Raw genomic sequence first — 52,228 nt, 5'->3', positions numbered from 1 at the left:
TGATCGCCTGTCTTAACTGGTTTCCCTCAGGAACACAAACTCGATCTTTAAACATCAAGACGTTATCCTCTCCAAATCTGAACTCACTGACTCCCTCATCGGTCAGTTTTTGAATTTCTTTTCTTAACTCATCATCAGACCTCTGAATGTCCTTGATCTGATTAAGTAACGAAGGTCGCACAATGAAGTTTGCCAATAAGGATCCATCCTCACCATTTCTCAACTGGACCCCAAGAGATTTCATCTCTATTAATGCTGGAAAATAACAATTCTGAAGTGCTGCTAAAGACGATGAAGACTTACGACTTAAGGCATCAGCTACAACGTTCACCTTTCCCAGATGATAGTCTATCACCAAGTCATAATCTTTTATCAACTTCAACCATCGCCTTTGCCTCAAATTAAGCTCCTTTTGGGTGAGCAAATATTTTAAACTCTTATGATCCGTAAATATCCGACAATGCTCACCATACAAGTAATGCCTCCAGATTTTTAAAGTAAACACCACTACTGCTAACTCTAAATCATGGGTAGGGTAATTTGCTTCATGCCTCTTTAGCTGTCTAGAAGCATAAGCCACAACTTTTTCATCCTGCATCAATACGCACCCTAACCCCAACTTTGAGGCATCACTATATACTACAAATCCCTTACCATTAACAAGAAGTGTTAAAACGGGAGTGGAGGTTAACCGGTTCTTTAGCTCCTGAAATCGATTCTCACAAACATCAGCCCACACAAACTTAACTCCCTTACGAGTTAGACGGGTCAAAGGAGCTGCTATTAAAGAAAACCCCTGAACAAACCTCCGATAATAACCGGCTAATCCGAGGAAACTACGAATCTCCGTCACTGTCTTAGGTTGCTCCCATTGTAAAATTGCCTCTACTTTCTTAGGATCAACATATATTCCAGTTCTCGATACTACGTGTCCCAAGAATACCACTTCCTGTAACCAAAACTCACACTTCGAAAACTTTGCATACAACTGTCTTTCCCTCAAAGTTTGTAATACTATACGCAAGTGGGCAGCGTGCTCATCATTATCTCTCGAGTAAACCAGTATGTCATCAATGAACACAATAACAAACTTGTCCAAGTAAGGGTGGAACACCCTATTCATGAGATCCATAAAAGCTGCCGGTGCGTTAGTTAACCCGAAAGGCATGACCAAGAACTCATAATGACCGTACCGAGTCCTGAACGCTGTCTTGGGTACATCCTATTCTTTAATCCTCAACTGATGATACTCAGACCTTAGGTCAACCTTGGAAAACACTGTAGCTCCCTGTAATTGATCGAAAAGATCATCAATCCTCGGTAACGGATACTTGTTCTTAATGGTCATTCTGTTAAGCTGTCGGTAATCGATACATAACCGAAGTGTACCGTCTTTCTTTTTCACAAATAAAACCGGTGCTCCCCATGGAGATATACTAGGGTGTATAAAACCCTTGTCCACCAACTCTTGCAATTGTACTTTCAACTCCTTCAACTCTACCGGAGCCATTCTATATGGAGGGATAGAAATAGGTGCTGTACCCGAAAGTAAATCAATAGGGAACTCAAGCTCTCGATCAGAAGGCAGTCTCGGTAAATCATCAAGAAATACATCAGGAAACTCACTTACTATCAGGACATCCTCTAACTTAGGTTCCCCCTTTGAAGTATCAATCACGTATGCCAAATAAGCCAGATACCCTTTCTGCACTAATTTCGAAGCTTTGATGGCCGAGATTACACAAGACGGTAATACTCGATGTTTCCCTACAAACACAATCTCTGCTCCCTCTGAATTTCAAAGAACAACTTCCTTTCGGAAATAATCCACGTTCGCCCGATGTGCAGTTAACCAATCCATACCCAATATTAGATCAAAATCTAGGATCTCTAGAGGAATTAAGTCACCCCTAAATTCTTCCTCGCCTACCCTTACCCCAGAGTCTCTATAACAACTATTTCTAACTAGCTTTTCTCCTAAAGGGGTGTGAATTACAATTTCTTCCTCTAATGGTGACAGGTTTCTATTAGCAATTGATGCAAATGTGGTGCTCACATAAGACCTATCTGAGTCAGAATCTATCAAAACATAAGCATCTTTATCAAATAAAGACATAGTATCTGTCACTGCTTCAGGTCAAACCCGTGCCTCATCTTCCGTCACAGCGAAAACTCTTGTCGAGGTACGAGTCTGTGGTCTCGAAGGTGGATGTACCGGGGTATTACTCTCCACACCGGACCGAATGGCCACTCCCTGTCTCGGTGGCAACCCAAAAGAATCTCTCCTCTGCATATCAGTGTGAGCTGGTGAAGATGATGCAACTACCGTGGCTCGTCCTAACCATGGGCAATTACTCCTAATATAACCCGTCTGTCCACATTGGAAACATCTTGTTGGCCCTCTACATAGCCCACTATGATAATTCCCACAATTTTTGCATCGATCAGAACCTCTGAAACTCTTCCCAGAACCAGTCATAGCAGATCTGCTAAACCTCGAAGGTCTCTGTTGTGATGGTGAAAATGGAGGTCGAGGAGATATCACGGAAACAAAAGTAGTACTCCTTGAAATCGCTGAGTCCTTGCCTCTTTTTACTAGCTGACTAGAAGACATACCAGGATTCCTCCTTTTTACAAACTCAGTCCGAATCCTCCTATTCTCAGTTACGAGCTTCTTAGCCCGTAAAGCCATCTGTACCACCTCCTTATGTGGCTCCCTACCAGTCACTGTCATCCGCTCTTTAATCTCATTACGGAGCCCTTCCTCAAAATAACTGGCCTGATCCTGCTCAGATTTCACCAGATCCGGCACATATAACATTAACTCGTTAAAACGAGTCTCGTACTCCTCTACAGTTAGATTCCCCTGTTTCAAACTCAAAAATTCTCTCTTCTTTTCTTTTTGATGAAAATAAGTGAAATACTGACCATCAAATTCCTTGAGAAAATCGGGCCACATCTGAGGAGTAGTGGAACGGGACTTCACTGAATTCCACCAAGTACGAGCCCTTTTCTCTAATAATCTCGTAGCCACCATCAGCTTCATGTCGTCGTCTAATCTCATATCAGAGAGAGTCTCTGAAACCTAATTAATCTAGTCCTTTGCCACAGTGGCATCCAACTCACCCGTGAAAGACACATAACCGTGCTGTCTAGCCTCCTTTAGCTTCTTGGAAATGGATACATCTTGTACCGGTGGTGGAACTAAAGGAGTAACTGGTGGTACTATAGGTGGAACTTGACCAGTCGGAGCTCCACCAGCCATTGCGGTAAAGAAAGCTGCCAATGCCTGTGCTGCCTCAGTAGGCATGGTGGGAATACCCGTAGGTGGCGGAGGAGGTGGAGGATGTGGAGGACTATCAGCCTGCTCAGCAGCAGGTGCTGCCCGAATGGTAGACGCAGCAGATTCTTCCCCTACTGCATCTAGCTGACGACGTTGGGAACGACCTTTTCCCCTCCCAACCGATCTAGTGAGAGGTGGGCGTCCGCGTCGAGGAGGCATAATAATCTATAAAAGAAAACGAGCAAGCTTAAGGAACTTTAGGCTCTATATGAAAATGCATGCATTCTATTCAACATAACTTAACTTAATCTGGAGCCACACTGATATTGTAATTTTTTAAAACCACTTTAAAACCAAAAACTATTATCTTTAAAACCAAAAGCTCTGATACCAATAGAATTGTCATCACCCGGAACCTCCCTCAGGCCCATGACAATCGCCGCGACGTCCCGATTGACACTCATTATCCGGAATGCCAACCGGAACCCCGCAAGGCTTACATATCAGTTTCTTTCCTTTCCTGTGAGCAATCATTGTTAAATATCGAGTTTTTAGAGAATATATACTATTTTAGATCAAAAACAATCAAAATAAAATTTTCGCCACACAGGGGTATTTTGGTCATTTTTTCCTCAAAAATTTCGAAACTGGCTAAAACGTAATATACAAGTACAAAACACATAATTCATATTCAAAATGAGTTTAAAAGTCTAAAATCTTCATTTAAAACGAAATTACGGTTATTTGAATATAATAAGAAAATAAAAGAAATATTAAGGAAAATATTCTATTTTCTTATAAAACAATATTTATAGAGTTATACGTGAATAATTTTTATAGCGTAAAAGCTAAATAAATTTATACATACTGAAATACAGTAAGCCAAAATATTTAATTTAATTTACAATAACAAGAGGGCCCCCGAATAAACAAAAGTAAAGAGGACTGTGAACCTACGGTTTGGAAAATACAGATCCAATGGTAGTCCTCGATGAGATCAGCTATCTACAGTTTATACTGAACTTGAAATGGGTGGAAAGGAGGGTGATGAGATTATAAAATCCCAATGAGTAAACAGACATTATCATAAATATCTAAAGGCAAGTAAAATGGAGGCAAGTTTAAACAACAAATTTCAACCCATTTCATAATGTTTTCAATTTATTTCTTAAACCATAAAATATTTGTAATTTACCAAAACAGTTGTTAAGGCTTGTGTCTTTTATTAAAACAAGGCTCAAGCCAAAACTAATCCTCGGGGATACCTTGGCCGAGGCATCTAACCGAGTCCGCCAAGGGTGTTAAAATATTCACACGTGAAACACATTTTTATTTTTAAAACCAACCGTTCCTTGGCGTTGGTCGAGTTACACATTCACGTGGGGGTTCGACCTGAAGTGAGCTCTAATACTATCCCGGGAGTTACCCTCCACGCCTCTACAACCGGAGTAACTATATAACTGGGTTTACCGTGCCCCTCTAATAGGCAGTCCACGGAAACCCGTCACTGCAGTGACTAACCCACCAATTTTAATAAAATTTCGACAGTATAACGTGGCTTTTATTTATTTATCCAGCCTGCATAGTAAAACAACTTACATAAATTTCCCAATGCATTCACAAAATATAGCCACATATACTCATTTCTCATAAGCCATTCCTAGGAAAATATATATTTTTCAAGTCAATTTGTAGCCTCCAATTACTCAATTTCATAATCAATACAATATATTTTTATTTGTCACATTTATTCCTAAAACATCAAAAATCCCGTTTTAATCTCGTTCTCATTTCATAAAATACATAAAGGGCATTTAAAATAAACTCTAGATAATTTATAGTAATAATAAGTTTACTCACCGTTTGTACAAACTAAAAGCTTTCTAAGCGCCCCGATCACTACTCGTCGGGTACGACTTCTTTGCCTTTTCCAGAAGGCTCTCCTCCTAGACACATTACAAAAATTTACACAATTCATCACATTGATGCTAAATCACTATATAATTAACTTAAATCCTATACTAATGCATGGTATGAAATGCAATAGCCTAAAACGGCTTAAACGCAGTATTAACCTATTTTTGGCACTTTGCCCGATAAATTGCTAACGCGCTCCATTTTAGCTCTAAATCATCCCATTCTCTCTCCAACATTTCTAACCATTAAATATCAGCCAATAACCTTCTAAAAACAACAAAATCAGCTCACTCCCTTCCTTGGAAAATTCGGCCAAAAATGGGACATTAACTCGGTTAATTTTCTACTTTGTTTTTCTATCACGTTTAATCGTTTTTCATCATTTTCTCTTCATTTCCCTTAGAATAAAATCAATTCATCATCATTGTACAGAATTGAGCATCCAGCCAAGAGTGGGTATGGTGAAAATTTAATGATTTCTTGCCCAATTTAATTTCTAAACACATTTAACTAACTAAAACTATCAATTTAACTAAAAATCAAAACCTAAAAATTTCAATTTCTCTCCCCTAGAATTTCGTCCAGCCCTTGATATCACTTTTTGATCTCTCTCCTCAAGCATGCTAAATGGAAATAAAGGCATAGGAAAGGTAGAAATCAAGCTAAAATCGAAAAATCTTACCGTTTGACGCGTAAACGGTCGAAAACCGCGAATTTCCCTTTGAATTTTCTTGTTTCTCTTTGGTTTTTCTTTTTTTTCTTCCTTTCCTCTCTATTTCCTCTCTTGTTCTTCCTTATGGCCGGCCAGCACTCAAAATTTGGGTTTAAATGGGCTGACTTTTCATTAAAATAATATTATTTTATTTAAAAAATGCCACGTGTCACTTTCCCATTGGTCCATTTTTAAAATTTCATCAATTTATTTCCAAATTTTCACCATACACTTGTCCAACATATCCATAGCTTAGATAAAATTCTCAGACTTATCCAAAGTCTCGGTGGAGTAATTTTTGAAATTTACACTTTTGCCCCCGTAAAAGTGAAAAATTACATTTTTGCCCAAAAAACTGAAAAATTGCCCATAGACATATTTTGCATCCCTTATACTCATACCATTCTCCAATTTATCAAATTTGATCTAAATTCTCTCAAAATCTCAAATTTTGTCCGTGGGTGGCAAAATTACGATTTTGCCCCTACACTCCAGAAATCACCAGAATTAAACTTTTTCACTTCCTATCATTAAATTATACTCCAAATAGTTAATCTTGGTCAAAATTTTCACTCCATGATCAAATTATTATCTTAGGTGGCAAAATGACGATTTTACCCTTGAATATCAAAATTTCTAATTTTACCCCAAATAAACCCTCGAACTCCGAACAATAATTTTTAGTCATTCCTGGACTATAAAATATTAAATTTCATCCTACAATTCCTATTTGAACTAGTTCGAGGTTAAATCAACTCAAGTGTACCATTAGGTACAATACCGAGTTTCGTCTATTCTTAGGTGCTTTTCCTAGCATAATAACATACTACTCAGTGCATGTATGTCATGACATGTATTTATAGGGCCGGATTTTACACGTCACTTGCATTTCTATTCTTTCTTTTCATTCATTTTTTTATTCCATACACTACATTTACTTTATATTTTATTTAGTCACACTTTGTCCCATCCAAATCACATGCAAATATATTTTGGTCTCATTCTTTCTTTTACTTCACATGGTGGGAGTCCTATATGTCCCCCACTAATTTTTCCTTTTTGCACACCATAGTTTGCATGTAATAGTAAATTTCATATGTATATCTCATATTCCTCATAATCTAACCTTCATTGGTTAGTAATTTCCCTTTTAAATTCAAATATTAAAATTTACACATAAGTCCTCAAACTTTTCTTTATTTACTATGTGACCCTCCAAACTTTCATCCTTTATAATTTGGTCCTTCCAATGTTTATTAAATTCCAATTTCCTTCTATCTTCCTTCCTTTACACTTATACAAATAGAGTATAAAATTTGCATTTCACCAAGATGTCACCATAATATTTAAATATATACTTACCCGCACTAGCTTTATTTAATAATGATACGCGAGCCCCACTAACATTGTTTTTCTTCAAAATTATTCCTTACTTCTTCTCCCCTACTTAGATTAGTCATATAACCCTCTTTTTTGACTAATTTCAATAATAAATAAAATTTTAATATTTTAATATTTTTTATTCATAAAATATTATTTTATTTCAAAATATTTTTTTCACCTGTCATTGCTCTTTGACACTAAATTTACGTCAAGTGACCTTTCATCTCATTGATAGGGTCTTATTGGCTTCTAAACGAGGGTACGGGGTGTTACACGTATGATCTTATATTTTAATTCTCTAAACATTTCAAGGTTTCAAATTTATTTCTTTAAATATACAAGACAAAATCTCAATTTAGTCTTGTGTAAACTTAATAAAATAAGAACATTTTCCATAACATTTTATGTTCAATGGTTCGTATACATCTATATGTATAAGGCCTTTTGAACATACCAAGTTATTCACTTTTGCAGGAAAATTGATTTGGTCATGTAAGAATTACTAGCTCCTTTATGATTCCCAATCAAAAGGATCTAAGTATCTTCATCCTCTAATTCTTACTTCAATGACCAAGAAGCAAATGCCATAATTGAGATCATATGCAATCAGTTTTCTAGACATTTATATTAAGCATTGACTTACAACTATTGTTCTGCACTTTATGTCATGACTTAAATGCATTCAACATCTAGTATTGAATACTTATGATGTTAATACAATAATAGTGACTTCTAGCTCAATCATAAACTTTGGCAAAGTAGAAGCTTCTATAAGCTTCTTCTTTTTTAACTCTGTCAAGGAAACAATTTTTTTTTTCAGTCCCTCCTTTGTCCATCTTTACCATAAAGATGTTTGAGAACATTTCCCAGTTAGTGCCATTATCGTGGTTGTCTTCCCAATTCATAATTAAGGCAATGTAATTCCAACTCATGGAAGCTCACTCCTAATTATGAATTGTATTTGGTAGAGATCGTGGAACGAACAACCTTTTGCTTGAGAACATTTTTCAAGTCTTGGTACCATTAAAAAAGGTTAGGTCTAGTGAGTTTGATTTGCATCCAAGATATACCATAGTGACAGATTATTAGCCATGTATATAATTATGTCTAAACAGATAAAATAAAGCAATGAGTAAATATCATGCATAAACTATTTAAAACAAGGTTTTAAAATTTTAAATAGTTCTCCCACTATTTCTACAAGGTGATAATCCTCCATATCACCTCGAAATATCTCTACTAAAATTCTCTTTGTGGGCTAGAATCCCATCCATCTAGTTATGGCCTTGAGTGTGCTCAATAAACCATGATAGGTGGATTAAGTAGGTAACTGAGCTTACCAATTGTATCTCTATACAACTCCAAGATCAACTAGGTGACAACACATTGCCTAAACATATCATATATGTTTCGCCTAGCCTTTGCCTCTAATTTCAAAATAATCAAGTTTCCAAGCATTCAAATTTTATGAAACTAGTTGAGTAAGACCCACCAATAGCTTAAACCTACTCGTGTAAAAGTGTGACCTTGAGTGTGCTCAACAAGTCTCTGATTAAAAACCCCACAAACAAGCTTAATCAACTTGGAAAAACCATCCCTGAACATGAGTTAGTAAAGAGATTACTTAGATGGCTCCCAAAAAGCTAGAAACCCAAATTCACCACTGTTCAAGAGGCCAAGGATCTTAATGTGGTCACACTTGATGAAATTTATGGCTCACTCCAGACATTTGAACTCTAAATGAAAAAAGATGAAAAGAAGGAAAAGAAAAAAGCCAAAGAAAAAAAGAAAAATCGTGCACTCAAGATTAGCACACTTAAGGAAGAATTGGAAGAATTGTCAAGTGATGATGATGAAGAATTAGCCATGATGGCTAGAAGATTTAGAAAGCTGATGGGATGAAAAAGTAGAAGGTTTGGGAGAAGAAATTTCAAGAAGGATCAAGATTCCTTTTAAAAAAACAAGCACAAGGGTGATCTTAGTAGAAGGATGAAATGGTCTGTTTTGAATGCAAAAAATCTAGACACTTTAGATTAGAATGCCCATCACTCAAGAAAGAAATTTCAAAGAAAATGAGAAAACCAAAAAATGCAATGGTGGCAGTAACATGGTCTGATAGTGATTTTTCAAGTTAAGAGGAAGATAAAGAAAAATTGAAGGAAAGAGCAAATTTTTGCCTAATGGCTAAAGAAGAAGAAATTGAGGTAACATCTAACTTTTTTGATATTCCTTATGATGAACTTCGAGATAGGTATGAATGCTTGTATGCTGAATTTGAAAAACTTGTTTTAAAATATAAAACTATGCGGAAGAAAGCCATAGCTTTAGATGATGAATTAAAGAAAATCAAGTATGAGTATAACTCTATTTTTGATCAAAGAAATATTTTTCAAATTTAGTTGGAGCATTCCAAAATAGATTTTGAATTTTTAAAGTTGAAACTAAAGAGTAAAAATGAGGTCTTACAAAAGGCATTGGATGAGAATGTTGCTCTCAAAGTTTCAATGGAAGAGAATTCAAAATTGAAATTGAAAAAAGAAGAAAAACCAAAGAGAAATGTTGTTTTTAGAAAGAAAAATGATGCATCTTTATTCCATTGTTATGCTTGTGGTAAGAGGAGTCATCTCTTCTATGATTGTTATCATAAGGGTAATGCCTTTTTTAAAACCAAGTCCCTAAAAGTTCTTATGTGCTTACTAACCCCTAAGGACCCATAAAAGTATAGGTACTTTTGTAAGAGAAATAAAAACGTGTTTTGTAGGTTGAACAAGAACAAAAAGAGCAATGTTTGAAAGCTCAACCAAAGGAAAAGCATCCTTGGTACTTGGATAGTGGCTACTCAAGGTACATGACCAAAAATGAAAATTTGTTTGTCAAGCTTGATAGAAAGAAAAATGGTAGTATCTTTTTTGGTTATAACTCCAAAGGTATCAGTCAAGGAATTGGAACCATTAATAACACTTCTTAAACTATAATCAAGCATATTTTATTTGTTGAAAGTCTAAAGCATAACTTATTAAGCATTAGTCAACTTTTTGATAGAGGATTTAGAATTTGCTTTAATTGTCATGTATGCCATGTGATTGACATTGAAACTAACAAGGTTTTATTCATTGGCGTTAGATTTGAAAATGTTTAAGTGTTTTTCTTTAGGAAATTTGTAAAACCCGACCCTATAAATACATGTCATGACATACATGCATTGAGTAGCATGTTATTACGCTAAAAAAGCACCTAAGAATAAACGAAACTTGATATTGTACCTAACGGTACACTTAAATTGATTTAACCTCGAACTAGTTCAAATAGGAATTGTAGGATGAAATTTAATATTTTATAGTCCAGGAATGACTAAAAATGATTGTTCGGAGTTCGAGGGTTCATTTGGGGTAAAATTAGAAATTTTGATATTTAAGGGCAAAATCGTCATTTTGCCACCTAAGATAATAATTTGATCATGGAGTGAAATTTTTTACCAAGATTAACTATTTGGAGTATAATTTAATGATAGGAAGTGAAAAAGTTTAATTCTGGTGATTTTTGGAGTGTAGGGGTAAAATCGTAATTTTGCCACCCACGGACAAAATTTGAGATTTTGAGAGAATTTAGATCAAATTTGACAAATTGGAGAATGGTATGAGTATAAGGGATGAAAAATATGTCTATGGGCAATTTTTCAATTTTTGGGGCAAAAATGTAATTTTTGACTTTTACGGGGGTAAAAGTGTAAATTTCAAAAATTACTCCACCGAGACTCTGGATAAGTCTGAGAATTTTATCTAAGCTATGGATATGTGGGACAAGTGTATGGTGAAAATTTGGAAACAAATGGATGAAATTTTAAAAATGGGCCAATGGGAAAGTGACACGTGGCATTTTTTTTAATGAAATAATATTATTTTAATGAAAAGTCAGCCCATTTAAACCCAAATTTTGAGTGCTGGCCGGCCATAAGGAAGAACAAGAGAGGAAATAGAGAGGAAAGGAAGAAAAAAAGAAAAACCAAAGAGAAACAAGAAAATTCAAAGGGAAATTCACGATTTTCGACTGTTTACTCGTGTAACGGTAAGATTTTTCGATTTTAGCTTGATTTCTACCTTTCCTATGCCTTTATTTCCATTTAGCATGCTTGAGGAGAGAGATCAAAAAGTGATATCAAGGTCTGGACGAAATTCTAGGGGAGAGAAATTGAAATTTTTAGGTTTTGATTTTTAGTTAAATTGATAGTTTTAGTTAGTTAAATGTGTTTAGAAATTAAATTGGGCAAGAAATCATTAAATTTTCACAATACCCACTCTTGGCTGGATGCTAAATGCTGTACAATGATGATGAATTGATTTTATTCTAAGGGAAATGAAGAGAAAATGATGAAAAACGATTAAACGTGATAGAAAAACAAAGTAGAAAATTAACCGAGTTAATGTCCCATTTTTGGCCGAATTTTCCAAGGAAGGGAGTGAGCTGATTTTGTTGTTTTTAGAAGGTTATTGGCTGGTATTTAATGGTTAGAAATGTTGGAGAGAGAATGGGCTGATTTAGAGCTAAAATGGAGCGCGTTAGCAATTTATCGGGCAAAGTGCCAAAAATAGGTTAATACCACGTTTAAGCCGTTTTAGGCTATTGCATTTCATACCATGCATTAGTATAGGATTTAAGTTAATTATATAGTGATTTAGCATCAATGTGATGAATTGTGTAAATTTTTGTAATGTGTCTAGGAGGAGAGCCTTCCGGAAAAGGCAAAGAAGTCGTACCCGACGAGTAGTGATCAGAGCGTTTAGAAAGCTTTTAGTTTGTACAAACGGTGAGTAAACTTATTATTATTGTAAATTATCTAGAGTTTATTTTAAATGCCCTTTATGTATTTTATGAAATGAAAACGGGATTTTTGATGTTTTAGAAATAAATGTGATAAATAAAAATATATTGTATTGATTATGAAATTGAGTAATTGGAGGCTGCAAACTGACTTGAAAAATATATATTTTCCTAGAATTGGCTTATGAGAAATGAGTATATGTGGCTATATTTTGTGAGTGCATTTGGGAAATTTATGTAAGTTGATTTTACTGTGTAGGCTGGATAAATAAATAAAAGCCACGTTATACTGTCGAAATTTTATTAAAATTGGTGGGTTAGTCACTGCAGTGACGGGTTTTCGTGGACTGCCTATTAGAGGGGCACGGTAAACCCAGTTATATAGTTACTCCGGTTGTAGAGGCGGGGAGGGTAACTCTTGGGGTAGTATTAGAGCTCACTTCATGTCGAACCCCCACGTGAATGTGTAACTCGGCTAACTCCAAGGAACGGCTGGTTTTTAAAAATAAAAATGTGTTTCACGTGTGAATATTTTAACACCCTTGGCGGACTCGGTTAGATACCTCGGCCAAGGTATCCCTGAGGATTAGTTTTGGCTTGAGCCTTGTTTTAATAAAAGACATAAGCCTTAACAACTGTTTTGGTAAATTACAAATATTTTATGGTTTAAGAAATAAATTGGAAACATTATGAAATGGGTTGAAAATTGTTGTTTAAACTTGCCTCCATTTTACTCGCCTTTAGATATTTATGATAATGTTTGTTTACTCATTGGGATTGCAAAATCTCACCCAACTCCTTTCCACCCATTTCAGGTTCAGTATAGACTGTAGATAGCTGATCTCATCGAGGACTACCATTGGATCTGCATTTTCCAAACCGTAGGTTCACAGTCATCTTTACTTTTGTTTATTCGGGGGCCCTCTTGTTATTGTAAATTAAATTAAATATTTTGGCTTACTGTATTTCAGTATGTATAAATTTATTTAGCTTTTACGCTATAAAAATTATTCACGTATAACTCTATAAATATTGTTTTATAAGAAAATAGAATATTTTCCTTAATATTTTTTTTATTTTTTTATTATATTCAAATAACCGTAATTTCATTTTAAATGAAGATTTTAGACTTTTAAACTCATTTTGAATATGAATTAGTCTTTTGTACTTGTATATTACGTTTTAGCCAGTTTCGAAATTTTTGAGAAAAAAATTACCAAAATACCCCTGTATGGCGAAAATTTTATTTTGATTGTTTTTGATCTAAAATAGTATATATTCTCTAAAAACACGATATTTAACAATGATTGCTCACAGGAAAGGAAAGAAACTGATATGTAAGCCTTGCGGGGTTCCGGTTGGCATTCCGGATAATGAGTGTCAATCGGGACGTCGCGACGATTGTCATGGGCCTGAGGGAGGTTCCGGGTCGTGGCAATTCTATTGGTATCAAAGCTTTTGGTTTTAAAGATAAGAGTTTTTGGTTTTAAAGTGGTTTTAAAAAATTACAATATCAGTGTGGCCCTGGATTAAGTTAAGTTAGGTTGAATAGAATGCATGCATTTTCATATAGAGCCTAAGGTTCCCTAAGCTTGCTCGTTTTCTCTTATAGATTATTATGCCTCCTCGACGCGGACGTCCACCTCTCACTAGATGGGTTGGGAGGGGAAAAGGTCGTTCCCAACGTCGTTAGCTAGATGCAGTAGGGGAAGAATCGGCTGCGTCTACCATTCGGGCAGCACCTACTGTTGAGCAGGCTGATAGTCCTCCACATCCTCCACCTCCTCCGCCACCTAGGGGTGTTTTCACCATGCCTACTGAGGCAGCACAGGCATTGGCAGCTTTCTTTACCGCAATGGCTGGTGGAGCTCCGACTGGTCAAGTTCCACCTATAGTACCACTAGTTACTCCTTTAGTTCCACCACCGGTACAAGATGTATCCATTTCCAAGAAGCTAAAGGAGGCTAGACAGCTCGGTTGTGTGTCTTTAACGGGTGAGTTGGATGCCACTGTGGCAAAGGACTGGATTAATTAGGTTTCAGAGACTCTCTCTGATATGAGATTAGACGACGACATGAAACTGATGGTGGCTACGAGATTATTAGAGAATAGGGCTCGTACTTGGTGGAATTCAGTGAAGTCCCGTTCCACTACTCCTCAGACGTGGTCCAATTTTCTCAAGGAGTTCGATGGTCAGTATTTCACTTATTTTCATCACAAAGAAAAGAAGAGAGAATTTTTGAGTTTGAAACAGGGGAATCTAACTGTAAAGGAGTACGAGACTCGTTTTAACGAGTTGATGTTATATGTGCCGGATCTGGTGAAATCTGACCAGGATCAGGCCAGTTATTTCGAGGAAGGGCTCCGTAATGAGATTAGAGAGCGGATGACCGTGACTGGTAGGGAGTCGCATAAAGAGGTGGTACAGATGGCTTTACGGGTTGAGAAGCTCACGACTGAGAATAGGAGGATTCGGACTGAGTTTGCAAAAAGGAGGAATCCTGGTATGTCTTCTAGTCAGCCAGTAAAAAGAGGCAAGGACTCAGCGATTTCAGGGAGTACTACTTCTGTTTCCGTGACGTCTCCTAGACCTCCATTTCCACCATCACAACAGAGACCTTCAAGGTTTAGCATATCTGCTATGACTGGTTTTGGGAAGAGTTTCGGAGGTTCTGATCGATGAAAAAATTGTGGAAATTATCATAGTGGGCTATGTAGAGGGCCAACAAGATGTTTCCAATGTGGACAGACGGGTCATATTAAGAGTAATTACCCACGGTTAGGACGAGCCACAGTAGTTGCATCATCTTCACCAGCTCACACTGATATACAGAGGAAAGAATCTTCTGGGTTGCCACCGAGACAGGGAGTGGCCATACTGTCCGGTGTGGAGAGTAATACCCCTGCACATCCACCTTCGAGACCACAGACTCGTACCTTGACAAGAGTTTTCGTTGTGACGGAAGATGAGGCACGGGTCCGACCTAGAGCAGTGATAGGTACTATGTCTTTATTTGATAAAGATGCTTATGTTTTGATAGATTCTGGCTCAGATAGGTCTTATGTGAGCACCACATTTGCATCAATTGCTGATAGAAACCTGTCACCATTTGAGGAAGAAATTGTAATTCACACCCATTTAGGAGAAAAGCTAGTTACAAACAGTTGTTATAGAGATTATGGGGTAAGGGTAGGCGAGGAAGAATTTAGGGGTGACTTAATTCCTCTAGAGATCCTGGATTTTGATCTAATATTGGGTATGGACTGGTTAACTGCACATCGGGCTAACGTGGATTGTTTCCGAAAGGAAGTTATTCTTCGAAATTCGGAGGGAACAGAGATTGTGTTTGTAAGGGAACGTCGAGTATTATCGTCTTGTGTAATCTCGGCCATCAAAGCTTCAAAATTAGTACAGAAAGGGTATCCGACTTATTTGGCATACGTGATTGATACTTCAAAGGGGGAACCTAAGTTAGAGGATGTCCCAATAGTAAGTGAGTTTCCTGATGTGTTTCCTGATGATTTACCAGGACTGCCTCCTGATCGAGAGCTTGAGTTCCCTATTGATTTACTTTCGGGTACCGCACCTATTTCTATCCCTCCATATAGAATGGCTCTGACAGAGTTGAAGGAACTGAAAGTCCAGTTGCAAGATTTGGTAGAAAAAGGTTTCATTCGCCTTAGCATTTCTCTTTGGGGAGCACCAGTTCTATTTGTAAAGAAGAAGGATGGCACTCTTCGATTGTGTATTGATTACCGTCAGCTGAACCGAGTGACCATTAAGAATAAATATCCTTTACCTCTGATAGATGATCTTTTTGATCAATTACGAGGTGCTATGGTATTCTCTAAGATTGATTTGAGATCTAGGTACTATCAGTTGAGGATTAAGGAGCAGGATGTACCCAAGACTGCCTTCAAGACCCTTTATGGGCATTATGAGTTTTTGGTGATGCCGTTTGGTTTGACTAATCCCCCGGCAGTTTTTATGGATCTTATGAACAGGGTGTTCCATCCATACTTCGATAAGTTTGTGATAGTATTCATAGATGACATCTTGGTTTATTCGAAGAATGATGATGAACATGCTGTCCATTTGCGCATTGTGTTGCAAACTTTGCGCGAGAGACAACTCTATACCAAGTTCTCTAAATGTGAATTCTGGTTGAAGGAAGTAGTTTTCTTGGGACATGTGGTGTCTGGAGCTGGAATTTATGTCGATCCCAAAAAGATTGAGGCAATCTTGCAATGGGAGCAACCGAGAACGGTAACTGAGATTCGTAGTTTCCTTGGCTTAGCTGGTTATTATCGGAGATTTGTTCAGGGATTTTCTTTGATAGCAGCTCCTCTGACTCGTTTGACTCGTAAATGAGTTAAGTATGAGTGGGATGATGTTTGTGAGAATCGATTTCAAGAGCTAAAGAATCGGTTAACCTCTGCTCCAATCTTAACACTTCATGTTAATGGAAAAGAATTTGTGGTATACAATGATGCATCTAAGTTGGGATTAGGGTGCGTATTGATGCAAGATGAAAAAGTAATAGCTTATGCTTCCCGACAGTTAAAGAAACACGAGACGAATTACCCTACTCATGACTTGGAGTTAGCAGCAGTAGTCTTCGCATTGAAGATTTGGAGACATTATTTATATGGTGAGCGTTGTCGGATTTTTACTGATCATAAAAGCTTGAAATATTTGCTCACCCAGAAAGAGCTTAATTTGAGACAAAGACGATGGTTGGAGTTGATTAAGGATTACGACTTGGTGATTGATTATCATCCGGGAAAGGCAAATGTTGTAGTGGATGCCTTAAGTTGTAAATCTTCATCGTCGTTAGCAACACTTCGGAGTTCTTATTTTTTGATGTTGCTTGAGATGAAATCTCTAGGGATCCAGTTGAATAATGGTGAGGATGGAACCCTACTTGCTAGTTTCGTTGTGAGACCTTCATTGTTGAATCAGATCAGAGAATTGCAGAAATCTGATGATTGGTTGAAACAGGAAGTTCAAAAGCTGCAAGATGGAGAAACTAGTGAGTTTAGACTCAGCGATGATGGTACTTTGATGCTTAGAGACCGAATTTGTGTCCCTAAGGATGATCAGTTGAGACGAGCTATTTTGGAGGAAGCTCATTCTTTCGTGTATGCTTTACATCCCGGAAGCACCAAGATGTATCAAACCATTAAAGAAAGTTATTGGTGGTCGGGTATGAAACGAGACATAGCAGAGTTTGTAGCGAAATGTCTCACATGCCAACAGATCAAGGCGGAGCATCAAAAACCGTCAGGTACTCTTCAACCTTTACCGATTCCTGAATGGAAGTGGGAACATGTGACTATGGACTTTGTATTGGGTTTGCTATGGACACAAAGTGGAAAGGATGCTATTTGGGTGATTGTAGATAGACTGACTAAGTCCTCTCATTTCTTGGCTATCCATAGCACGTATTCTATTGAGAAGCTGGTGAAACTTTATATAGATGAGATTGTGAGATTACACGGAGTTTCAGTTTCTATTGTGTCAGATCGAGACCCTTGATTTACTTCTCGATTTTGACCAAAATTTCAAGAAGCTCTTGGAACTAAGTTGAGATTTAGTACTGCTTTTCACCCACAGACGGATGGTCAATCCGAAAGGACCATTCAGAGCTTGGAGGATATGTTACAGGCTTGTGTCATTGACTTTATTGGGAGTTGGGACAGACATTTGCCATTGGTGGAGTTCGCGTATAATAACAGTTTTCAGTCTAGTATTGAGATGGCACCATACGAGGCTTTGTATGGAAGGAAGTGTCGAACTCCGCTCTGTTGGGATGAAGTGGGTGAAAGGAAGTTAGTGAGTGTGGAATTGATCGAGCTAACTAATGACAAGATTAAGGTTATACGAGAGAGGCTAAAGGTAGCCCAGGATAGGCAGAAGAGCTATGCAGATAAACGGAGAAAAGACTTGGAGTTTGAGATCGATGATAGAGTTTTTCTTAAGGTTTCTCCTTGGAAAGGTAATAATCTGAATACTTTGTGGTATTAAGTTTTATTTGATTATATTATTGTGGTAAATTATGCTGTTTTATTGGATAATGAAAGGTGTGATTAGATTTGCGAAGAGGGGAAAGCTCAACCCGAGATATATTGGACCATTCCAAATCATTGAAAGGATTGGACCAGTGGCTTATCGATTAGAATTACCTCCGGAGTTAGATCGGATCCACAACGTTTTCCATGTCTCCATGCTTAAGAAATATGTACCAGATCCCTCTCACTTCCTCAAAGCACCTCCGATCGAGTTGCATGACGATTTTAAGTTCAAGGTACAACTTGTGAGTATCTTGGATCGAAAGGATCGAGTACTAAGGAACAAGAGTATTTCAATGGTTAAAGTGTTGTGGAAAAGTGTTCGAATGGAGGAAATGACATGGGAAGTGGAGCAGCAGATGAGGAACCAATACCTGCATCTATTTGTCGAATCTGGTAAGTGAAATTTTGAGGTAAAAATTTTATTTTAAGGGAGGTAGAGTTGTAAAACCCGACCCTATAAACACATGTCATGACATACATGCACTGAGTAGCATGTTATTACGCTAGAAAAGCACCTAAGAATAGACGAAACCCGGTATTGTACCTAACGGTACACTTGAGTTGATTTAACCTTGAACTAGTTCAAATAGGAATCGTAGGGTGAAATTTAATATTTTATAGTCTAGGAATGACTAACAATGATTGTTCGGAGTTCGAGGGTGCATTTGGGGTAAAATGGAAAAATTTGATGCTCAGGGGCAAAATCGACATTTTTCCACTGAAGATAATAATTTGATCATGGAGTGAAATTTTTGACCAAGATGAACTATTTAGAGTATAATTTAATTATAGGAAGCGAAAAAGTTTAATTCTGGTGATTTCTGGAGTGTAGGGGTAAAATCGTAATTTTGCCACCCGCGAACAAAATTTGAGATTTTGAGAGAATTTAGATCAAATTTGACAAATTGGAGAATGGTATGAGTATAAGGGATGAAAAATATGTCTATGGGCAACTTTTCAATTTTTGGGGTAAAAATGTAATTTTTGACTTGTACGGGGGTAAAAGTGTAAATTTCAAAAATTACTCCACCGAGACTTTGGATAAGTCTGAGAATTTTATCTAAACTATGAATATATGGGACAAGTGTATGGTGAAAATTTGGAAACAAATGGATGAAATTTTAAAAATGGGCCAATGGGAAAGTGACATGTGGCATTTTTTTAAATGATATAATATTATTTTAATGAAAAGTCAACCCATTTAAACCCCATTTTAAGTGCTGGCCGGCCATAAGGAAGAACAAGAGAGGAAATAGAGAGGAAAGGAAGAAAAAAGAAAAACCAAAGAGAAACAAGAAAATTCAAAGGGGAATTCGCGATTTTCAATCGTTTACGCGTCTAACGGTAAGATTTTTCGACTTTAGCTTGATTTCTACCTTTCCTAAGCCTTTATTTCCATTTAGCATGCTTGAGGAGAGAGATCAAAAAGTGATATCAAGGGCTGGACGAAATTCTAGGGGAGAGATTTTGGAATTTTTAGGTTTTGATTTTTAGTTAAATTGGTAGTTTTAGTTAGTTAAATGTGTATAGAAATTAAATTGGGCAAGAAAGCATGAAATTTTCACAATACCCACCCTTGGCTGAATCTGCAATGAGGCACAATGATGATGATCTGAAATTTATTCTAAGAGAAATGAAGAGAAAATGATGAAAAATGATTAAATGGGATAGAAAAACAAAGTAGAAAATTTACCGAGTTAATGTCCCATTTTTGGTCGAATTTTCCAAGGAAGGGAGTGAGCTGATTTTGTTCTTTTCAGAAGGTTATTGGCTGATATTTAATGGTTAGAAATGTTGGAGAGAGAATGGGATGATTTAGAGCTAAAATGGAGCGCGTTAGCAATTTATAGGGTAAAGTGCCAAAAATAGGTTAATACTGCGTTTAAGCTGTTTTAGGCTATTGCATTTCATACCATGCATTAGTATAGGATTTAAGTTAATTATATAGTGATTTAGCATCAATGTGATGAATTGTGTAAATTTTTGTAATGTGTCTAGGAGGAGAGCCTTTCGGAAAAGGCAAAGAAGTCGTACTCGACGAGTAGTGATCGGGGCACTTAGAAAGCTTTTAGTTTGTACAAACGGTGAGTAAACTTATTATTATTGTAAATTATCTAGAGTTTACTTTTAAATTCCCTTTATGTATTTTATGAAATAAAAACGAGATTAAAACGGGATTTTTGATTTTTTAGAAATAAATGTGACAAATAAAAATATATTGTGTTGATTATGAAATTGAGTAATTAGAGGCTGTCAATTATTTTGAAATATATATTTTTCTATGAATGGCTTATGAAATATAAGTATATGTGGCTATATTTGATAAGTGCATTGGGAAATTTATGTAAGTTGTTTTTACTATTCAGGCTGGATAAATAAATAAAAGCCACTTTATACTGTCGAAATTTTATTAAAATTGGTGGGTTAGTCACTGCAGTGACGAGTTTCCGTGGACTGCCTATTAGAGGGGCACGGTAAACCCAGTTATATAGTTACTCTGGTTGTAGAGGCGAGGAGGGTAACTCCCGGGGTAGTATTAGAGCTCACTTCACGTCGAACCCCCACGTGAATGTGTAACTCGGCCAACGTCAAGGAACGGCTGGTTTTAAAAATAAAAATGTGTTTCACGTGTGAATATTTTAACACCCTTGGTAGACTCGGTTAGATGCCTCGACGAAGGTATCCCCAAAGATTAGTTTTAGCTTGAGCCTTGTTTTAATAAAAGACATAAGCCTTAACAACTGTTTTGATAAGTTACAAATATTTTATGGTTTAAAAAATAAATTGGAAACATTATGAAATGGGTTGAAATTTATTGTTTAAACTTGCCTCCGTTTTACTTGCCTTTAGATATTTATGATAATGTCTATTTACTCATTGGGATTTTATAATCTCACCACTCTCCTTTCCACCCATTTCTGGTTCAGTATAGACTGTAGATAGCTGATCTCATCGAGGACTACCATTGGATCTGCATTTTCCAAACCGTAGGTTCACAGTCCTCTTTACTTTTGTTTATTCGGGGGCCCTCTTGTTATTGTAAATTAAATTAAATATTTTGGCTTACTGTATTTCAGTATGTATAAATTTATTTAGCTTTTACGCTATAAAAATTATTCACGTATAACTCTATAAATATTGTTTTATAAGAAAATAGAATATTTCACTTAATATTTCTTTTATTTTCTTATTATATTCAAATAACCGTAATTTCGTTTTAAATGAATATTTTAGACTTTTAAACTCATTTTAAATATGAATTATGTGTTTTGTACTTGTATTTTACGTTTTAGCCAATTTCGAAATTTTTGAGGAAAAAATGACGAAAATACCCCTGTGTGGTGAAAATTTTATTTTGATTGTTTTTGATCTAAAATAGTGTATATTCTCTAAAAACTCGATATTTAACAACGATTGCTCACAGGAAAGGAAAGAAACTGATATGTAAGTCTTGCGGGGTTCCGATTGGCATTCCGGATAATGATTGTCAATCGGGACGTCGCGATGATTGTCATGGGCCTGAGGGAGGTTTCGGGTTGTGGCACTGTGACCCAGTTTACGATGATTTATTTTATTGTCTCCATGTACTCAACTCTAGATGTTTATGATGATGTCTGTTTACTCACTGGGATTTTACTTAATATTTCTTTTATTTTCTTATTAGTCCAATTAATGATAATTTCATTTTAAATGAAGATTTTAGACTTTTAAACTCATTTTGATTATGAATTATTTGTTTTGTACTTGTAAATTACATTTTAGCCGATTTCGAATTTTTTAGGAAAAATGACCAAAATACCCCTGCGAGACGAAAATTATTATTTTATTTGTTTCAAGTTGGAAACAGTTTAAAATCTTTTAGAACGTGGTATTTGGCAACAGTTACTCACAGGAGAAATGAGAAGCTGATTTTAAAGCCTTACGGGGTTCTGGTTGACATTCGGGGTAATGAGTGTCGATCAGGACTTCGTGACGGTTGTCACGGGCTCGATGGGAGTACCGGGTCGTGACAAAGATCTTTTTCACCAAAAGCTAGGAATTTAAGACAACTAGTTATCATCATTGGATAGAAAAATCATTGAAAAAATTAGTACAACTTTACTCTAGATTCCTAAAATTCAAACAAATAATAAATTCATTTACCAACTAATCCTAAATTATTTATAAATCTAGATAAATATGCAAATAAAATTAAATCTAAAACTTTCACAAAATATTCACCACCTGAAACATAAATTCACCCCCCCCAAACTTAAACTAAACATTGTCCTCAATGTTAGAGAAAACTAAAGGAAAGGTAAAGAATACTCCCCTGATGATTGGATGAATCTGGTGAAGCGTTAGTCCTCACCTTCATCCTCATCATCCTCATTGCCACTTGTAGGAGAATTTTTTTATTGAAAAACAAATAAATAGAGATTAATGAAAATAAATAAATAAAATATAAATAACTAAACAAATAAGAGTTTGACTTTGGTTGAGGTTTGTGTTTGCATGGAAAAAGCCTGAGGTGTGAAAGTAGCCTCTTCCTAAGATGAGGTTGTACTGCCTTTAACTCAAGATTTGATGCTTGCTTAACCTAAAATGGTGGAATAGGCTAACTTTTATCTAACTTCTCAAATTGAGTTCTTCTTGAATAATGCACTTTTGCTATAAACTTTTTAGGTAACTCTTCAACTATATCCAGAAAAAGAATGGGAGGCACATATGGCTTGACTTGTGGTGATGTAGATATTTCCTCTTCTTGCCTAATTTCTTTATCTGGAACTTGATTGCTGGAAGCATTTCCTTGATCTACTTTATCTCCATCAGCTTGAGGTTTATTATTGATGGCAATAGCTAGTTGACCCACTTGTGTCTCAAGATTTCATATTGATTTTGCTTGACTTTGAATGATGGCATCAGTCTTTGTCATGAAGGCATCTATCTTTATCATGAAGGCATCAGTCTTTGTCATGAAGGTATCAATCTTTGGCATGAATTGCATGAACATATCCTCTATTGAAGGCTTTTTCTCTAGCATTGGAGCTCTAACTTGTGATTGAAAACCATTATGGAAAATAGGCTGTGATGAATATGTAGGACCGTGATCATTACTCCATAAAAAAATTTCGTGATTCCACCTTGAGTTGTAATTGTTGGAGTAAGACTTATTATGCTGCCCATCGAAGCTTCCATCAAATTGCATTGATTCATAATAGGTTGGATAACAATCACTTGAATGCCTATCTCCATAAAACTCACATGTCACAAAAGGACTTTGAAAAGTATTAACAACCCAAGTGTTAATTTTTTGAGACAAAGCATTTACTTGGGTAGCTAAAACACTGATTGCATCCAATGCATAATCACTAACAACTCTCCTAGGCATAAGTTGTTCAAATGGCCACCGATAGTTCATCACCTCAATCAAAAGTATATGAAAATAAAAAGAAAAGTTTGAACTAAGACTAGGAATGCTTGGTATTAATATTAACAAGAAAGAATTAAAAATCAATTCCTTGGTAATTGCACCAAAAACTTGTTGTTGATTACTCACGCAAGTGCATTTATCGTTAACAAGTAATATAATAGTAAATAGAATTCGTTCCCATGGAGAATTGAATTAATTTTTAATTGATAATTACTAAAATTGTAACACCTTAATCTTAGCCAAATAATTAAATTTAAATTTATTAAAAAGAAAAATTAAAACTAATAAACTAAAACTAAAATTAAATAGTAAATTTATTTTATAAAACTCACTTAATTACCAGACCTAAGATTATGATGTCCCTCAATACTTCATCTGATTATTGTCTCTCTCTTAACTTAGTTTTATGAATTAAAGTGCTAATCTAGAGTCCTAAATTATTTACAAGTTTTTGTCAAGTTTCTCATAAAAATACCTCTTCCAATTGATTTACTATATGTCTATACAAATTATATTGAAAAAAGATTCATTAAGTTTGTGCTCTAATTTTGGCTACATATGGCTTATAGATGTATGTCTACCTTATATGCAAATCAAATCACCAAATCAACTAAGTAGATTCGATCATACACTATTCTATTCAAGGTTTACCTAAATCTCCTTTGTCAAGGTTTAACCTAAGTTTTCAATTCAATCTAATTGGTAATCAGGCAATTAGAAGCATTAAGAATAGAATAAAATAAACAACTTAAATCAATCAAATATAAGTAAAAGAGAGATAAATAATTCAGACTACATATTGAGTTCAATCATAATCTTAGATAAAAAATGTAGCTCCTTATCAAGTCACACATCATCATCAAATAAAATTTAAACATTGAAACAAAACCAAGAAAAATAAAGAATAAAGAAACTCCAAGAGTGAAACTCTTGATCTCCAAATCTTCTTCAATCCGTCAATTTCTTTTTAGCTCCAATGAGACTTTTGTCAACAATTTTGTGGGTTGAATCTCAACTCTCAATATGGTGTCTCGTTCTCTTTTTCGATCCTTAAAAGTCCTCCAAAAGGTTATTTTTATAGGCTTTGAAGTTAGGCCAAGTTAGGTGAAGAAAGAAGTCAATTTCAATTGGATTTCCTCATCAGACTATGTGGGTCGCAGCCTTGCCCAATTAATTAACAGAAATCATAATTGCTCTAGGACTACTATAGTGCATCAAATTGGACATGATTTTTGACCACCTTCCATGCCGAACTGGGCAAAGTGTTAAACATGAAAGTTGTATCTTTTTCTATTAACTTTCCAATGGTTTAAGAATCACTCCATTTGGAGTTTTGTAGAGATATTTATGGTTGAAATACCAAAACATGTGTAGTGAAAGTCTACACCTCGAAATTGCTCTCATTCTTCCATTAAAATTCTTCTTTCATCAAATACCTACGAAAGCACAAATAAATCAATAAAAACCTCACTTAACCACATTAACACCAAATTAAGCATAAAATTAACTAAGATTAGATTGACTCACCTAAATTAACTAATTTAAAATAATTAAAGAAAACTTACTAATTTCTATGCATTACTACAAGACCTAAGCTCCATTACTATCAAAACTAAGCCCAAATAACTCTATATCATAGAGTTATCAATTACTCTATGTATATTAGGTTGTATTTCCTTGCTCACAATGATGATGCATTGCATGCTTTTGTTAAACTTTGTAAGAAAGTGCAAAATGAAAAAGGGGTTTCCATTATTAGTATTAGAAGTGACCAGGGTGATGAATTTGAAAATTGTGATTTTGAAATATTTTGTTGTGAAAATGGTTTTGTTCACAATTTTTCAGCCATTTCAACTCCACAACATAATGGAGTTGTAGAGAGATAAAATATTACTTTGAAGGAAACGACAAGAACAATGCTTTGTGAAAACAATTTGTCAAAACACTTTTGGGTTGAAGTTGTAAATACAGGTTCCTATTTTTTAAAATTTTCCACTAGGCCTATGATTTGAAAAAATTCCTTATGAGCCTTAGAAAGGAAGAAAACCAAACATTTCACACTTAAGTAGTTTTGGATGTAAATACTTTGTTTTAAATACTAAAAAGCACACCTTAGGAAAATTTGATGCTAAGAGTGATAAAGCTATTTTCTTATATTATGGACTAAATTCTAAAGTCTATAGAGTCTTTAACAAAAGATCTTTAGTTATAGAAGAGTTTATTCATGTTGTTTTTTATGAAACTAGTGTCGCACCAAGAAAGGTAGTACTTGATGATGATGATGCAGATGAAATTAAGAAGAGAATGAAAAAAAATGAGCTTGGAGAACAAAGAAGATAATAAAGATAGCTCCAAGGAAAGAAATGAAAAAGAACCACCATTAGAACACTTACAAAGAATAGAAAATAAGCACAATGATCTTCCTTGATGTTGAAGATTTATAAGAAATCATCCTTAAGAGAAAATCATTGGAGATCCATTGAAAGGTGTAAAAAATACAAGAGAACTAAGGGAAGCTTGTGAATATATGGCATTCATTTCAAAAGCAAAACCTAAGAACTTTGAGTTAGCTGAAAAGGAAGAAAGTTGGATGATTGCATTGCAAGAAGAACTAGGCCACTTTGAAAAGAACAAGGTTTGGACCTTAATTCCAAGGCCAACCAGGCATCCTACCATTCGTACCAAGTGTGTATTTAGGAACAAAATGGATGAGTTGGGTAATGTGGTATGGAACAAAACAAGGTTAGTTGCTCAAGGCTACAATCAAGAGGAAGGTATTGATTATGATAAAACTTTTACTCCTGTAGCTAGATTAGAAGCAATTAGATTCTTACTTACTGATAATTATATTTTATAGAATTATTTTAGTCCAATTTTATTATTAAATATTAGCTAAGTACTTAATTTTCAATTATAATTTAGTTGTTTTTATAATTAGTTTATTTTTAAGTGAGTTATTATAATTTTATGTTTATTTCCTTTAATTTGGTTATTATTTATTAGTTTTTATGTTTTTGTAGGAATTAAGGGAATTGGGCTTAATTTTGGAAAGTAAGGTCTTGAAAGACCCAGAAGTCTACTTGTATATGCTTTGGTGTTTTGAGCATAACTCATGCTACAGAACTCCAAATCATGCGATTCATAGACTATTGGAAAGCTAAGAGACAGAGCTACAACTTTGATGAGATCACTTTATCTTTTTTTGCATTGAAGATAGAGAAAATCACATCAGAGGATGACTAGGTGTATTATTACGGGAATGGAAATTTTAAGGTAGACAATTGATATTTAGGCCTCTCATAACACTTTTAAGCCCAATTAGAATAAGTAGGCTAACTTAGGAGATTTTAGGTTAAGTTTGTTAGTATAAATAGGATATTTTTATGAGACATTAGGTTAGACAACTTTTGGAGATTCAAGAGGTTGAAAGTTGAGGTAGAAACTCGAGAAACAAGCTGCACTCAATTGTTTTGTTTTCTTTCTTAGCTTTTATTTTGTTTGTTGCTCTTAATATTTGAAATTTATATAATGTTATTTGTCTTTGTAATTATGTGTAGCTAATTTTCTTTTTCTATGATTGCAATTGAACCAACAAGTAATCTAAATTCTTAATCTTTTTCTTGCTTATCTTTAATGGGAATTGAATTATTTATTCTAATTTATTCTTAATGTTTTTAATTGCCTAATCACCAATTAAATTGATTTAGGAATCTAAACAAACTTGTGAAATCGAGTTTAGTGTAGACTAGAATTTGGATAGCATATGATCATATTAATTGATTTGCATATAGGATAGGGATATACTTATAGGCTATATGTAGCCAAATTTAGAGTCTGAACTTAATCAGTCTATTTTAATTTCAATTCACATAGGGATATAGTATTTTGGTTAAAATAGATATTTTTATAAGACGAGTTGGGAGACCCTTATAAATAATTGAGGACTTTAGGTTAGAAATTCAACCCATTAAAATAAGTTAAGGATGAGAGGTAAGATTTAGATGAAGTGTGAGGGATATTGTAATCCTAGGCTTGTTTGATTTGCTTTTTACCTAATTATCTTCTTGCTTTAATTTTTAATTAAATTAGTTTTGCTTGAGTGTTTTTTAGTTTGATTAGAATTCAGATTTTAATTATTTGGATAAAACTAAATTGTTTTAGTTTTAGTACATAGTAAAATTTTAGATCAATTCTCTGTGGGATCGATACTTTGCTTGCTTATATACTATCTATTCGATATGTATACTTGCATAGTAGAATCTTAACTGATAAGTTTTTGGCACCGTTGCTGGGGAATTGTTTTTAAAATTTTTACAAATATTAATACCAAGCAATTTAGTCTTACTTTAAATTTATTTTTCTTGTTTTAATATTTGTTTTTGTTTGGTTGTAGATATCTTTGGTCATTGTATGTAAAGAAGAAACAACTTGAATCTTGTTCCTTTTGATCCTGAGATGAAAAGAACTTTTAGAACACATCGAAAGGAGAATTTGCAAGTTGCAACTTTAAATCAGACAATGGCTAAGGATAACAACAACAATGGCAACAATGCCATTAATATGGTTCCTGAAGAAAATAGAGCACTACAGGATTATGCTGTTTTTCTTTTTAAATAATTTAAAAATTAAACTAGCTTACAGTTAGATGATTCAATCTTCAGTCCACTTTGGTGGGTTACCCAGTGATTTTGGTGAATTTCTTAAAAATTTGCGATACCTTCAAATACAATGGAGTAACTGATGATCCTATCAGATTGAGACTATTTCCATTTTTATTGAGGGATAAAGTAAAGAGCTAGCTTAATTCATTACCCAATGGGTCTATTACTACATGAGAGGACTTGGATCAAAGTTTGTAGCAAAATTCTTTCTGCTTGCTAAGATTGCAAAAATGAGGAATGATATTACCTCATTCACACAATTTGAAGGTGAATCCTTGTATGAAGCTTGGGAGAGATTTAAAGAAGTATTGAGAAGATGTCCACATTATGGGATTCTTGATTGGTTGCAAGTTTAAACATCCTAAAATGGGCTGGTTGGTTCAATAAAAACCACAATTCATGTTGCTGGTGGTGGAGCATTAATGGGTAAGAATGCTGCAAATGCTTATAATCTGTTAGAAGAGATGGCCTCAAATAATTATCAATGACCTTTAGAAAGGTTTGGTTCGAGAAAAGTTGTTAGAGCCTATAAAATTGATGCACTTAGCACTTTAACTGCTTAAGCAGCTGCATAAGTGGTTGCGCTATCCAAAAAGTTTGACACATTGGGAGTTCATGTGGTTAAAAATTCATTTGTAGTTTGTGAGATGTGTGGAGATGGCCATTCAAGTGATCAATGTCCATACAATTCTGAATTAGTCCAATTTGTGGGGAGCTTCAATAGGCAGAAAAATAATCCATATTCTAATACATACAATCCTGGTTAGAGAAACCACCCCAACTTTGCATGGACCAACAATGCAGGGCCTTTAAATCCAAAACCCATCATGCCTCCTGGTTTTCAATAATTAGCTAGACCACCAATTTCTAAAACGAAGTCCAAAATGGAAGAAGTTTTTTTTGCAATATATATCATAGAATGATGCTATCATTCAAAGCTATGGAGCCTCATTGAGAATTCTTGAGACCTAAATGGGATAGCTTGCAAATTCCATCATCAGTAGACCTCAAGGTTCCTGACCCAATGACACACAAATCAATCCTAAAGGTAAGGAATAATGCCAAGCAATCACTTTAAGGAGTGAAAAAGAAATTGAAAGGGTGAATGTAAAAGCAATTGAATCTGAGAATGAACATGTTGATAAGGAGGAAGGAATGTGTGAGAAATCAATTGAAGTTGAACAGAAAGAAAATGAAAAGGCTGAAAGTTAAGGGACTTCTCAAGTCATCTAACTTCCACCACCTTTTCACCAATGGCTTTAAAAGTAAAAGCTTGAAAAGCAATATTAGAAGTTCATCAATTTCTTCAAGAAATTACACATAAATATTCCTTTTGCTGAAGCTTTGGAACAAATGCCAAGCTATGTCACGTTCTTAAAAGACATCTTTTCTAAAAAGTGAAAACTAGGTGAGTTTGAAACTATCTCCTTTACAGAGGAATGTAGTGCAATTCTCCAAAATAAATTGCCACAAAAACTCAAAGATCTAAGTAGTTTCATAATCTTTTACACTATTGGTAATTTATTTTTTGCAAAAGCTTTAAGTGATTTAGGTGCAAGTATCAATTTAATGTCTTGGTCAATTTTTGAGAAACTTGGTTTGAGGGAATGTAAACCCATTTTTATTACTTTGCAACTGGATGATCACTCTTATGTCTACCCAAGGGGAATTATTGAAGATGTTATTGTTAAGATAAACAAATTTATTTTTATAGTTAATTTTATTATTCTTGACATAGAAGAAGATAGGCAAATTCCAATCATCCTTGGAAGGCCATTCTTGGCAACTACTAGAGCCTTAATTAATGTTGAAAAAGGTGAGCTGACTACTTTTCTGTGAGTGTGGTAAATGATTTTACAAAAGATGTCTTTTAGAAGAATATCACAATGATCTTCTTGAAGCATATTTAGTTGCTAAATCTAACAAGGATGATGATGAATTTATTGAATATTCCAATTTGTTAAATGCTTATTCTAGACTTCAAACTAATCATCAATTTGAGTCTTTAGATGTTTCAGCTACTTTGATGCTTGCTTCAAAACCCTCCATTAAAGAACCACCTACCTTGGAACTCAAACAATTACCCATACAGTTGAGGTATGCATTTCTTGTAAAATCCTCTACTCTTCCAATTATTATTTCTGCTTCTCTTACTAACATGCAAGAGGAGAAGCTATTGAGGACACTTAGAGAATTCAAGAAAGCAGTAGGGTGGACCACATATGATATTAAGGGAATTAGCCTTTTTATATGCATGCACAGAATTCTTCTTGAGGAAAATCACAAAGCCACAATTGAACAACAAAAAAGATTGAATCCTATCATGAAAGAAGCGGTCAAGAAAGAAATCATCAAGTGGTTGGATGCTGGAATAATTTATTCTATTTATGTTAGCTCATAGGTCCTAAAAAAAGGGGGATGATAGTTGTTACCAATGACAATAATGAGCTCATTCCAAAAAGAACTGTGACTGGATAGAGAGTTTGCATGGACTACTGCAAGCTTAATAAAGCTACAAATAAAGATCACTTCCCTTTCCCATCATTGATCAAATATTGGATCGTTTGGCTGGTAAGGAATATTATTGTTTTCTAAATGGTTATTCTGGCTATAACCAAATTGCTATTACCCCTGAAGATCAAGAAAAGACTACCTTTACAGATCCTTATGGCACCTTTGCTTTTAGAAGAATGCCATTTGGACTATGTAATGCACCTACCACCTTTCAAAGATGTGTGATGGCCATATTCACAGACATGGTGGACCAATGTTTGGAGGTATTTATGGATGACTTTTCTGTCTTTGGAAATAATTTTGATTATTGTCTTCTAAATCTTGCTAGGGTACTTAAAAGATGTGAATAAACCCAATTTGATGCTCAACTAGGAGAAATGTCACTTCATGGTGCAAGAAGGTATTGTTCTTGGCCACAAGATCTCTAGTAGTGTCATTGAGGTAGATAAAGAAAAAATTAAAACAATTGAGAAGCTACCACCTCCAATAAATGTCAAAGTTATTAAAAATTTTCTAGGTCATGCTAGTTTTTATTGAAGATTTATTAAGGACTTTTCAAAAATTTCTAAACCACTTTGCAATTTATTGGAAAAAGATGTGCCATTTAACTTTGATAATGACTATCTTGTTGCTTTTGATGAATTGAAGAAAAGATTAATTTTTGCACCTATCATAATTAGTCCCGATTGAACTATCCCCTTTGAACTAATGTGTGATATAAGTGATTATGCGGTGGGAGCTATTTTGGGACAAAAGAAGGACAAACTCTTTCATTCCATCTATTATGATAGCAAGATTTTGAATGAGGCATAGAAAAATTATATCACAATGGAAAAGGGTCTCTTAGTTGTTGTTTTTGCTTTTAACAAATTTCGCTTCTATTTCTTAGGGACAAAGCTGATAGTGTACACTGGCCATTCAGTTATCAAATATTTGATTGCCAAAAAGGATGCTAAGCCAAGATTGATAAGATGGATTCTTTTGCTACAAGAGTTTGATCTAAAGATTCACGACAGAAAAAGAATAGAAAATCAAGGAGCAGACCACCTCTCAAGATTAGAGATTGAAGCTCGAGGTAAAGATTCAACCTTAATCAAGGAGACTTTTCTTAATGAATAAATCCTTCAAGTTAATAAGAAATCATTTTCTTGGTATGCTGATTTCATGAATTAGCTGGTAAGTAATATTTTTCCCTTTGATTTAAATTTTCATCAAAAAAAAGAAATTTTTACATGATTTTAAATTTTTTTTGGGATGAACCTTTCTTGTTTAAGTAGTGTAAAGACCAGATATTTAGAAACTGTGTCCCTGAGGAAGAAACTCAAAGCGTGCTTCACCATTACCATTCTTCAGATTATGGAGGACACTTTGGAGGAATAAGAACTACTGCTAAGGTCCTCCAATCAAGTTTTTATTGACCTACATTATTTAAAGATGCTCACAAATTTGTTTTGCATTGCGACATGTGCCAAAGAGTAAGTAATATCTCAAGGTGACATGAGATGCCTCTTAACAACATCTTTAAGATAGAAATTTTTTATGTGTGGGGTATTGACTTCATGGGTCCATTCATATCTTCATACAACAACAAATACATCTTGCTTACTGTAGATTAAGTCTCCAAGTGGGTTGAAGCGGCAGCCTTTCCTAACAATGATTCCAAGGTGGTGATGAATTTCATCGACAAGAATATTTTCACTCGTTTTGGCACTCCAAGGGCAATTATCAATGATAAGGGGAGTCACTTTTGCAACAAATATTTTGATGCATTTCTTGCAAAATATGGAGTTAAACACAAGGTTGCAACTATTTACCATCCTTAAACTAGTGGTCAAGTGGAAGTATCCAATCGAGAAATCAAGAGAATTTTGGAGAAAACGGTTTGTCCCATAGGAAAGGATTGGGCAAGAAGATTGGATGATGCATTGTGGGCATATTGGACCGCTTACAAAACCCCAATTGGCATGTCTCCAAATAAGTTATGTCACGACCCGGAACCTCCCTCGGACCCATGACAATTGCCGCGACATCCCGATTGACACTATTACCCGAAATGCCAACCGAAACCCAGCAAGGCTTACATATCAGTTTCTTTCCTTTCCTGTGGGCAATCATTGTTAAACATTCCATTTTAAACAATTACCGGTCGTTTTCGGCTCAAATAAATCAAAAGATAAATTTTTAAAAGGATTTATAGACAAATATTACTATTCAAAATATTGATTAAAATATAGTATTTTATATAAAATAATATTTATAAAAACACGTGTAAGAAATCTTTTGTAACTTGGAAGTAAAATAAATTCATACATACAATAATTTACAAAGTTATAATGTACAATAATAATTACAATGACAAGTGACCCATAAGTACACCAAGTGCTGGTGATAGCAACCTACTATCTGTGAGATAGTGGGGTCAACTGGAATCCTCGACAAAATCGGGTATCTGCAAGCTACCACAGGCCTGAAATATTTGGAAAGGAGGTGGGTGAGATTTTGCAATCCTAATGAGTAAACAGACATTATCATAAATATCTAAAGGCGAGTAAAATGGAGGTAAATTTAAACAACAAATCCCAAACCATTTCATAAGGTTTTCAATTTATTTCTTAAACTATAAAATATTTGTAATTTACCAAAACAGTTGTTAAGGCTTATGACTTTTACTAAAAACAGGGTTCAAGCCAAAACTAGTCCTCTAGGATACCTTGGTCGAGGCATCTAACCGAGTCCGCCAAGGTTGTTAAGATATTTACATGTTAAACACCTGTTAGTTTTGAAAACAAGCCGTTCCTTGACGTTGGCTGAGTTACACATTCACGTGGGGGTTCGACGTGAAGTGAACTCTAACACTACCCCAAGAGTTACCCTCCTCGCCTCTACAATCGGAGTAACTATGCAATTGGGTTTACCGTGCCCCTCTAATAGGCGGTCCACGAAAACCCGTCACTGTAGTGACTAAACCCACCAATTTTAATAAAATTTCAACAGTATAACGTGGCTTTTATTTATTTACCCAGCTTGCATAGTAAAAGACAGCTTACATAAATTCCCAGTGTAATTATAAAATATAGCCACATATACACATATATCATAAGCCATTGATAGGAAAATATATATTTCAAAATAATTGGCAACCTCCAATTACTCAATTTTCTAATCAAAACTTTTTTATTTGAGATACTCAACACAATATATTTATTTGTCACATTTATTTCTAAAACATCAAAAATCCCATTTTAATCTCATTTTCGTTTCATAAAATACATAAAGAGCATTTAAAAATAAACTCTAGATAATTTACAATAATAATAGGTTTACTCACCGTTTGTACAAACTAAATGCTTTCTAGGTGCCCCGATCACTGTTCGTCAAGTACAACTTCCTTGCCTTTACCGGAAGCCTCTCCTCCTAAACAAATAGCAAAAATTACACAATTCACCACATTGATGCTAAATCACTATATAATTGACTTAAATCCTATACTAATGCATGGTATGAAATGTAATAGCCTAAAACGGCTTAAACGCGGTATTAACCTATTTTTGGCACTTTACCCGATAAATTGCTAACGCGCTCCATTTTAGCTCTAAATTGTCCCATTTTCTCTCCAACATTTCTAACCATTAAATATCAGCCAATAACTCACTAAAATCACCAAAATCAGCTCACTTTCCTCCTTGAAAAATTCAGCCAAAAATGGGACATTAATTCGGTAAATCTTCCACTTTATTTTTCTATCACATTTAACCATTTTTCATCATTTTCTCTTCATTTCTCTTAGAATAAAAATCAGTTCATCATCATTGTACATCATTGAACATTCATCCAAGGGTGGCTATAGTGAAAATTTCATGCTTTCTTGCCCAATTTAATTTCTATACACATTTAACTAACTAAAACTACCAATTTAACTAACTAAAACTACCAATTTAACTAAGAATCAAAACCTAAAAATTCCAAAATCCTCCCCCTTGAATTTTGGCCAGCCCTTGGTTTCACTTTTTGATCTCTCTCCTCAAGCATGCTAAATGGAAATAAAGGCATAGGAAAGGTAGAAATCAAGCTAAAGTCGAAAAATCTTACCGTTAGACACGTAAACAGACGAAAAACGCGATTTCCCCTTTGAATTTTCTAGTTTGCCTTTGATTTTTCTCTTTTCTTCCTTTCCTCTCTATTTTCCCTCTTGTTCTCTCCTTATGGCCAGCCATCACCTGATGTGGGGTTTAAATGGGCTGACTTTTCATTAAAATAATATTAAATCATTAAAAAGTGACATGTGTCACTTTTCCATTGGCCCGTTTTTAAAATTTCATCCTTTAAACTTCAATTTTTCACCACTTAAAATACCATAGTTATTCATACCAAAAATAAATAAATCCTATGATTTTGACAAGTATTGGGTGGTGAAAACTACGGTTTTTACCTTGAGGCGATAAAATTACCATTTTGCCCTTATATTTCGAAAATTGCCGAAATTAAAAATTTTCACTTCCTATCATTAAATTATACTCCAAATAGTTAATCTTGGTAAAAAATTTCACTCCATGATCAAATTATTATCTTAGGCAGCAAAATGACGACTTTGCCCCTTAACATCAAAATTTTCAATTTTACCCCAAATGAACCCTCGAACTCTGAACAATCCTTTTTAGTCATTCCTGGACTATAAAATATTAAATTTCATCATATGATTCCTATTTGAACTAGTTCGAGGTTAAATCAACTCAAATGTACCATTAGGTACAATACTGGGTTTCGTCTATTCTTAGGGACTTTCTTAGGGTAATAACATGCTTGTAAAACCCGACCCTATAAAAACATGTCATGACATACATGCGCTGAGTAGTATGTTATTATGCTAGGAAAAGCACCTAAGAATAGACGAAACTCGATATTGTACCTAATGGTACACTTGAGTTGATTTAACCTCGAACTAGTTCAAATAGGAATTGTAGGATGAAATTTAATATTTTATAGTCAAGAAATGACTAAAAAAATTATTGTTTAGAGTTCGAGGGTTAATTTGGGGTGAAATTGGAAATTTTGATATTCAAGGGCAAAATCGTCATTTTGCCACCTAAGATAATAATTTGATCATGGAGTGAAATTTTTGACCAAGATTAACTATTTGGAGTATAATTTAATGATAGGAAGTGAAAAAGTTTAATTCTGGTGATTTCTGGAGTGTAGGGGCAAAATCGTAATTTTTCCACCCACGAACAAAATTTGAGATTTTGAGAGAATTTAGATCAAATTTGACAAATTGGAGAATGGTATGAGTATAAGGGATGAAAAATATGTCTATGGGCAATTTTTCAGTTTTTTGGGCAAAAATGTAATTTTTCACTTTTATGAGGGCAAAAGTGTAAATTTCAAAAATTACTCTACCGAGACTTTGGATAAGTCTGAGAATTTTATCTAAGCTATGGATATGTGGGACAAGTGTATGGTGAAAATTTGGAAACAAATGGATGAAATTTTAAAAATGGGCCAATGGGAAAGTGACACGTGGCATTTTTTTGATGAAATAATATTATTTTAATGAAAAGTCAGCCCATTTAAACCCAAATTTTGAGTGCTGGCCGGCCATAAGGAAGAAGAAGAGAGGAAATAGAGAGGAAAGGAAGAAAAAAAGAAAAACCAAAGAGAAACAAGAAAATTCAAAGGGAAATTCGCGTTTTTCACCCGTTTACGCGTCTAACGGTAAGATTTTTCGATTTTAGCTTGATTTCTACCTTTCCTATACCTTTATTTCCATTTAGCATGCTTGAGGAGAGAGATCAAAAAGTGATATCAAGGCCTGGACGAAATTCTAGGGGAGAGAAATTAAAATTTTTAGGTTTTGATTTTTAGTTAAATTGATAGTTTTAGTTAGTTAAATGTGTTTAGAAATTAAATTGGGCAAGAAATCATTAAATTTTCACAATACCCACTCTTGGCTGGATGCTCAATGCTGTACAATGATGATGAATTGATTTTATTCTAAGGAAAATGAAGAGAAAATGATGAAAAACGATTAAACGTGATAGAAAAACAAAATAGAAAATTAACCGAGTTAATGTCCCATTTTTGGCCGAATTTTCCGAGGAAGGGAGTGAGCTGATTTTGTTGTTTTTAGAAGGTTATTGGCTGATATTTAATGGTTAGAAATGTTGGAGAGAGAATGGGATGATTTAGAGCTAAAATGGAGCGCGTTAGCAATTTATTGGGCAAAGTGCCAAAAATAGGTTAATACCGCGTTTAAGCCGGTTTAGGCTATTGCATTTCATACCATGCATTAGTATAGGATTTAAGTTAATTATATAGTGATTTAGCATCAATGTGATGAATTGTGTAAATTTTTGTAATGTGTCTGGGAGGAGAGCCTTCCAGAAAAGGCAAATAAGTCGTACTCGACGAGTAGTGATCGGGGCGCTTAGGAAGCTTTTAGTTTGTACAAACAGTGAGTAAACTTATTATTATTGTAAATTATCTAGAGTTTATTTTTAAATGCCCTTTATGTATTTTATTAAATGAAAACGGGATTTTTGATGTTTTAGGAATAAATGTGATAAATAAAAATATATTGTATTGATTATGAAATTAAGTAATTGGAGGCTGCAAACTGACTTGAAAAATATATATTTTCCTATGAATGGCTTATGAGAAATGAGTATATGTGGCTACATTTTGTGAGTGCATTTGGGAAATTTATGTAAGTTGATTTTACTATGCAGGCTGGATAAATAAATAAAAGCCACGTTATACTGTCGAAATTTTATTAAAATTGGTGGGTTAGTCACTGTAGTGACGAGTTTTCGTGGACTGCCTATTAGAGGGGCACGGTAAACCCAGTTATACAGTTACTCCAGTTGTAGAGGCGAGGAGGGTAACTCCCGGGGTAGTATTAGAGCTCACTTCACGTCGAACCCCCACGTGAATGTGTAACTCGGCCAACTCCAAGGGACGTGTCACGACCCGAAACTCCCATCGAGCCCGTGACAACCGCCGCGAAGCCTCGACAGACATTCTTCCCCCGAATGCCCTTCGAGACCTCGCAAGGCTTTCGTACCAGTTTTTCCATTTCTCTCTCTTTTTTTCTTTTCTTTTTTTTGAAAAATAAAATAAAATAAAAATATTAATTAAAATAATCTATTTTAATGTAAAACAATATATATATATTTGAAACATCAAAAATTAATTTTCTGCACATAAAAACAAAATAAATTTATACATACTGTAATATAGAAAATTGGAGTATGTAATTTAAATTACAATGACACGTGAGCCCCCAAATAACTGAGAAGGTTTAAGTCTATAACCTTACTTTCTAGGATGCAACTCCGAAATTTACTTCTCGATGCAATTGATAGTCTATTGCCTATTCTGAGCCTGAAAAATGTATAGGAAGAAGGGGTGAGATTATAAAATCCCAGTGAGTAGACAGACATTATCAAAATAATCTAAAGCCGAGTAATAGGAGACAATTAAAATAATTCATCTCAACCCATATAAATAATTGGATTCCATCTAATTAGTAAACATGGCTTATGCACTTTTCAAAAACTTGGCCCTTGCCAAAAATCCATTCTCGGGGATACCTCGTGAAAGCATCTTACCGAGACCGCCAAGGCTGTTTATTGTCACACACACAAACACATTTCACCTCTGACAACACAGCCGTTCCTTGGAGTTGGCTGAGTCCCACTTTCACGTGGTGGCCAGCGTGAAGTGTACTCAAATCCTACCTCGGGAGTTATCCTACGCGCCTCTCCAATCGAGGTAAGCACAATAATTGGGAACCGTGCCCCTCTAATTAGGCTGGCCCACGAAACCCCCGTCACTGCAGTGCCCACTTTATAATGCACCAACCAATAAAATCATAATAGTATGACATGGCTCACTTAACACATTCAAGGCAAATCAAAACAGTTCACATATTCTTAAAATCATAAAAATAACCAGTCATACCCACATTTATCATAAGCCATTTAATGTAAAATCATGGATAAACAACACAATCATAGTATAGGTCTCCAATTACTCTATTTTCGAAATCATTATTAAATTTTCAAAAATTTTATAAAATTATTTTATAAAATCCCATTTTCTCATAAAACACAATAATTTTTCAATTAAACCATTTTTCCATAAAATCACACAATTAAATAAATCTACTCTAGATAATTAAGACGATAGTAAGTTTACTCACTATACTAGGAGTAGATATACTCTTATTCTCAGTCCTCGGGTGTAGTCTTTTACCCGTATCAGATAGCTCACCACCTATCCACAATACATGACACAAAAAATTCAATAATTTGTGTCAAATCAATATATATTATTTCAGGCTCTTATCCATGCGTATGCACTAGATAAGGTATGAAATGTTTGGACAATCGCTTAATCACAATGTCCGACCTAACTCGCCTATACACAGTGTAAATTTCTAAAATATTCAATTCAACTCCAAGTCCATCCATTTCAATTTCAATTATCCAATTATATCCACAATACCTCAATGACTGTGAATGTGGTCCAATTTATCAGTTCGGATCATAAATTACACTTTTACCCCTAATGGGTAAAAATTTCAATTTTTTGCACCAAAAATTCCCATTAAATTTTCAACCTCATAATTCATCATTTTTCCATCTAATTCTGAAATACCCCATACTTTGATATGGTGATAAATAAAGTTGATCAAATGCAAATTGAGGTCAATTAAAATGTTTAGAAGTGATAAAAGATGAAAGGAGTAGTTTAGGATAAAATGTTTCGCAAGTGAGAAAATAATAATAATTTTATCGGAGGAGAATTTGTGAGATAAAAGGCGATTTGGAAGTCAAGTGAGGCATAATAAGGTATTTTTGGTACCAAGGAGACAAGATAAAATTTTTAGAATAAAATAATATTTTATTAATAAAATAATATTAAAATATTAATATTTAGCCGGATGTCGAAGTCAATCAAGAAGGAGGATCATATGGTTGATCCAAGTGGGGGAGAAGATGACAAGTCCGACTCTACAGAAATATTTGTGATGAATTACATGTGGTGGATAACATGTTTACATGCTAAGAGAGTCTTGAAAAATTTACAAAAGTCGGTATTGTACCTAGAGGTACAATAAAGTTGATTTAAGCCTCGAACTAGATCAAATAGAGAATTTACAATGAAATTAAGAATTTTAAAGTCCCAGAATGGGTTAATATGGTGATTCGGAGTTCGAGGATCAATTTGGAGTCCAATCGAAATTTTCGCTATCTAGGGGCAAAATGGTCATTTGCCACATGAGGACAAAATGGTAATTTTTAGAAAATATTTTTGGCCCCATTTGACTTATTGGAGTAAGATTTGAGGTTTAGAAGTGAAAAATTTTAATTTCGGTATAATTTGGAGTAAAAGGGTAAAATGGTAATTTTACCATTCGAAATAGAAAATTTAATTTTTTGAAAGGATTTTGATCAAATTTAATTATTTGGAGTGTGAAATGAGTATGAGGAGTGAAAATTATGCATTATGGAAAATTTTCAATTTTTGGGGTAAAAATGTAATTTTTGAAAAGTTCAGGGGCAAAAGTGTAATTTTGAAAAATTTGCTCCACCAAAACTTTGGAAAAATCTGGAAATATCACTTAAGACTTGGATAAGTCAAAGGGAATGCATGGTGAAAGAAAATAGGACAAGTGGATGGCTAGAAAAAAGAAATGAATTAATAAAATATTTAAAATATGAATAAAATAATATTATTTCATTAAACAATAAAAAGGCATAAAAAAAATCAGCCCACCCATTCTTCTTCTTCAACATTCGGCCAAGCAAGAAACAAGAGAGAGAAAGGAGAAAACAAAACCCTAGAGAGAGAAAATCAAAGAAAAAGTGTGAATTTTCAAGGAAATTAAGTGAAAAAGGTGAGATTTTTTCTATTAAGCTTGAGTTTTCTTATTCCCAAGCATTTCTCTTTATTTTCCATGATTAAATTACATGTTTTCATGATGAATTCAATTCTGAAAAAATGGGTTAGGAGAGAGAAAGTTGTTGGATTTATTTGATTTTAATTTATGTTAGTGTTTTTAGTTAGTTTAGCATATTTAGAAACAAAACAACAAGAAAAGAATTTATTTTCTCCCCCAACCATTAATGGCTGAATTTACCATGTAGTGAGTGAGGATGAGTTTGATTTTATTCTAGGAGAATTGGTTAAGGAATAATGAATTATGAGCCTAGAAAAATAATGGGAATTTTCGGAGCAAAAATACGAATTTTTACCCACTAGGGGTATTTTCGTAATTTACTATTGGGACTGATAATTTGCATCACACTGAGGGACATTAAGTTAATTTGGGTGCAATTGAGGTATAGAAACTGAAAAGAATTAAATTGGAGTTTAAACGAACCCGTTAGGAATTTAATCGGGTGATAAGACGAATTAGGCCAATACCGGGTTTAGATAGTTACCAGTGCATTTTTGCATTCCATATCATGCATTGGTAGTCTAAATTAGTTTAATTTTGATTTAGTACCAACTTAGTGAAATTCTCGATTTTGTACTGTGTCAAGGTGGTGAGTCCTCCAATAAAGGCAAGAAAATTGCATCCGAGGACCAGTAGACAGAGTGCTTCGAAAGTCTGCATTCTAGACATTGTGAGTAAACTTATTATCGTCTTAATTATCTAGAGTAGTTTTATGCAACTATGTGATTTTATGAAAAATGAATTTAAATGGTAAATTGTTATGTTTTAAATGAAATTGTGATTTTATAAAATGATTTTATAAATTTTCTGAAAAATCGAATATTGGTTTTGAAAATAGAGTAATTGGAGACTGCTAGTTTGTGTTGCAAATTTATGGTTCTGAATTGAATGGCTTATGACAATAAATGAGCATGAATGGCTAAACTGATTTTGGTGTTATAATTATTTATACTGTGTATTCAGCCTTGAGAGGCTAGGTTGCGATAAATTGCCATGACATGCTAGAATGAATTTTATTGATTGGTGGATTATATATTAATTATTTACTGCAGAGGGGGTTCCGTGGACCAGCCTATTAGAGGGGCACGGTAAACTCCATTATATTATTACCTCGAACGGAGAGGCGCGTAGGGTATCTCCTGGGGTATAGCTTAGGGTTCACTTCACGCCAAACCACCACGTGAAGGGGAACTCAGCCAACGCCAAGGAACGGCTGTATTTTTTTCAAACAAAAATATATTTTAAGTGTACACAAAATTTTAACAGTCTTGGCGGACTCGGTTAGATGCCCTGCGCAAGGTATCACCGAGTATGAGTTTTGGCACGAGCCAAAGTTTTAAGAAATTCATAAGCCAAGTTGATTACTCGATTTATATGAATTGATTTTATTTGGTTGAAATGAACTGAAAGGTAATGAAATTACGGTACGATGACTTATTTTAATTGTCTCCATTTACTCGGCTTTAGATACTTTAGATGGTATCTGTTTACTCACTGGGATTATAAAATCTCACCCCTTCTTCCTATACATTTTTCAGGCTCAGGACAGTTTGTAGATAGTCGAGTAGGACGAGAACTAAGCTCGAAACTGCATTATAAAAAGTAAGAGTTCACAGTCTTACATCCTCTTGGTCAATTGGAGCCCACGTGTCAGTGCAGATCAAAACTTATATTTTGGTTATTTGTATTTCTATTCATACAATTTTTATTTTACTTTCATGTGCGAAAAATTATTTACGAATATTTCTATAAAAATTTATTTTATGAGAAAATAGAATATCTTATTTATTATTTTTGAATAGTACTAGTTGTCAACAATTTGCTTTCAAATGAACGTTTTAGATACTTAATTGTTTTTAAATCATTAAATATATATTTTCTGCTTATCTACTACATTTTTAGCAAGTTTTGAGATTTTTGACGAAAAATTACGAAAATACCCCTGTGAGCCAAAAAAAATAATATTTTATTGTTCTTATTTGAAAATGACTTATGATTTTTTTGAAATACGAGATTTAATAATTGTTGCTCACCGGGGAGATGCGGAAGTTGATGCTAAGCCTTGCGAGGTTTCAATCGGCATTCGAGGTGAAGAATGTCTGTCGAGGCCTCGCGGCGGTTGTCACGGGCCCGATGGCGAGTTCTGGGTCGTGACAAATTCTCTTAAAATAAAGTCAACCTCATCCTCACACACCATTGGCTAGATTTGGGCTAGAGAAATTCCTGGAGAAAATGAATATTTTTCTTGTTGTTTTACTCATAAACATGCTAAACTAACACTAAACACTAACATAGTTCAAAATCAAATTAATCTAACGACTTTCTCTCTCTAAACCCATATGATCAGATTTGAATCCATCATCAAAACACATAATTTAACCATGGAAAATAAGGAGAAATGCATGGAAATGATAAATCTTAAGTTAAGCTTGAAAAATCATACCTTTAAACACTTTTCTTTGAAAAATCACACTTTTTCTTTGAATTTTCTCACTCTAGGGTTTGTTCTTATTTCTCTCTCTCTCCTGCTGGTTTTGGCTGACACTCCCAATGAATAATTCTGGAATTTTCAAGTCTTTTAATAGGCTTAATAAAATATTATTATTTTATTGACCTTTTGAATATTTTATTATTTTATTTTTTCTAGCCATTTTTTTTACTTTCTTTTTCTACCACTCAATCCTCTTCACTTATCCATGTCTTCCATGAAATTTCTAGACTTTTCCAAAGTTTTGGTGGGGTAAATTTTTAAAAATTACACTTTTACCCCTGTAAAGTGAAAAATTACATTTTTGCCTCAAAAACTGAAAAATTGCCCATAGACATATTTTTCATCCCTTATACTCATACCATTCTCCAATTTGTCAAATGTGATCTAAATTCTCTCAAAATCTCAAATTTTGTCTACAGGTGGAAAAATTACGATTTTGCCCATAGATAGTGAAAATTTCGATTTGACTCCAAATTGATCCTCGAACTCCGAATTACCATTTTGAGTCATCCCTGAACTGTGAAACTCTTAATTTCACCTTAAAATTCCTATTTGAACTAGTTCGAGGCTTAATCGACTCAATGGTACCATTAGGGCAATATCATCTTTTAACGATTTCTCGAACTTCCTAAATATACAAACATTCTATCGAGCATGTGAATGACATTATAATTATTTTACAAAGCAGGGTTTGACAGGACGACTTGTTTTAAAAATAAAAATGTGTTTCACGTGTGAATATTTTAACACCCTTGGCGGACTCAGTTAGATGTCTCGGCCAAGGTATCTCCGAGGATTAGTTTTGGCTTGAGCCTTGTTTTAATAAAAGACATAAGCCTTAACAACTGTTTTGGTAAATTACAAATATTTTATGGTTTAAGAAATAAATTGGAAACATTATGAAATGGGTTGAAATTTGTTGTTTAAACTTGCCTCCATTTTACTCGCCTTTAGATATTTATGATAATGTCTGTTTACTCATTGGGATTGCAAAATCTCACCCAACTCCTTTCCACCCATTTCAGGTTCAGTATAGACTGTAGATAGCTGATCTCATCGAGGACTACCATTGGATTTGCATTTTCCAAACCGTAGGTTCACAGTCCTCTTTACTTTTGTTTATTCGGGGGCCCTCTTGTTATTGTAAATTAAATTAAATATTTTGGCTTACTGTATTTCAGTATGTATAAATTTATTTAGCTTTTACGCTATAAAAATTATTCACGTATAACTCTATAAATATTGTTTTATAAGAAAATAGAATATTTTCCTTAATATTTCTTTTATTTTTTTATTATTTTCAAATAACCGTAATTTCATTTTAAATGAAGATTTTAGACTTTTAAACTCATTTTGAATATGAATTATGTGTTTTGTACTTGTATATTACGTTTTAGCCAGTTTCAAAATTTTTGAGAAAAAAATGACCAAAATACCCCTGTGTGGCGAAAATTTTATTTTGATTGTTTTTGATCTAAAATAGTATATATTCTCTAAAAACTCGATATTTAACAATGATTGCTCACAGGAAAAGAAAGAAACTGATATGTAAGCCTTGCGGGGTTCCGGTTGGCATTCCGGATAATGAGTGTCAATCGGAACGTCGCGGCGATTGTGATGGGCCTGAGGGAGGTTCCGGGTCTTGACAATGCTACTTAGTGCATGTGTCAAGCCCGACCATATAAAATACTTTCCATGTCATTCATATGATTGACAATATGCTTGCATACTTCGAAAGCCCCGAAAGAAAAATTGTTAAAGGACGACAATGTACCAAATGGTACAATTAAGTTAATTTAAGCCTCAAACTAGATCAAATAGAGAATTTAAAATGAAATTAAGAATATTAAAGTCCCAGAATTGTTTAATATGGTGATTTGGAGTTCGAGGATCAATTTGGAGTCAAACCGAAATTTTTACTGTCCAGGGGTAAAATGGTCATTTGCCACCTAGAGACACAATGGAAATTTTTAGAAAAGATATTTTTTTGGTCCCATTTGACTTATTGGAGTATAATTTGAGGGTTTGGCAGTGAAAAAGTTTAATTCCAGTGATTTCTAGAGTGTAGGGGCAAAATTGTAATTTTACCACCCACGAACAAAATTTGAGATTTTGAGAGAATTTAGATCAAATTTGACAAATTGGAGAATGGTATGAGTATAAGGGATGAAAAATATGTCTATGGGTAATTTTTCAGTTTTTGAGGTAAAAATGTAATTTTTAACTTTTACGGGGGTAAAAGTGTAAATTTCAAAAATTACTCCACCAAGACTTTGGATAAGTCTGAGAATTTTATCTAAGCTATGGATATGTGGGACAAGTGTATGGTGAAAATTTGGAAACAAATGGATGGTTAGAATTTAAGGAATTAAGAAAACATTAAAAAAATGAATAAAATAATATTATATTATTTTAGCCTTTAAAAAGGTAAAAATTCCAGAATTCTCATCTTCTTCAGCTGTCCAAACCAGGGGAGAAAAGGGGGAAAAAAATAAGAATCCTACCTGAAAATTTGGGGAAAATCAAGAGAAATCAAGAAATCAAACATTGAAATGGTAAATTTCATTGATTTTCCTAGTGATTTTCACTACCCATGCATTTTTTTCTCATTTCCATGCAAAATTAGAAAGTGGGAATGGACACCAATGCTGGCCAAACCTCCATGGATGAGTTTTGAGCTTGATTTTTGGTTGATTTTAATTGAATTAAGTGATTTTAGTTAAGTTATATTGAAATATAGCAAAAATAAGCTAGAGATATAATTTTCTCCCATTGAAACCCATTATGCCGAATTTTCTAGGGGAATATTGGCTGCTGATCTTGATGCTTATTTGAGGAATTATGATGAATAATGATGAATTATGAGCCTAGAAAAATAATGGGAATTTTTGGAGTAAATATATAAATTTTTACCCACTAGGGGTATTTTCGTAATTTGCTACCGGGACTGATAATTTGCACCACACTGAGGGACATTAAGTCAATATGGGTGCAATTGAGGTATAGAAAATGAAAAAATTAATTTGGAGTTTAAACGGACACGTATATCGATTTATCGGGTAAAAGACTGAAATAGGCTAACATCGCATTTAGGCAAAAATTTAGACATTTTTGCATTCCATATCAAGCATTAGTAGTCTAAATTAGTTTAATTTCAATTTAGTACCAATGTGGTGAATTTTTCGATTTTGTACTGTGTCAAGGTGGTGATTCCTCCAATAAAGGCAAGGGAATTGCACCCGAGGACCAGTAGTTTGAGTATATCGAAAATCCCCACTCTAGACACGGTGAGTAACCTTACCATCATTTTAATTATCTAAAGTATGTTTTTATTCGATTTTGGTGAATTTTATGAAAATGAGTTCAAATGGTAAATTTTTATGTTTTGTAAACAAAATGAGTTTAAATGAAAATATTTTATAAATTGTCTTGAAACGAAATAACAATTTTGAAAATAGAGTAATTGGAGACCACTGATATGTTGTAAATTTAAAATTGAATTAATGGCTTATGCTATAGTGTTGGCATGACTGGCTAGGTTGTGTTTTTTATGAATTGTATGAATTGCTTTATTTTACCCTTGCAGGCTGGGTAGTAATATATTAGCCCTGTCATGCTGTCAAAATTTTATTGTATGGTGGGTTTGACCTGCTGCAGTGGGCTGGGTTCTGTGGACTAGCCTATTAGAGGGGCACGAAATCCTATTATATTTTTACCTTGGTTGGAGAGGCGAGTAGGGTAACTCCTGAGGTATAACTTTAAAGTTCACTTCACGCCAAACCACCACGTGAAGGGGAACTCGGCCAACGACAAGGAACGGCTATGTTTTCAAAATAAAAACATGACTTTCTAATAGCCTTGGCGGACTCAGTTGGGATAGCCCTCGGCTAAGGTATCCCAGATAACTGAGTATGATAATAATTTTTGGCATGAGCCAAGCTTTTTAAGAAATTCATAAGCCATACTGATTACTTGCTTTAAATAAATTGATTTCATTTGGTTGAAATAAGTTGAAAGATGATAAATTACAGTTTGATGAAATGTTTTAATAGTCTCATTTTACTTGACTTTAGATATTTTGAGTGATGTTTGTTTACTCACTAGGATTTTATAATCTCACCACCCTCATTTCCACCCATTTCAGGCTCAGAATAGATTCTAGATAATTGATATCGACGAGGATTACATTGAACTTGCCACATCCAAAGACTGTAGGTTCATTTCTTTTGATACTTTTGGTCATTCGTGGGCCCACGTGTCACTGTAAATTAAATTCTATACTTTGGTTATCTGTATTACGGTATGTAAGAATTTATTTTGCTTTTACGCTATAAAAATTATTTATGCAGTGTTCTTAAAATATCGTTTTATGTGAAAATTGAATATTTTATTTAATATTTTTATTTTATTATAACAGTCATAATTCTATTTTAAACGAATGTTTTAGACATCCAAAATTATTTTTGATTATGAAATATGTGTTTTCCACTTACATACTATACTTTTAGATGATTTTGAGATTTTTGGGATAAATGACCAAAATACCCCTGTGAGACGAAAATTATTATTTTATTTGTTTAAGTTCGAAACAGTTTAAAATCTTTTAGAATGTGGTATTTGGAAACAGTTACCCATAGGGAAAATGAAAAGCTAATATTAAAGCCTGGCGGGGTTCCGGTTGACATTTCGGGTAATGAATGTCGATCGAAATGTCGCGGCAGTTATCACGGGCTCGATGGGAGCTCCGGGTCGTGACAGCATGTATGTCATGACATATGTTTATAGGGTCAGATTTTACAAGTTAGCCTTTGGCAAAGCTTATCACCTGCTAGTGAAACTTAAAGGTGTGCAAACGGTTATTTCGGTTAATTCGGTTTTGAATATCTAATAATCAAACTAACCGAACTCATATTTAAAAATAACCAAACTGAACCGAACTATACAAATAACCGAACAAACTGAAACTAAACTAATTCGATTAGTTCAGTTCGGTTTTCAAAAACCAAACTTGACAAATTTTTTAGTTTTTTGTTTGTATATATTTATTTATGTTGTATTTTTAATAAATCAATACTACAAAAATTTTAAAAATGATAATGAAAAATTATAATAAATAAGATGGATACTCATGTAATTACAAATGAACTAAAGAGGAGAAGAGATTAGGTTTAGGATTTATTTTTCATGCAAAATCTCCATATACCCTTACTTAAGTTCGGTTAGTTGGGTTAGAAATTTTCTTGACCGAAATCGAATCGAATTAATTTTAATAATTGAACTATCCTAACCGAACGATCCAAAGAACTGAACTAACCAAATCAAAAAAATTAAACTCATTTTTTCTCGATTCGATTATTCGGTTCGGTTTACATTTGCTCACCCCTAGTGGAACTTGAGCATAATGTTTACTGGGCAATGAAGAAGTTAAATTTTGATTTACAAGCGGCAGGTGAGCAAAGGTTGTTGCAATTAAATGAACTTGATGAATTTCGCCTTCAAGCTTATAAGAATGCCAAACTCTATAAAGAGAACAAAGTAATGGCATGATAAAAAGATAGTAGAATGAAACTTTGAGCCAGGACAATGGGTGTTGCTTTATAATTCTCGCTTGTAATTATTTTTGAGGAAGCTCAAATCAAAGTGGTTTAGTCCTTTCATTGTCAATGAGGTATTTCAACATGGAGTAATCGAATTTAAGGGGACAGATGGGTGAAAATTCAATGTTAATGGACAAAGATTGAAGCATTATTTGGGAGGCAAAATTAATTGCCAAAAGTCCTTAATACACTTACTTGACATGGCTTAAAATCCAAATTAGTCCAACCGAAGACTATAATTGAAGCGCTTCTTGGGAGGCAACCCAAGCTCCTGAACTTTACTCATTTTAGTCTTTATTTTATTTAATTTTTAAGTTACAATTTGTTTCTTTTGATTTTTTTTGTTATTGTTTTAATTAATTTTTGTTTCTTTTTGCAAGTGTTTGTTTACAAAAAAAAAAAGAAGGTCAAAGTCGCAACCCTTTATTTGAAAGCTATGGCCTTGAAGGGAGGCAAAATATAAGCTCAACATAGAATGTTTAAGCGTCGTGGCCCTCAAATGGAGTGCCACGATGCTGGAAAGAGCAAGTATAAAATGAGAAACAAAATGCTTGAACATCGTGGCCTTCAAAAGTGAGTGTTGCGGCTTTGTATTGAAAGGGCAAACTGAACCTTTGAGCGTCGCGATGTTGAAACCCGAAGCGAACTACTTCGGTTGTGACATAAGTGAAAGGCGCAGTGCTTGATTAGGGCCCAACCCCATCCTTTTAAAAACCCTTGTTTTCGCTGTACCCAAGCTCATTCTTCTTCTCCAGTCTTCTCCCTCATTCTTTCTCTTTCAAATATCTTTCTTCCCTCCCTCATATTCAAATAAAAAATATAGTTGCATATTTTTCTTTTTTTCCTCAATTGGGTTTTGTCTTGCATTCACTTCTCCATCAAGGTAAGTTCCCTCAATGTCTCTAACAAATATTTGGCTTTCTCTTATTTTCCACTTTTGTTGGTGAGAGAATGATTTTTGTGTTGAACAGCAATGCCATTGTGAAATTTTAAAATCTTTGCACATTGAATGACTCCATTATGCATAACTGTTAATGGGTTTTAAACTTTTCTCATTGATTATGTCTGGTGTGTGGCAGATTTTAGTATTTAGAGATAAATTCTTATTTCCAATGGGTAGGTTCTTATTCTTTTTATTTGTTGCAACTTTACTTGTCAAATGGTTGGTTCATGTGAAACGTTTATAGCTGCTGGATATTTCCATGTTTTTAAATATTTGATTAAGTAAGTGGACTTATGTTTAGGATATTTTGATGCCAATTGCAATAATTGATAATTTTGGATGCGTGCTATTTTATAGAATTTTATTTTATTTTTTTGGAGTGATGAGTATGGGAAATTTTTGATGATGGATATGAAGTATAATTATTTAAAGGAATATAAAAATTCTTGAAGATTGTGGTATGAGATTGCCAAATTTATTTTTTAGGATGTTGCTATGGGATTGCTGAGTTGGGTTTGTTGAATTGGAAAGCAATTAATTACATTAGTGCATGTGGGATTTTAATATTTGCATGGCTGTTTACAAGTCACACGGATTGCACATTGGTATTTTGAATTGATTTTGATTGCTTGATCTCTTTTACAAGAATAGCAACCAAGCAATCCAAACCAAGCTCAAGTAGTGCTTTTAATAGATCAAAGTTCGTCTCTGTTGATGCCTCCACACGATATCATACATCATTGATCAACAAAGTGCTCATTCCTAAACGAGGCCTCAATATCCCCATCATCTATTATGAGGAGATTTATTAGACAATTCAAGAACGACATTGGCAGCTATTTAGTGACCAACCTGAAGTTACAGTTGTGCTAGTGGTCAAGGAGTTTTACGCAAATGCATTTGATCAAGTTGATGGTGTTGCTTTTGTGTGTGGCAAACAAGTCCCTTTTCATAGTCAAGCAATCAACGCATTTTTTGGAACTTCCAATATTGAGAATGATGAATATGGGCAGTACTTAGGAGATCATCAGTATTGTAATGAGATTATATCGACGTTTTATCTTGACGGAGCCTAATAGAAGATATCACATGGTGAACCCATTTCATTTAAATGAAGTGCCATGAAAAAAGAGCTGAAAGTTTGGTTGCACTTTGTAGCAATGAGATTACTCCATTCCACTCATATCAACGATGTCACAAAGGATCGCGTAGTTCCAATTTATGCCATTGTGACGCATAAATCCATTGACATTGGTAAGGTTATCTCTCATGCCAACTTACATAAGCCACACTAAACGAGATGATATAGGTTTTTCTTCCTTGATCATTGCATTCTCTGCGAAAACGATAAGAATGAGCTGCAACAGTTGAAAATCCCCATCACCATGGGCATTCTCAAGCAATTGGAAAAGTCTACACTAGTGGTTGGTAGTTCTTCTCAAGCGGCCCCTCACCTTTACAGTCGACTCCCACAGGTAGTGTTGCTCAATGGATGCAGCAAATTGATTGTTGTCTATACCGTCACCAAAGGCAAAACTAGGTAATTGCCCAAATGATGCAAGCCTATGCATACCATATTAGGATGGACATGACTACTTTTCCTTCGTTGCCTACTGATTTAGATTCTGATGATGATTTTCGTAGAGATGATGAAGAGGCCTAGTAGACTACAGCTTTGGAGTTAAGGGATTATTCTTGTCATTTTTCTCTAATTTTCTCTTATCACATTGAGGATAATGTTTTGTTCAAAGTTTGGGGGAGTATTTTAGAATTTAGTTGGTTTATTCTTTTCGTTATGTTAGGTTTATTTAGTTTTATTTTTAGTTATGTTTTGCATGTTTTATTTGTGTTTAAAAAAAAATTGAGATAGTTTGCACCTTATCCATGAGTGTCGCAATCCTAGGATGATAATTTGATTTTCTTGTAATTCTTAGCTTTTGGGAAGCATATGGTTATGATTTAATTTTATGTGATATTCTTGAGTTAGCTTTATTTTAGAATGTGACTTCTGATATTTTGAGCATTATATTCCTTTACTTAGAATTCTTATATGATTTAGAGAAAGTTTATGTTAATAAAAAGTATAGTGAAGTCAAGAATTCTAGAATTTGTTTGATTCTTTCTCGAGGCGAAATCTTAGATAACACTTAGGATAAGAAGTGATTTAGGCAATCTTTGCATCGTTTGAACCTTTATGAGTTTATCTTGTTATATTTATCCTTAGTCATCCTTTTAGAGCCTAATTTACCTTTTTTTGTAAATACACAATTGTGTTAGCCTTGATCTGTTTATTTAAACCCAACAATTTAAACCTTTCATCATTTAAATATTTTAATCTTTCTAGGAAATGATTTGAGCTTAAGGATAAATTGAGGGAGAAAGGAGAAATAGATAAAAAAAAACAAATAAAAAAAAGGTGATGGTTGTTAGAAAAATTACCCCTTGGTTATAATTGTCAAA

At 34.3% G+C, this 52,228-nt stretch overlaps 1 long non-coding RNA gene and 1 other non-coding gene across 3 annotated transcripts; one reads left to right on the top strand and one right to left on the bottom strand.

Moving 5' to 3' along the window:
• Positions 1-28,489: 28,489 nt before the first annotated feature.
• Positions 28,490-28,596, bottom strand: LOC148761701 (small nucleolar RNA R71). The gene has a single exon (XR_016027775.1). It is a non-coding gene; the product is annotated as a small nucleolar RNA R71 (small nucleolar RNA).
• An 11,823-nt stretch (positions 28,597-40,419) lies between these two features.
• Positions 40,420-44,342, top strand: LOC148761700 (uncharacterized). 2 transcript variants are annotated; one of them, XR_016027649.1, is made up of 3 exons: positions 40,420-40,674; positions 41,324-41,407; positions 44,254-44,342. It is a non-coding gene; the product is annotated as an uncharacterized LOC148761700 (long non-coding RNA). The 2 variants fall into 2 exon arrangements; XR_016027648.1 differs by lacking the exon at positions 44,254-44,342 and adding an exon at positions 42,276-42,455.
• The last annotated feature ends 7,886 nt before the right edge of the window (positions 44,343-52,228 follow it).

This window comes from Theobroma cacao, chromosome 7 (genome assembly GCF_053813885.1).
Source record: "Theobroma cacao isolate CCN51 chromosome 7, ASM5381388v1, whole genome shotgun sequence".
Classification (NCBI taxonomy): Eukaryota; Viridiplantae; Streptophyta; class Magnoliopsida; order Malvales; family Malvaceae; genus Theobroma; species Theobroma cacao.
The sequence above is the reverse complement of the archived record's forward strand: the minus strand, read 5'-3'. Positions and strand labels throughout refer to the sequence as shown.